Raw genomic sequence first — 72,089 nt, 5'->3', positions numbered from 1 at the left:
GTACCCAGCAAGGTTACCTGCCTGGACAACCAGGACAACCTTACATCCAACAAGGTCAACCTGGTGTCCAGCAAGGTTATCCCTCTGGACAAGCAGGACAAAATTATATTCAACAAGGTCAACCGGCAGTTCAGCAGGGCCACCCTTCTGGGCAAGGGGGTCAGCCTTACATACAGCAGGGCCAACCCACTGCCCAGCCTAGTCATCCTTCTGGACAAGTTGGTCAACCTCAAGGTCAGCCAGCCGTCCAACCCGCTCAACCATCTGTTCCGCAAGGACAACCCTCGGTTGCACAAGGACAACCTAATACCCAGCAAGCTCATCCTTCTGTGCAAACGGGTCCGTCCCAAACCCAACCAGGACAACCTTCCGGCCAGATGGTCCAAGCTCAACCTGTTCAAGGACATCCTTCTGGGCCCCAGACTCAAATTGGTTTTTAGATGCAAGGTGGATTGCAATCTCAACCTTCTTACCAAGCGCAGCCTGTTTATCAGGCTCAGTATGGAGCTCAGCAACCATATGGTTACCAGAAACCCCAGGGGCAAACTCAGTTCACCCCTTATCAAAATTATCAGCAAATGCAGGTCACCCCTTATCAGAATTATCAGCAACAGTATGTTGCACCTGCAAGTCAAGTTGCTAATCCATGGGGTGCTGGGGGGCAGATCCAGGGTCAGTTGTCTGCTTATGGACAGAATCCCTATGGACAGAACCCCTATGGACAAAATCCCTATGGGAAGAACCCTTATGGGCCAGGCCCGTCCGGACAAAGTCCATGGGGGCAACCACCACCTGGTTGGAACCCTGGTACTACCTCTCTTCCATGGCCACAGATGTCCTTCAATCCTCAGTTACCTTTCTTAGCGACATTGGAACTGCCAGATGTGTCCAAATTGACAAATGATCCCATTCTTCATAATCCATATTGGCCACCAGTTCCAACTAAGATACCCGGTGATTGCCCGAAATTCGATGGAAAAGCTGGCGAGGACCCTCAAGCCCATGTCATGACCTATCACCTTTGGTGCTCATCCAACTCGTGGCTTGATGATTCCATCCGGCTCCGCCTCTTCCAAAGGACTCTCACCGGCTCGGCCGCTAAGTGGTATATTGAGTTGAATCGCGGAACATTTCAAGATTTCAACTCGTTGGCTATGGCATTCCTAACTCATTTTCAGTTACCCATTCGGTATGAGACAGGGACGCATCTCCTTACGTCTCTCAAACAGGACACGGCCACGCATATATCCGATCATATACATGAATGGAGACGGCGTCGTCATTTGATCAAGTTCTGGATTCCTGATCAGCTCCTAACCGATTGGTTTACAACCTCCTTTGTCCCTGCGATCGCGCGAGACATCGCTATGGGAGCTTGTGTAACTGAAGAGCAAGCTATCGCGTGTGCTCAGTACCTCGACTTAGTTTATTCTCAGTCAGGTACTTTATATGATTATTTTCCAGACGCCCCGAGACCCGGAACATCCAAAGCTCCGCCAAAACCATCTGTTGACGGTGTTATTGGCTCTGTAAACGCATCTTCAAAGAAATCATCCACGAACCCTGGGAAGCAAAAACCGAACGCTCCTAGCGAAAAAAATTCTCACGGTCAATCTAATTCTGGAAACACTTCTGAGGTTAATGCCATCCAGTCCACCACGGCGGATAAATCCTCGAAAGGGAAAAAGAAAGGGAAAGCCAAGAATAAATCCAAACAGCCCAGACAGAACTCCCCTAAACCTCCACCCAAGGAAGGAGCCAAACATAAACCTAAGTATCCTTGTCTTATCTGTGATGAGGATCACTATACTAAAGACTACCCCAGGTGGTCTGAAGTTAGTCGATTGTTGAAAGGTGCTCCTGGGACTCCTGCTGTGCTTAAAGAACCTTTCCCTTCACAGCAAACTCAAATGGTGGCAGACCCATCGCAACCCTCTTCCTCATTTGGCTCTCAAGTATTTATGGCTGGGACGATTCCCCTCCACATCACTACTCGAGCAAAATAATATCCCTCTCATGCTGGGAAAGAGCCTGACGTCTCCTCCAGCGATCCTCCATCCAGTTCTGGTCCACTCCACATCGAGAGACCTAGCACTGAGATGACTATCCGACCCCCTCCAAAAGGTGTACTCCGGAAGTCTTCTTACAACCCTAATGCTCGTGCTGCCCAGCACTACAGCATCGTTGAGGACTTAGCTCAGGCTCCATCTGCTATGTCTGCCCTAGAAGTGCTCCAGAGCTGCCCCTCCCAGAGGAAGTCCTTGCTATCGGCCATCGGTGGCATAGACCTGGCTGACTCGGATCTGATTTCTTTTGACCTCGAGGGCCATATGCCAAGACTGCCTCACCAAATCGCTTTCCTCATACAGGTCATTATCAATACTAAAATGATTCATCGTACAGTCATTGATGAAGGTGCTTCGACTTGCACCATGTCTGTTGCTTGTTGGAAAGCTATTGGTTCTCCGACACTGAGCCAGTCTCCTACAACATTGGAAGCCTTTGACGGAAGAGAGTCCCGTCCTTATGGTATCCTCCAACGGTTGCCCATCTCTTTGGAAGGGAAGACAGTCGAAGTGGAGGTCGAAGTTGTCAATGCTAATCTTACCTACAACCTCCTCCTCGGACGTAGCTGGACATACGCCATGCAAGTCGTGGCCTCCTCTCTTTTCCGCGTCATTCGTTTCCCTCATCAGGGGAAGATTGTCACCGTGGACCAGCTCTCCTTCTTCGCCTCCTCTTCCGAAGGCAATGTGCCTTTCGTGGAGCATACCTCCAAATCATGTGAGAGTGTGGGAGCCAGACTCTTTAAAGATCCCGCCCTGATGGGTGTCTTTTCCCTCCCACCTCCTAATCTCGCCCCTATTAATATGATTTCCGTGCACTCTGATCCGTGGGTCCTTCCTCCCGCTAATCAGATAGAATCTTCGGGCGATACGATGCTGTTGAGTCCCACCGAGCTCAACTACGTTGAAATCGTTGCTACATCGGCTCCTCCTCCCGAACCTGCTCCTCCAAGCAGCATTCCTAACTTGTATGTTCATTCCCCTTGGCTTGGAGATGATGCTACTTCGGATCCATTAAAGGAAATATTTCCTTCCGATGAAACCATTATAGAGACCATGTCTCTTGAGGAACGCCCTTGGTCTAATCATCACCACCATTCCTCGTTCCTCCCTGCCCATCAGGAAATGATCGCCTGTCTCGAACAGTTTGCTTCTTGTATCCCATTTCAGCCCCTTCAAACACCTATTCAAGTTTATCAAGTGTCTTCTGAAGGCAATATGGGAAACATTACGCAGACCCAACCCATCGACATCTCTGTGAAACCAGGGATTGTCGAGCATATTCACATTGGAGTCACTTGTACTCCGGAGGAAGTTCAGCTCTACACCAATCTTTTTCGCAAATTTCGTGATGTCTTTGCTTGGTCCTATGAAGAGATGCCTGGCATTGACCTTAGCATAGTGGTGCATGAGATACATACATATCCGGGTGCTAAGCCCATTCATCAATGCCTACGCTCCGTGCACCCCCGAAAGGCTGCAGCCATTAAAGCAGAAGTCGAAAAGCTTCTCAAGGCTGGTTTCATTTACCCCATCCCACTTACGGATTGGGTTTCTAATATAGTCCCTGTGAATAAAAAGCAGGGTACCATTCGAGTCTGTGTTGATTACCGTGACATTAACCGCGCCTGTCCTAAGGATAACTTCCCCACACCCTTCATCGATCAACTCATTGACGAGTGTGCAGGAAGTGAAATCTATTCGTTTATGGACAGTTTTTCCGGGTATAACCAGATCAATATTGCACCCGCTGATCAGCATAAGATTGCTTTTATCTGCCCTTGGGGCACTCTTTCTTACAAAAAGCTCCCTTTCGGTTTGAAGAATGCCGGTGCTACCTTCCAACATGCAATGTCCTATGCTTTTCATGACATCCATCACATTGTACAACCATATCTAGATGATCTACCAGCTCATTCAGTCAAACGCCAGGACCATCCTTCCAATCTTCGTGAAATCTTTCTCCGCTGTTGACACTACCGTATCAGGCTCAATCCTCATAAATGTGTCTTCTGCGTTGAATCAGTCCGACTACTTGGGTTTATCGTCTCCCGAGAGGGCATCCATCTGGATCCCCTCAAATTCGAGGCTATTCTGAATCTTCCTCCCCCTGCTTCTTTGCAGCAGTTGCAGAGCTTGCAGGGCAAAGCAAATTTCTTAAGACGATTCGTTTCGAACTATGCTGAGGTGGCTAAAGGTTTTACACGGTTATTGAAGCGAGATACACCCTTTCATTGGGATACTACCGCTCAAGAGTCTTTCGAATGTCTCAAGGGTCTACTTGTTTATGCTCCATTATTGCGACCTCTGAATTACCACCGTGATTATACTCTGTATCTGGCTGCCGCCGATACCACTATTGGCATGGTTCTCATGCAAGACGATGATGATGGCAATGAGCACGTCATATATTACCTCAGCCGAAACCTCTTGGATACGAAAACTCGATACGCTTACGTCGAGAAGTTGGCATTGGCTGCCGTTTATGCCATCCAACGTTTCTGACATTATATCTTGTTGCGAACCACGACCGTGATTTCTGACTGTAACCCGATGACGTACATTTTGTCACGTTAGTTGCTAGGGGGCAAATACTCAAAGTGGATTGTCATCCTCCAAGAGTTTGACTTGGAATTTACTGCTTCCAAGTCTAAGAAGTCTCTGGTCTTTGCTAAGTTAATTTGCTCTTTGCCATCTCCTTTTGTACCCTCTCTTTCAGAGGATCATATCCCGGACGAAACTCTTTTTCTGATCAACACCCTTGACCCCTAGTACGGGGATATTATTGTATATTTGCAGACGTCCTCTTTCCACCCCGCTATATCCAAAGATGCTCGGCGGCGGATCCATCATCAGTGTCAACCCTATCGTATCATCGGGGACACCCTGTACCATCTCGGCGTTGACTCCGTCCTCCGCTGATGTCTAACCCTCGAGGAAGCTGAGAGAGTCCTGAATGACTACCACTCTGGCACCTATGGTGGTCACATGTCCGGATATGCCACAACTCAAAAAATCCTTCGCGCTGGTTATTTCTGGCCCTCCATTTTTAAGGATTGCATTCTTGTCGTCCGTTCGTGTCATGCGTGCCAGATATACCAGCGGAAGATGCATGTGCCACCAGCTCCGTTGCACCCTGTAGTCACCGTTGGCCCTTTTGCAAAATGGGGCATTGATTATACGACCTGTAAGCCTCGCTCGACCAGGGGGCATGGGTTTATTATCGTTGCTATCGATTACTTTACAAAATGGGCCGAGGCGATGCCCACATGAACTAAAGACAGTCACACAGCGGCGCAGTTTTTGTTCAACCATGTTATTATGTGGTTCGGAGTTCCGCAGGCCATCGTCACGGATCACGGAAAGCATTTCCGTAATCACATGATGACCGAACTGACAACCCAACTAGGCTTACGGCATGATAGTTCGACCCCATACTATCCTTAGTCTAATGGCTAGGTTGAAGCCGTTAACAAGATTTTGGTTACGATGCTTCAACGTACTGTTGACATGCATAAGTCTAATTGGCATTTGATGTTGTTTCCGGCCTTGTGGGCCTACCGAACCTCTGTGAAGGATGCCACCGGTTTCACTCCATTTCAACTAGTTTATGGACTGGAGGCTACCCTTCCTATAGAATGTGAAATCCCTTCATTAAAAATAGCCGTCGAGTTGCTTCCCAATGCTACTCCGGTAGAGGAACAGCTTCTTCACCTAGAACGGTTCGACGAGACCCGTCGCCTAGTCTCTCTAGCTATCGAAGCTCAAAAGAAGAGAGTTAAAACTCACTTCGACCATACCATCCATCCTCGTTCCTTTGTTGAGGGAGATCTAGTCCTGCTATACGACCAAGCAAATGACAAGCTGGGGGCAGACAAACTCGAGCCCATGTGGCTAGGCCCTTATATTGTAAATAAAGTGTTGCAGAAGGGGGCATATGAGCTAGTTGACTACGAAGGTAATCCTCTTGATAAGCCCCGCAATGGGCTGTACTTGAAAAAGTACTATGCATGATTCATGCACTTCGATTTATACATGCGTGTGTGTGTGTGTGTGTGTGTGTTTGTGTGTTTTCATGTTTTTGGCTTGGTGTGAAGGTGTTATTGCCCCTTATTGTGTTTTCGCTTCTTGTGCAGATGTCAGGTGCACCTTATGTTGGTTTCACTAATGGTGCCTGCCGCAGCACTCGCAATTTGTCCTCTGTGGTGTGGGTGATCTATGATCCTCATGGTGAGTTGATAGATCTTTAAGGTGTGTGTTTAGGCTGTACTACAAACAATGTTGCTGAATATAGCGTTGTTATTGAATTATTAGCCGAGGCGATTAATCTCGGTATTTGTACATTGGTTGTTAACCTAGACTCTCAACTTGTTGTCCATCAGCTCAATGGGCGATATTCCGTCAGAGACCATCACATTTTAAGGTTTTACTTACGTGTTAAATTGTTAGAAAGGAATTTTGACTTCATCACATATCAGCATATTCCACGACGATTAAACACATTATCTGATGCATTGGCTAATCATGTATTAGATAGACATTTGCATAATTTATAATCAAAACATCATACAAGCAAGCACATAAAAACACAATAATAAAGCATAGGCATATGTATATATATATGTGTGTCACAATGTTTTGCACTGCGTGCATTATATAGTTCAAAAAATAATACATGTTCATCGTGATACATCTGGGGACGACATGTCCCTCAAAAATATGCATAAAAGAAGCCTAGAAGTCTAATCATGGTGGTGCTAATGATGGCACGTCACTGCACGCACCAATCGTCTCAATAGACGATGGATGCGAGTCGGCACCCCCACTGTGTGCCTCTGGTATGCAAAGGGCACATCCGCCAGTCTAGCGTAACCCGGAATCCCTCGGGTGAGTCCCTCGAGATTCTGCACCAGCTCTTCCCCCACAGCACCCTCTGCTTGAGGGTCAGCTGCGGGCTGGACCCTCCATGCTACAGGAGACAAGCCAGCTGGTCGCTCTGGGCCAACATCTGCATATACGTACAACTGTCATCAGAACATGCATGTATTGACAAAAACAAAAAATACATAAAACATCAAAAAACAAAGAGATCATACCCAACTCCTCGTCCCACTCCTCTCCCTCTGGCAGTGGGAGGTCTGGATCCCCGGTGAAATTAGTCCCCGCGTATGGCCAATCCTCCACCATGATCAGCTGACGGCGGAGCCATATAAAGAACTCGGGCTACCAGGACATCTGCTGGCCCCCTCCTCCTCTGGGCATCAGTGCTGCCCAGCGAGCCATCCTAGGCTCTCGTGGCAATGGATCAGCCACTATAGCTCCCTGAATCTGAAAAATGGGTAATCGTTCCAAGAAGAATGACACCACAATCGAGCCATACCCAAACTGTTTCACTCCTCCGCGCTTACACTTTGTAAGCTGCCTTTTGATATTGGTGGTCACCGCTATAGCCCAGTCAAAAATGGTGGGGCTGAGGCATTCTGTCGCTAGTAGCAGATGATTCTTGCTCGCCTCATGGGGTGCCTGTACCCCGGCTACACGAGTGATGGTGAACAGTATCACCTTGAGAACCAAGTCCCGAACGGTGGCGATATCCACCTTGGCACTGTTTTTCCCAAATTGTGCCCCTGGACACACTCGGGCCATCACTTCACCTATCTTCTCCCCGGAAGGTCTACTTCCGGTCAAGATGGGACTCGCCCCTCTCCGTGATAACCCAGTGATGAAATACACATCGGACACATCCAGCTCTAATGTTTGGTCCCGTAAGCGGAATACTTGGTCATCAGCATCCCAAGCATCAACTATGAACTGCAATAACTCGAGCTGAGCTCGCAGATAAGATGTGAGGAAGAATTTCTTGAGACCACAGTCTCTTAAGGCGTTCATGCATCCCTCATCCTCTATAGCCAAGGCATCTACGACATCATGTTCCCGTTCTTTCCATTCCACCACCATTTTTCCTGTTTTCCTGCGCCCACAAGGATGAATAAATCGTTATTAGAACACTGGTAAACCTACAATCCAGACAAATTTCAAATGCAATGGGAAAATTCAAAGGAAAAATTAGGTCGCGCGGTTGGCGTGACTGTTTCTAAAACAGTCGCGCCAATGGCGCGACCCCTTTAGGAAAATCACCCCATTAGCGCGGGTCCGTGCCAGATACCCGCGCCAATGGGGCGCGGCCCTAAATTTTGAAATCCTCCTTGCAGAGGCTCAATCAGGGAACAAAATGCATAAAAAATGTATGGAAATGGAGCTAAGGGAAGCGCCTCTTACCTGGAACCGACGAAATCCCGAATGGTTGCACGGATTGGCTATAATCACCGTCTGAAGTTCACTCCCCAAACAGACCACTGCTACTATTCAAGAGGTAAAAAGTAAAAGTATTTCTACCATTTTCACCATATTTATAAACGTTTTGACTTATACTTAGGTTTAAAAAGTTATTTTTTGAATATTTTAATATATTTTTGGTCGAAAATGGATTTTACGCTTGCTTCTTGTGTAGCGACAGGTCTTTTACGCAACTTCGATGGTGAAACGAGTTGTATTTTATACTTTTTCGGACTCGGTAAATACACGAAAAAGTCACTGTGGAGTCATCTTTCAGCTCTTTTCTGACTCGCTAAACATGAAAAGATCGCCGAGTTATCCCTCTTGACTCGTTAAACGTAAATAAGAGGTGTTCGTCTTTAAACTCTTTTCCGACCGTGTAAAATATGAAAAGATTGTCAGACCCTTGTTGTTTCAGGCTCGTTAATGGTTATGAAATGACGTGATATCGATCGCTTTTTTACTTTTTCAGGTTGATGTCACTAAATATGAAAAGTACTCCTCGATCGTAATGATCGGGCAGTTCTTTCGAGCATTTTTTTATACTTTTTCGGGCTCGAGAGACACAACTTTACGAAAAAGGACCCCCCTGGAGTTTTCTTTTCTGCTGTCTTTTCAGACTCTCTAAACAGAAAAAGACGTCGAGTTCTTCCTTTGTCAGGATCGTTAAAACTTAATGACATCGGATTTTGTCATAATGACGCCTTACAAGCATATGCTATCCCCGTCAAGCTTGTCATCAAAAAATAATCGGGGTACTCGCCAGAAATGGTGGGGAAAATGGAACCATAATCATTATTGTGTCGGCAGTATGTCGCTCTTGAACATGCCACTTGTCTGCATTCGTGTCTGGGTGGGGACATCTCATCTTGTTTTACACTAGCCTCCGTGGGTTTAGGTTATCCTATTTGACCTCTCATCTACTCATTGCCTTGTCACCATGACCCTTGATCATTTAATGTCAAATACTGCCAAGTCCACTGTCGTGTTGCCGATATGTTCAAGAGAAGTTGACCTCTGCATAATTACAACCTCCCTCTGATACCTCACATAATTTTGATTCACCACAACATTCTTCCTCTGTCTCGTGTCAAAGATGTTGGAAACACTATGGCCCACCTTTGATCAAGGTCACTTCCTGTCGACTTCAGCTCATTATCCAGGAAGCTGATCTAGAGACTCCCTTCCGGTGCCTTGGAGCCTGCATGCCTCAATAGCAGGTTCTTCGTGTTCGACGCGAGGTTTTCATCATTGGCCTCCGATCGAATGATTCTACGGGTGTTCGATGCCAGCTCACTCATTCGCACGCTGTATATTGTACCTATAGTACCTTGAGGGCCATTGTCATTATTGGTGGTACCTCTTGCGTTTGTTAACAGTTTTCACTATTGGCTGGTAATCAGACGATGTTCATGCATGTTCGACTCCAACTCATGTATTTGCATCCCTGAACTTGTACTCTGTTCGGGTCGAGATGGAGCGCAAGACCCTGGATTTTTTCTGTTGGAATCCAGGCTATGATTTGTGGCTTATTATGATCATTTCATGACTCATTCACTGGATGGCTGCGACCATGCCTGAGTCTATTCATCAATCCTCACCGGATGGTTGCACCCATACCTTGGATCTAGATTATTATGTACTCTGTTATGGATGGCTACACCCATACCACATATATCATGTACTTGAGATATCAGTTGTACTTCTTTACGCAGGTTCTCTGGTGGCAGTGTTTTCAGTTACGCATGTTCTTGTAAAGCATTTCACCCCTCTCTCTCCCTCGGGCCTCATGCTTTAGGGGGCATCTGTTACACAGTAATTTGTCACCGTTTGTCACCGTCCCTGTTACCCCTCTCCCGCACACTGGAGGACTCATTCCGGGACCTGTGAGAAGTGACATGACCTGAAACCACTTGCATTATATTCCTCTAAGTATGAGCTTCATATGCCCTGAAGACATCTCCTGCAGAATACCCATAAAAAGACCTCTTTTTGCATTGGCGCGGTTCCACAGTGTACTGCTCGCGCCAATGGGGGAAATCCTCTAAAGAGGGCGTGCCATTGGCACTTTGTCTCAGAGTCGCACTCGCGCCAACCGAGTTGGGTAAATTTTTTAACAAACAAACTTCCGAAGGTTCTCCTTAACCCATTCATCAACTGAATCCTTGTTGAGTTAGGATGGTTTGGCTTCGAATCTCCATAGAAGGGAAGTGGTTTGCCACCTTTCATGGAAGCTTCTAAGTGATAAAGCCAATCCCATTGAAATTGTGATTGATCTTATCTCCTTCCCCTCTATCTATAAAAGCTTGTCTCTATGCCTTAAGCAAGCTGGTTCCAGCATAGTGCTAGTGATAGAGAATTCCAGGAGTTCAAGAGTTTGAAGCTACAAGAGCCTTCTTTGCACCCATAAGGCCAAATCTAAGTGAGGAGATTCTTGTCACCCAAGAGAGAGAGGCTTGTTTCCCATCCCAACAAGCTTTGCAAGACTTGTGTAGCTGATCACCCAGCCAAAGGAGGATTTGACGTCAGAACTATGGTTGTATTCTTCTTTGTTGTTTATCAATAATAGATGACTGTCATTATGGTTCCACTCTCATTGTCCTTTGTAATGATTGATGTTGAGTTATATCTTTTCTGACTGATATATAATTGCATCTATTGGATTTTATGCTTGTATTTGTGTTGTTCTTTGCATGTACAGGTGTCCAATCACGGGTATCGTGGGGATCATGACCGGCCGAAGCAAAGGAACGAGAGCAACGTCTCTTCTACGAATATTAGCGTTGGAATCCAAGTAGGTTCTCATCATCCACCTTTAATTTGCAATTAGGAACTTGCGTGATAGCATTGTTTGATTGTTTCTAGACCCGATTTGGGCTAGTAGGGATCGTCTCTGTCCACAGAGAGGATTTACCTCCACAACAAGAAGGTATAGATTTTGAAGAAACTTTTGCACCTGTTGCTAGACTTGAAGCCATAAGGATGTTTCTTGCTCTTTCTAGCTTTCAGAAATTCAAAGTATACGAAATGGATGTAAAATCTGCTTTCCTTAATGGAGATTTAGAAGAAGAAGTTTATATTGAACAACTAGAAGTATTCATTCTTGGAAATGATGCAAAACTTGTATGCCAACACAAAAAGGCTCTCTATGGTCTGAAACAGGCTCCAAGGGCCTAGTATTACCGCCTTGACAAATATCTACACCAACAAGGTTTTACAAAAGTTTTAGTAGATAGCAACCTATATACAAAGATTGAAACTCATAAATTGCTAATTATTGTTGTTTACATTGATGATATCATTTTTGGTAGCAATGAAGAATCCATGAGTCAGAATTTTGCTTCAGTAATGCAGCAAGAATTTGAAGTGTCCTTGCTTGGTGAACTTACCTATTTTCTTGGTCTATAAGTTCAACAAAATAAAGATGGTATTTTTCTTTCAGAAACCAAATATCTCAAACAAATCTTGAAAATGTATGACATGGAAGATTCTAAACCTGTATGTACCCCAATGGTAAAAGGATGCAGTCTTAGCTCAAATGATGAATCAACAGTAGTACATCAACCAATTTACAGATCCATGATTGGCAGTCTGCATTATCTAACAAGTACCCGACCTAACATCATGCATGCAGTAGGAATAGTTGGAAGATTCCAAGCAAATCCAAAGGAATCACAGCTTCAGGCAATCAAAATAATTTTCAAATATCTTCAAGGAACTCGAAACTTTGGTTTATGGTATCCTAGAGATACAGATCTTACTCTTCATGCATATACAGATGCAGATTGGGCAGGAAGTGTTGATGATAGAAAAAGCACTAGTGGTGGTGCATTCTATATGGGTTCCAGGTTAGTATCTTGGTTCAGCAAGAAACAAAGTTCAATTGCTTTATCTACAGCTGAAGCAGAATATGTGGTTTCTACATCTTGTTGCACACAACTACTTTGGATGATACAAATCTTGCAAGACATTCAGATCACATGTACTCCACCCGTATCCATTCTATGTGATAATACAAGTGCCATTAGTATTTCAAAGAATCTAGTCATGCACTCTAATACCAATCACATATCCATCAAATACCATTTTCTATGTGAATAGGTGCTTGAAAAAAAGGTCAAATTGGAGTATGTTCCCTCCAAAGAACAAGTTGCTGATATATTCACTAAACCACTGCCCAGAGAGACATTTGAATATCTCAGACAAAAGCTGGGAGTAGTTGTTGCATCATCCTGCTGTTAAATCCAATTTTTTAGAGAAAGGTTATTATACGCGTGTTTTATGGAGTATAGTTGCATAAACACGCGCGTTTCTATGGGTCAAGGAGTTTATATATTTTTCAGACAAGAAAAACAGTGGGGCAGGCTCTGAGATGGGTTCTCTGAATGATATTGATGATTAATGTCTATCGATATTCTTTGTTCATTAATTTTTTATCTGACTGACAAAGATGCCTTGATCATTGACCTGTTAACAATGCACAGGTAGCACAGGTTCAGGGGGAGCATTAGCCTTCATGTACATTCAACATTGTTGGCATTATGGTTGCTGAGTCCAGCTATGGCTTCAGATATTTTTTGCTTAAGTCATGTAAAAGTCTAGGGTGTGATATGTCTTCTCATACATTTGAATGATTCCTCTTGGACAAATGATGTAATTTGTATCCCCACTTTACATGGGATGGATGATATAATATTTATTATTTCTGTCATGTATAAACAATTGGTATATCCCCACTTGGTTGGGAGATGGATGTATGTATGAGTCATTGGTGATAGGAAGGTCATCCTCACATAGTTGAGTTATAGAGTCATGTTATTCTTTTAGAAAATATTTTTTTTACATACTCGGCTTGTCCTCAAGGGGAGCATGAACAACACAATGTATGTCAAAGGGAGAAAATATCTTGGTCCACCCTTTGCCCTTGATGTTAAAGGGGGAGAGTGACTTGGTGTTGTTGTTGCCATCAAGTCCAAATGGGGATATTGTTGGCATTATGATACATGTGTTGTGCTTGATGGAAACTCACTCAGATGAAAAGTCATAGTGCAGCAGGTTAACAACAAATAATTACAAATCAGACTCCAAATAATGAAGAAAGAGAGGTATACACAGGTTCTCCTTGTCCAAGCTGCATATACACGCAGGTTTACTTAACAAAAGGAGCGTATACATACACATGCACTTTCACAGAAGGAAAAGCATGTATATCTTGGAAAACCAAAAGTTTTTGGTCCAAGGTATTTCTTGGTCCAAGGTATTTGATTGGTCCGAGGTATTTGGTCCAAGGTATTGTTCCTAAGTAGTTTTGGTCCATGGTATTGAGAAAGGCCTAAAACTATATAAGGAGGAGAAGATCATTAGGCCAAAGGTGTGTAAAGATTTGAATATCTTATGAAGTGTTGAATCATCTTGATCTGATCTAAGGATACACCTATAAGGCTGATGAAGGTTGATGGACCGGGATCATAAAGGCTTAAGAGTATTATCATTATGTGGTTTATCTTGAACAGTCTAGATTTGAATACTAACGCATGTTTTATTTTGTAAATGTGATTATCTGGGTATGACTATAGTCTGGAATAGTTGTGATGTTTTAAGTTATCATTTAAAGATTTGTACACAGGTTCACTTTAGTAAAAGAGCATATACATGCTGGTTCAGAATATAAAAGTAATGTATACATCATAAATTTGAATTTGCATATCTATACGCTGGTTCCCTTTGGTAAAAGTGTGTATACACGTATGTTAGACACATGGAAGTAGCATATACCTTATGAAGTATGATGTTTAAAGTTTCAGTTGTTTCTATTTGCTGTTGTAGAGTTCTGGGTTCTGCTTTGTGTTTTGGTGACTATATTCTAGTGACAGTGTTCTGAATGATCAGATTGATTGATTGTGATTTGCTTCAGTGATAATGGGTTGTCAAGTGATTGATTGATTTAGTTGTGGTTGATTCAAAAAGTGATGATTGGTTTTCAGTGATTAGTTGATGCAGATGTATTTGATGTTATGATTTTCTAAGTTTCAATGTTGTTAATGGGTCCAGTATGAAAATTGGATGAAACGTGGCCTTCAGATTGTGGTGTTGTGTTCCAGGAGTATCCAGTCTGAAAATTCATGAAATGTGGTCCCTGGTGGAAGAGTGGAGTTTTCTGTAGGCTGGCACCTACATACTAGTAAACATATTGTCTAGTACAAGAGCTAGGGGGTTGTAGCTCCCTTCCAGTAGTACCTAGAGAATGAGAGAAGGTTTTATCCTTCTGCAAGTGGGTGCCTGCGTACTAGTATGAGTCTGCACCAATACAAGATTGTAAACAGATTTTCTTATTATTAAAAAGAAAACAAAGATGACAGCAACAGGTGGTTTTTACCCACACTAGGTTTCCACCTTATATCTTGGTGTTCATGTGTGTTGCTTATGTGTGATGATTTATTCTGATTTTACTGCACTATCTAATAAATCTCTGATATACTGGTTTAAGCTCAATACATGATAAATTGTCTAAATCAAAAGTTCTCTGCATATACGTTGGTTTCTTTAAGTACAGTCGCATGTACACGCTAGTTCAATTCACTGAAGTACCATATATAAGTATATTTGGGAAATAAAATTATAGATCTGATAACATTTATTTACACCCCCTCTCAGTATTATTTCGAACATGTTGTTCAATCAATTGAATGGCAGTCCTTCAATTGTTTGAACCGTGAAATCAAGAAAAACGAAATGTGTTCAATCAATTGAATGACAATCGTTCAATTGTTTGAGTAGCGGAAACAAAATAAAAACGAAATGTGTTGTTCAATCAATTGAACAACAGTCATTCAATTGTTTGAACAACAAAAACAAAATAAAAATGAAATGTGTTGTTCAATCAATTGAACAGTATGTGTTCAATTGTTTGAACAACAAAAACAAAATAAAAATGAAATGTGTTTTTCAGTCAATTGAACGGAAGGCATTCAATTGTTTGAACAATGAAAACAAAATAAAAATGAAATGTGATGTTCAGTCAATTGAATGGCAGTCGTTCAATTGTTTGAAAAATGAAAATAAAATTAAAATGAAATGTGATGTTTAATCAATTGAACAGTAGGTTTTCAATTGTTTGAACAGCGAAAAAAAAAAAAAAAAACAAATTGTGTTTTTCAATCAATTGAACAACAGGCGTTCAATTGGTTGAACAACGAAAACAAAATAAAAACGAAATGTGTGTTTTCAATCAATTGAACGACAGGCGTTCAATTGTTTGAATAGCAAAAACAAAATAAAAACGAAATGTGTTGTTCAATCAATTAAATGGTAGTCATTAAATTTTTTGAATAACGAAAAAAAAAGAGAAGAAAATGTGTTGTTCAATTAATTTAATGACAGACGTTCAATTGTTTGAACAATGAGAAAAAACAAAAAAGAATAAAATGTGTTGTTCAATCAATTGAACGACAGACGTTGAATTGTTTGAACAACGAAAACAAGAAGAAGAAAATGTGTTGTTCAATCAATTGAATGGTAGAAATTCAATTGTTTGAACAACAAAATCAAAAAGAGGAAAATAAACTTCCAAACTTTGTGAAATTTTCTAAAAAAATCATATTTACATGGTAATGCCTAAAAAGGGTATGTAAATTATTTACAATTTCACAAGCAATTCCAGTTTTTTGAAGGAAAAGATACTGGGTCCTCATTCCCTGCAGCTAGAATTTGCATGGAGGGGTCCTCGCGTACCTGCTCACAGAAAGACTCCTTGGTAAGCGATTGATGATAGAGGTGCACTCAATGTCCATTTACCTTAAAAGAATGGTTGTATCCGTCGATGGTAGTCAAGGTAAGAGTACCATTATTATGCACTTCTTGAATCTCATAAGGGCCAAGCCATCTTGTTTGCAACTTGCCTGGGAAGTCCTGGAATCTGGAATCGTACAAAAGTGCCCAATCCCCTTTTTGAAACGTTTTCTTTTTGATAAGGTTGTCATGCCATTTTTCCCTTTTCTTCTGAATTATTACAGTTCGTTGCAAAGAAAGCAATCGAGCCTCATCTAGTTCCTTAATCTACTGAAGATGCTTGGTTTGGGCTTCTGTTAAATCCAGCCCCACTTCCTGGGCCGTTCTTAGAGTCTTTATTTAGAATTCAATTGGAAGAATTAGTTCTTTACCGAGCACAAGCTGGCATGGAGAGTATCTAGTAGTGTTCCTCCAAGTCGTATGATAGGCCCACGAGGCCTCTAGAAGTCTAGCAGCCCAATCTTGCCGATGTGTTGAGACTTTCTTGGTTAGAATAGCTTCTATAACCTTATTGGTTCTTTTGACTTGCCTGTTCTTCTGCGAGTGATACGGAGAACTGATCCTGTGCATAATATGATGGTTTTTGAGAGTGGAAGTAATCTTGTTCCCTGTGAATTTATTTCCCCCATCTATGATCACTTCTCACGGTAATCCGTATCGCAGAAATAGCTCAAAAAGGAAGTTAATCACTGTTTCCTCTATGGCTCTTGGTAAATCTACTGTTTCCACCCATTTTGTCACATAATCCATGTCTACCAGTATGTAGGCCTTCTGATTGGATGGCGGATGGAATGGACCCACGAAGTCCAATGCCCAATGCTCAAAGGGCTCTATGACTAATTGAGGCTATAGAGGAATTTCATCAGATTGGCCAGGCCGACCCATCCTTTGGCAACTATCGCAGGCCTGTGCATATTTTTTAGCATCCTTAAAAATAGTGGGCCAATAATAACCCATTTGTAATACCTTGTGTCCTATCCTTTAATATGTGAAGTGTACCCCGCAGGGTTCATCATGGCAAGCCTTCAGAATGTCATGGATCTCATCCTCATGGATACATCTGTGTATACACATATCAGCCCCTATATGAAAAAGATATCTCCCTATCGAATAGATCTGGGCAATACGCTTAACAATCAGTTTTCTTTCTCTTGTCATCAAATGTTTAGGTAGCTTATGTACTGCCAGATAATTTGCCACATCTGTGTACCATGGCATCTTGACTGCCACGAAAAATAGGTTTTCATCCGAAAATTGGTCATCTATTGCCAGTGGTTCATTCACCTTCGAGATTCGATATAGAAAATCAACATTTGGGTTTTCCTTCCCCAACCAATATTTAATGGTAATGTCGAACTCTTGCAAAAGAAATAGCCACCATGTTACTCAACCATTTGTGATCAGTTTATTAGCTAAATACTGAATGGTAGAGTGATCAGTGTACAGAAAGACTTGGTAGCCATTTATATAGTGTCTAAATTTGTTTATTGTGTAAATAACAGCTAAGAATTCTTTTTCTGTCACTGTATAATTAAGTTCTACAGAAGTGAGTTTTTTTCTAATATAATATATAGCATAAGGTTTCTTATCCTCTTCCTGACTGAGGACAGTGCCTATAGCTACATCTGATGCATCCATCGAGATGTGGAAATGCAGCTCCCAGTTTGGTCTATGTAATACTGGTGCTGTTGAGACTAGTTTCTTTAAAACTGCATAAGCTGTGTCACACTTGTCAGACCAACTGATATCAACATTTCCTGTTAGAAAATATAAGGGTGCAACAATCTTTGAATTTTTTTTAATAAACCTATGATACTAGCCTGCATATCCCTAGAAGCTACATACCTCTATTTGAGTGCAAGGGGTAGGCAGTAAAAGAATCACCTGTACTTTTGCTGGATCTACCTGTATTCCTGCTGTGGAAATATAATGTCCCAGGATCATGCCCTCGATCATCATCATCTGACACTTGACATTGCTTAAACATAACCTGGTATCAATGCATCATTCTAAGACCTTTTCTATCATTTGCAATGCTTGATCAAATTCATCCCCATATGGAGTAAAGTCATTCATATATACCTCAAGTCCTTCATTTATTAGGTCAGCAAAGATGCTCAGTATAGCTCTATGGAACATGGCTGGGGAATTACAAAAGCCAAATGGAAATACCCTGTATGCGAATGTGCCCCAGAGACGAGTGAAGTTTGTTTTATCTTGGTCTTTAGGGGTAATCTGAATTTGATTGTAGTTGCTAAAACTGTTTAAAAAGCAGAAGAATTGCTTCCCTGCCAACATATCGAGGACCTGATAAATGAATGGGAGGGGGAAGTGATCTTTCTGTGTTGCCTTGTTTAGCTCCTGATAGTCCACACAAATACACCACTTCCCATTTTTCTTAGGGATGACCACCAATGGAGAGACCCATTTACTGTCCGAGATAGGATAAATAAAATTTACATCTAGTAGCTTCTGCAATTCCTCTTTCATGATATCCTTGAGGTGTGGGTTCAACCTCCGTTGAGGCTACCAGATGGGTCGAGCATACTTCTCTGTATAGATGTGGTGTGTATATAGCTATGGGTCTATCCCTTTCATATCAGGATAATCCTAGTGTGATGCAGGAAAGTGTTCCCTCTACGGACAGAGGCAACCCCTCTAGCCCTAGAGTGGGTCTAGTACAAACAAGGACAGATCAACAATAGCTTTCCTTAAGCAGTCATAGTTGGAGGCCTACCTTAACCGGTGGTCGATGGAGTTCCGTTGCGCTACTCCAGCTTCCGCTTCCTTCTCCTAATGAGTAATCAACCTGAAACAATGCAAATGAAACACAACAAAGCACGTAACCAGAACAACAATGATATATTTACTCACAAAGTCAAGAAGTCATGAGCTATCAAGTACATTACATACAAGACATAGGAAAACATCATTGATTTCATTAATAATGAAATAAGAGTAAGCTTACAACCAAAGTATTGACATCACAAGCCTTCTCAGAGGTGTCCAGCCAACATGTTCCTCAAGCATTCACTCTTTGAAGATAGATCTCCCAATACAAAAGGTTCTCTCACTCATAAGTTTTACACAAGATTAAGGGCACTTCACAACCTTCCAGAAGCTATCACCAATCCCACACTTGTCACACTCACACCAGCTATCTAGAAAACTTAAAAACACTAACAACACTATTAGCAACCATTCCAAAAACTAAGAACTAGCAGCACATAGCAATGGTGAAAGTTTAAATAGGAGGAGTCTCCATGAAAGGTAGAAGAGTGAGCTTATATCCAAGGAAGGTAGCACAAATGATGGAACAACCATGCTAGAGAAAGGAGGGCGACATAAACTAGGCCAACAACCAAGTTTGGAGTCATCTGGAAGGCTGACTGTTGGAACAAATTCGCCCAATCTGGATCATCGTGGGCACATAACTGATATTATGCGCTGACATCGCTATTGAATAACGTAGCTAGTCAAGTCATCGCCAAAGATTACAAGATACAGTCGCGCTGGCACATAAAATCAGACCATCGCGGGAATTAGGTGTACTTCCACAATGGCAGTGCTTTTGGGCTATTTTGGAGTGCCATTCAGCGCGTTTATTTAGCCAACAGACGTGATGAGGCAGAAACCTTTGGAAAAGTGGGTCATTTGGCAACATCATAGAGCATTTGTCTAATATGAGCATGAATGACTTTGGACACATGACACAGTAGGAAGACTGGAGTGAAGACAGTGAAAAATTACTGTGTAACAGATGCCCCTAAAGTATGAAGCCCGAGAGAGAGGGAGGGGTGAAATGCTTTACGAAACTAATTGAGCTGGAACACCATCTGGAAGAAACTGCATGCAAGTACAACTGATATCTCTGATAATGAAGTACATGTAATCTAGGAATGGGTGCAACCATCCAAAAGACATACGAAATAGGTCTGTGGTATGGACGCAACCATCCAGCCAATGAGACCATGATGATAATAAAGGTATGGTCGCAGCCATCCATCAATGAGTCATGTAATCATAAACCAATCCACGTGACTCAAGCATATGTAATCTGAGTTCATGGTCTTGAACCCATCCGATCATAGTACAAATTCTAACATGCGAATAGATGTACTGAGGTAGAGCATGATATAACATCGCTTGATTACCGGTCAATGATGAAAACCGTTAAAAAGCGTGAGAGAAACCACCAATAATGCCAATGGCTCTCAAGGTACTGTCTAGCACAATCCATGAAGTGTGAAGAAGGAGCTGAAGTCGAACACTCGTGGAATCACTCAATCGACAACCAATGATGAAAGTCGACCATCAGGTGCGAATAACTTGCCATTGAGGCATGCAAGCTCTAAGGTACCAAAGGGGATCTCTAGATCAATCTCCTGGATAATGAGCTAATGTTGACAGGAGATGACCCGTCGTAGGAGTGTTGTGGAGGTAAATCCCCTCTGCGGATAGAGGTGATCCCTACTAGTCCAAACAAGGTCTAGCAACAATCAAACAACGCTAACACGCAGGTTCCTAATTACAAATAAAAGACCAATGATGAAGGCCTACCTGGATTCCAACGCTAATACTTGTAGAAGAGTTGATGCTCCTGTTCCTTTGCCCCAGCTGGTCACAATCCTCACGATCCTTGTGCACGGACACCTGCACACGCAAAGAAAGATACAAACACAAGCATAAAATCGAGTAGATGTAACTATATATCAGTCAGAAAGGATATAACTCGAATACCATCATAAAGACAATAAGAGTGGAACCATAATGATAGTCGTCTATTATTAATAAACAAAGAAGAATACAACCATAGTTCTGACGTCAAATCCTTCTCAAGAGGGTCCAACCAGCAAGTCTCTCAAGCATTCACCCTTGAAGGTAGATCTCCCAAGACAAAAGCTCTCTCTCACACAAGTTTACAAAAGAAAGAAACACTTCACAACCTTCCTTAACCTCTCTAGCAATCCCACACTTGTCACACCAGCTACCTATCAAGCTCACACACTAGCAGCAACACTCCAAGCACTATGAATTCCAAAATAGCAGCTCATGGCAATGGTGGAGGCTTAAATAGGAGAACGAGTCTCCATGAATGGTGGGAGGATGAGATTATCTCCAAGGAAGGTGGATCAAATGACGAAACAGACATGCCAGAGAAGGGAGGGTGACATTTACAAGGCCAACAACCAGGTCTGCAGTCATCTGGAAGGCCGGCTGTTAGAACAAATTCGCCCAGACTGGATCATCGCAGGCGCATAACTACATTGGAGTGCTGACATTGCTGCTAAATAACAAAGAACGTCATATTAGCGCGATCAGATATAAATAACAGACGTGCTGTCTCATGAAATTCGATCAGCGCGGGAATCACGTGTACTTCCGCGCTGGCAGCGCATTCGGTCTATTTTGGAGCGCTCATCAGTGCGTTTATTTTTACAACAGTCGCGATGATGGCAAAACTTTGGCAAAGTGGGTCATTTGGCAACATTATAGAGCATGATCATGGATGATTTGGACTCATGACACAGTAGGAAGACTGGTAGGAAGACAGTGACAAATTACTGTGTAACAAGGAGGGCCATAATGTTTCCCCCATCAACGACACGAGATAAGGAACAAGTGGCAGATGGCGAAACAAAGTATCAGAGGAGAAGACAAGGGTGTAAATTGCAGAAGGATTATACTCTTGAACATGTTGGCAACATGACTCCGGAGGGTGGCAACATTCAGGCACCAAGGGATCAGAGGCTCGATGGAGACAGCATGAATCAGATGGAATGAGGCTAGAATGATAACCCAAACCCATGGAAGGCCGAATGACGATGTATGGATGTCCCAACCCGACAAGAAGCAAAAGTGTCGATGTTCAAGAGTGACCAGCTACCATAGACAATCAATGATAAACCTGCTATTGAGTCCAACCTAGTAATAGTTAAACGATCCCTAGGAAGGAGAAGCTCGAGTCTCGTCATGGTGACAAGTCCAATGTCATCAGGGTTTAACGAGTATGACATAGGTAAAACTCGGAGTCTATTTCATGGTTAGAGAGTTTGAAAAAGACACAGAAAAGAAAGCTCTAGGGGGGTCCTTTTTCATAGATTTGTGTCTCTCGAGCCCGAAAAAGTATAAAATGATACTCGAAAGAACTGCCCGACCATTAATATCGAGGAGTAATTTTGGTAACTAGTGACTTTGACCCAAAAAAGTAGAAAAGCGGTCGGAAGCACATCGTTTCGAAACCAATAATGAGCTTGAAATGACAAAGGCTCAGAAATCTTTTCATTTTTACACGGTCGGAAAAGAGCTTAAAGTCGACTGCCTCTTATTTATTTTAACGAGTCAAGAGGGAAAACTCAACAATCTTTTCATCTTTTATAAGTTAGAAAAGAGCTTAAAGGAGACTCATCCTAGAGGAACGAGTGGTATAAAGGGTAGCAACTGGTTCTAGCAATGGTAGAACTACTCAAAACATGTAATGGTCAAGAGGTTGGCTAATAAAACCACTCATCACTACAGTTCCTTAGGAAAGGATAAACAAACAAGTGAAAGCACATGATTAGCCAAAGAGATGGTGGCGATGGAATGAAACAACCAAGGCTCATCTAGTAGAATTTAGCAGATAAAAATGGCAATCACGAGGTGTAAATCGGCTATGGGTTCATTTTTACACAAGCTTGAACCATGGAGAACTCTGCTTGGATTCGGTTTCATGTTTACACAAGCTTGAAATGAAAAACTATGCTTCTTATAGGTTCGCATGCCCCTTGCATAATAACGCAAATCGAGGTACATGCCCCCAAGCTTCATTGCATTCAACGAGGTGGATGGAATGAAGGTTCACATTCGAGATCTTGGAAAGACTTGACTTGGATTTTACGAGATCTTAATCAAATACTCGATTTGGAAAGGGAGTTGTTTCATTTTTTAATGAGGTTGACACAGTGTTTAGAAAATCTTCGGCAAAATCACATAACCAATCTTTTGTCGACGCGTTTCGAACCAACCAGTGTGGTTCATCGTCAAGACAAGTTGAAGAACCAATCTGGCCTAGCTTGATTAAATAGAGGTGCAGAGACTCCAACGGCTAATTTTGACCAATGACCCTAGTCAAGTTAGTTAATCAATATTTAAAATTATATAATAAAGGAGTTAATTAAAAATAATTAAATCTAATATTAATTATTAAGAGAATTCATATCTTAATAATCTAGTTATCATGGTTATTTCGCGTTTATCCATATTTAATATAATTCCAATATATTTTTTTACACATTATTAGGTAAATGGTAATAATGGTAAGTTAGAATTATAGAATATATTATTTTTATTTATTATTTAAATATAAGGGTCTATTCAAAATTAAATTTAGTAAGTTATATATGTTTATTAAATAAACCACTTAATAATTTATAATTCCAACAAATTGTTAAATCATAATTATTCCTAGAATTTAGCTCCTTAAGGAAAAAAACAGATTTTAGGGTTGTTAAAATCCAAATTGGTATATCGTAAATATCTATTAAACCTACTGGTCAACTACTCAATATTAAATCAATATTTCAAGTTTAAATATATCATAATATACCCATAAACAATCATTAATAATCCATATTTATTTAGATAAAATAAAAATACTTATTAGACATAAGTTAAAGGGCAACTCGATTCTAAGGATATAATAGAAATAATAAAGATATAAGGAAAAATCAAATTTAATTATAAATTGCCCAATAGAAAAAACAGGTTAAGGTTAATATACCAGGAATCCCGAAACTAAAACATAACTTATAATGACTTAAAAACTCCATAATACTAGGACAAACTTGCCAAAAGAGAAATTAAAGGAGGACAGAAACCCTAAGACCTAACACAAAGGGGGATGAGGAGGCTAGGAAGACAGGGCTGGGACCCAGCAACAGCTAATCTTCCAGCCATCATCCCTATTAAGATTGTTCGGCCTTTTCTCAATCTCCAGGGCCTCTCTAAATTTGCGATGGTGAAACTGGGGAATTTTGGCAATGACTTGAGCCTCCTCTATGCAAACATGATGCATAGTCTCTATCCTCATAACCCTTGTTTCACTTTTTAAACGATGTTGACATAAGATCAAGAAACTATCCTCGTGACACCTTGTTTCATTTTTTAACGAGGTTGACACAAGATCAAACCTATCCTCGACACTCCTTGTTTCATTTTTTAACGAGGTTGAGACAGGAACAAACTATCCTTGTAACTCCTATTCATGGGCCACAGGAGAACATGGCTCCCAAGAGGTCTTCGCGGGATGGAAGCAACACACTCTGGGAGGAATACATGTCATTAGACACCAAAGATAGATCAGGTTCCAATGCCCCCAGTACATGATGTACAAGAGCATCAGCATAGGGGGAGACAGAATGGGTAGCCACATAATTGACCTGTGGCAAAGAAGGCACTGCTTGCGAACAAGAGCCGAGAGGGGATGACAACTATGCAGGAGGCACCGGGGGACTAAAGAATGATAATTGATTTATGGTCACCATTCTTCCATCGTGTTGAAAACAAACCACACGGAAAAGTGAAGAGACAAGGGCCCCCTCGGCATAAACATAGTCACGGCCAAGGAGAAGAGTGAAATCTAAAGCACCTTGGACAACCATGACGTCTATATAGACGGTTTTGCCCCCCAAAGTAATAGAAAGCTTCAGGAGGATCCCTAAAGGCTGACTGGTTCCTCTGTCAAATGCCAATAGATTCTGCGTGACTCGCACAAGCTGTGGGGAGCCCAAAGCTTGCCAAGTAGTGGAAGGCATAAGACTGACACACGCATCCTCATCCAAGATAGTGCCAGGTAATTCCTTATCATAGGCACATACCGTAATATGGAAAGGCACATAGGATGGAAGGGGGAAGGCAGTTAAATGACTCCAGTCGAAGGAAACAACCGAACTACTTGGTGGGGGAATTATATGATTGCCCCCCCACTCTATAGGAACTGAAGAAGGACTCTCTTAATCAGCAAGGATAGGATGGTCGTTTCGGACTCTGGAGAATCTGATGAGACAAGGAGAACATGAGCATGATGCTCTTCTAAAACAAAGTGATCAACAGGTGGTGAACCCAAGTCAACACTCTCTCTGACCAATGGTATGTCTGGAACAGGCTTAGCACAGCCAGGCTTGGAAGGAGGAGGATGGACATGAGAAGAATCTAAGTCAATCTCTTTGTCAATCAAGAGAGGGTCCGAAGAGAGCCTCTGATAACCAACGAGAAGTTGGGGTGAAGAAGCTGTAAGACTTTCCAAAAGGGCAGAAACTTTATCCATGAGTGGACAAAGGTGAAGGGGATGGTTGCCTTCACATAGGTTACAGGGGAACCAAATATTCCCTTTCTTCTTACCATTGCTAGTTGATAGGGTGGCATCGCCATGAGCTTTAGAGGATGATGAGGGACGAGCTAGATTGTGAGACCATACTTCTAAGATCCTAGGAATGCCAGGACAATCACGAAGAAGATGGTCACCCTTGTACAATTTACAAGGAAACTTAACCTTCCGCGGGGGAGCAGAAGGTGGTTCGACTTGAGATGTACTCGGAGCAGTAACTACATAGGTGGCCTTGCATTTATTGGACTTCTTCTTCTTCTTCTTAGTCTCCTGGTTACTAGATGTGAAACTTTCACGAGGCGAAGGAGGAGAGGAGAAGGAAGAAACAGGGGAAGAAGGCGTAGGTTCAAACTTGGAATCAACATGTCGTGGTTTGGACGAAGGAGACGGTGGAACAGGAGTCATGACGCTCGGTACCACTGAGGTTGAAAAAAACCATACAGGCAAACCGATGGTTAACCCAAGCAAGGACAGTGTTGCCATATATGGAGCACCGGCATTTCCAAAAGAAGGAAATGGACTAGGATTTCCATCTGGGGGAAAACCTTGGCCGGTAGACTCAGGGAATGTTGCCATCGAGAACGAGCCTGAAAAACACTCTTATCACAACCAAGAATGTGAACTTTTACCAGGAATATTTCATGGGAAAATAAATTTTATGACACAGGAACAAACTTGACCTTTTCATGTTTCAAGAGTCGAGAAAAGGACAAAAAGGTGACTCTATCTCTTTTGAGGTTTAATGAGCCTGAAAGGACAAGTGCTCAGATGGACCTTTTCTTTTAGGGAGTCCGAAAAGGATCAAAAGTGACTACTCTGGAGAACTACGCAACAAGGTTTACTAGACAAATCCGTAAAATTGCATATACACCTTGGCAGTCATATGAAAACCAAGGACTTTATGTATGGAAATCAATCTTCCTGAATGCTGTGTTTGGTGCATTACGGCTTGTAAGGTAGAAAAAATGGCTTCCTATGGATAAAGGGTGATAACCTAGTGGGGTCTCCCAACATATACTCGATGCTATATGGGAGCACAATTCCGTGGTAGACCACTATTGAGTCACGGAAGGAGGAATCACCCAACCTTGAGTGGAAACAAAAGTGACTAGGTTTAATGACGCCGGAGCATGTCTCTAGCCTATACCTCTAAATGTGAGCGTTATGTTCCAATGCGTTGTTAGATTTATTCAGTTCATTTTAAAGTTGATCTTGGATTATGTTTTAGTTTTCAGGCCTTACCGTATGTATATAACAAATCCTAGGATGCAGCTAGAATGAGTAAAGCATCTTTCATTTCGATGAACACCTACTTACAGAAAGGTAGAGAGTTCATTCCCAAACCAAGACAAGCGAATGCAAACACTAATAAACACAATGCATCAATACACTAATCTCACGATGCATCAATACTACTAATGAAATATTTAAAATTTTCTTTCCAATTTCTCAAACATGAAAATTCGTAATGCAAATGTACTTTCACTTTCGTATGCTAAATGAATGCAAACTTTTTTTTTTTTTTTTGTGAATTCAAAGAGAAAAAGAAGCAAGTGTGAATTCATCGATCCAAACAATTGTGATCTATGCTTGGTAGTGAAGAAATCGAATCAACATAAAAAATTGGTTCAATAATCGACACTAAAAATCAACCAGCAAGAAAACAAGTAGCGAAAAAACCTCAAGCAAATCAATAAGACAGTTGTGGATGAACCTTGAATAGACAAGTAACCCAAGAAAATGGTTTCTTGACGAAAATTCTAAAGGGCTAGGTCATATGGTCTAAAAAACACAAGACTCACTCAAATGAAATCAAAGAGACAGTACCCTAACCAAAAGCATTTAAAACAAGCTAATGAGAGATAAGAAACAACAGGGGATAAACAAGATTGATGAATTCAGGAGGCAAATTTATAAAAACAACTTTTCAGGAATCATCTCAAGTTGTACACTGACAACTAGAGATTTCATCGCTAGTTTAGATACCATCGTCAGTGATGGACAGACAACTAGAGATGTCAGCTCAAATTTTACACAGACAACCCGAGATGATCGCGGAAAAACACCTATTTTCCGTGATGATGCGATTTCAAGAGTCGTTGCGGGAATTAAGCTAGCAAACCAAGATCATCGCGGGTAAAAAGCGATTTCAAGAGTCGTTGCAGGAATTAAGCTAGCAACCCAAGTTCATCGTGGGTAAAAAGCTACAAAGTGGCGATGACATCGCGACTATTAGGCTTTTTTCTGCGATGATGTTAAAAAACAATGACAAATGAACAAAAAATCCTAAACCAAAGCCAGTCAACCCTTCAATAAAATAAAGGTATTTCCCAGATCAACCCAGGAAACTCAAAAGACTGATAATTAATCCCCAAACTTCAAAAGAGACCAAATCAAAAATTAAAACAAGAGAAAACAAAGGAGAACAAAGGCCAAACTCCCCAGCGGAGTCGCCAATTTGTGATGCAGGAAAGTGTTCCCTTTGCGGATAGAAGCAACCCCTCTAGCCCTAGAGTGGGTCTAGTCACAAACAAGGACATATCGACAATAGATTTCATTAAACAGTCATAATTGGAGGCCTACCTCAACCAGTGGTTGATGGAGTTCCGTTGTGCTGCTCCAGCTTCCACTTCCTTCTCTTAATGAGTAATCAACCTAAAACAATGTAAAGGAAACACAACAAAGAACGTAACCGGAACAACAATGATCTATTTACTCACAAAGTCAAGAAGTCATGAGCTATCAAGTACATTACATACAAGACATAGGAAAACATCATTGATTGCATTAATAATGAAATAAGAGTAAGCTTACAACCAAAGTCTTGACATCACAAGCCTTCTCAGAGGGGTCCAGCTAGCATGTTCCTCAAGCATTCACTCTTTGAAGATAGATCTCCTAATACACAAGGCTCTCTCACTCATAGGTTTTACACAAGATTAAGGGCACTTCACAACCTTCCACAAGCTATCACCAATCCCACACTTGTCACACTCACACCAGCTATCTAGAGAACTCACAAACACTAACAACACTATCAGCAACCATTCCAAAAACTAAGAACTAGCAGCACATAGCAATGGTGAGAGTTTAAATAGGAGAAGGAGTCTCTATGAAAGGTGGTAGAGTGAGCTTATCTCCAAGGAAGGTAGCACAAATGACGGAACAACCACTCCAGAGAAAGGAGGGTGACATAAACTAGGCCAACAACCAAGTCTGGAGTCATCTGGAAGGCCGACTGTTGGAACAAATTCGCCCAATCTGAATCATCGTGGGAACATAACAAATATTACGTATTGACATTGCTATTGAATAACGTAGCTAGTCAAGTCATCCTTGAAGATTACAAGATACAGTCGCACTGGGACATAAAATCAAACCATCATGGGAATCAGGTGTACTTCCGCGATGGCAACACTTCTGGGCTGTTTTGGAGCACCATTTAGTGCGTTTATTTAGACAACAGACGCTATGAGGTAGAAACCTTTGGAAAAGTGGGTCATTTGGCAAAATTAGAGAGCATTTGTCTAATATGAGCATGAATGACTTTGGACGCATGACACAATAGGAAGACTGGAGTGGAGATAGTGACAAATTACTATGTAACACCTAGGCAAAAGCCCTTTTAATTTTTTGTAAGACCTAGATAAGCTTCTATTATTGTTCGCTATCCAGATTGTCATATATAGTTAGAACCTTTCCTAGCTCAATCTCAACAGGTTTCCTGTTATCAACAACAGTTGTCTAAATATGTTAGTCGTCTATATCCTTCAGGGGATCTTCCATGGCTTCATTATCAAGGATTTCTTTCAACATCTGATGCTGTACATTACTCACATTAGCTGGTTGATTTATAAAATTATTGATAACGTCATCTTCAGTATGATATTTAAATTCCAGTGCCTCCGCTATTGTGAGTGGTGAACGGATGCTCTCTTCCAGGTACATTGGTGGTTGCTTACATATTTTTACAATGGGAAAACTTGGCCTAGCAGGAGGATATAACACCAGATTTTTTATAGCATCCCATTTTGCTATAGTCATGCTGCCTTCTCAGTAGCCAATATATGCATCGGCTGTTGCCAGTGAAGGTCGGCCCAGAATCGAAGGATGCCCATCCAACCTACTCCTTGGGTATATAACCAAGAAATCTACTGGATATTCCCATGAGTCAATAGAAATTATGATGTCTTGTAAAGTCCCTTTTGGTCTTACCACTGATCGGTCAGCAAGTTCTAATAAAGTGGTGGTTGGTTCCAAGGCTGTAATACCAAGTGATTGACAAGTTTTTGTTGTTAACATGTTAATGCCAGTGCCTAAATCAACTAGTATATTTGGAAAGAGCGGCCATATATATGAACTTTTACTATGGGGCTTCTAGGATCTTTGTACTTTATTAGAGTTTCCTCTCCCAAGAGTAAATCAAATAAGGTTCCTACAACATGGATAGTGGGTGAGGTTTTTACCTTCCTCACAGGCTTACTTACACACAACTCTTTGATTGTTTTGGCATAAATGGGAATGTGTTGAATGGCCTGGAGGAGAGGGATCTTAATACACAATTTTTTTAGTTCCCGTACAAGATCAAAATCAGGGTAGGTGATCAGTTTAGGTATCACTAGTCTTTCAGGGAATGGAGGAGAAGTGACTATAAGTTTTTTAGGGTCATCATGCTGATCTGTCCCTTCCCCTTGCCTTGGTTCAGTATTATTTACAGGTGGTGGAATATGTATAGGTGGAGTTACATTTTCAATTGAAGGTTGGTCCCTATTGTCTTTAGGGGTGATGACACGTCCTAACCTCAATCTAAGCTCATTACATTCTTTTTACTCATTCTCATACTCTAGGTTTTTAATAATCTATACTGTTATAGACATTTTTTGGTCCCTACAACCCCAAGCATGAAATGTCCATAAACCAAGGGCTCCTAAGTCCCTAAAAGTGTTGTTCTAACCCCTAAAGGAACAAGGTCAACAGATTACAGCTTCTCCCAGAAGTTCTCCATGAGAAACTGCTCAGAATTGGTCAAAACAGGATCATTGCAGCTGCTCTACTGGCTAAGTGCGTTGCATCTCACCCAAATACACTGTGAGGGTGCGTTGCATTTCACAAGTCCCTTCTGTGGGGTGCGATGGGCGAGAAATGACAAATGGCAGTGTCATTCCGCAAGGTGGAGAGGCAATGGAAGCTTCCAGAATCTTCTCCTGTGACACTTGCCTCACTGAATTTGACCAAGGATGAGTAAGAGGCCATCAGTCTCCAAGTGGAAGCAAGAACTATCAGAGAGAAGACACTAATCAAATCACAAGCTGACTCATCCCCATTACAAATATCTATATATGGATCCCTCATCCCAGAGATTCAGAGGCTGGAATTTTGCATATTGTAAGGAATTTCTGTTGGTTTCTTGAGATAAACATCAAATTGTTGGGTGATCTAAGCTTTGTTTGAGGTGAAGAGGGGCTTCTTTGCTGGGAGGTTGATGCTGGGTTAGAACAACTGGTTGTAACTCCTCTTGGCTCTTTTCTTGTTTATCAATAAAAGCTATTCGAGTTTTCCTCCATGCTTTTGTATCATTGATGCTTGTTACATTTGTATGGTCAATTTACATCTGATACTAGATTATTTATGATTATAGATCCATGTCTTTGTATAGTGCTATGCTTCTGTGATCTTACAGGTACTTTGTGAAGCTGGGCGTGCAAGGGAGCAGGTAGCTGAAGGACTATCAAAGAAGAGAGGGATCAAATCAGGGGATTAGCGCAAGACAGAGGTTGGTCTTTCTGTTCCTATCTATCTATAATTCATAAAGGAAAAACTAAAGTAGCTTTTCTCTATTTGTTTCTAAGGTAGCTGTCACACCTTAGTGGGATAGAGTAGTTTTATATAGACACTTTTCCCTGTAACAAAATGGCGACGCCGGGTTGTGAAAACGAGGAGACCAGTCCCTTAAGATCCGAGGGATGTAAGGACAATCTCGGTGATAGTGGTCTCCTTTGCAAATGACACATGGCGATTTAGGCCTGGTCGGTGCAGTGTATGGCTCTTCTCAACCTCTATCATTCAGAACACCACTATTCCTGAACAATCGAATCAGCAACTAGACGAGTCCAGAGTTACCCACCAACCTTCTACTTCCTCTAATTCTTTCTCTCCTCCTTCCTCTTCACTTGATGGGGCTGGTAAAGCCAAAAGTCAAGTACCTAAGGAGAAGAAGGAAAAGAAGAAGAAAGAGAAGAAGAAGAAGGAGCCAAAAGCGAATGGGGGCAAATGAGTGTCGTCTAGCGAAAATCCACACACTGCACTGACCAAGCCTAAATCACCATGTGTCATTTGCAAAGGAGACCACTATCACCGAGATTGTCCTTGCATCCCTCGGATCTTAAGGGACTAGTCTCCTCGTTTGCACAACCCGGTGTCGTCAACCTCTGATGGTCATGTTGAAAACACACCGTCAACTAGTGAAAGTGAAGCCCCAGGACAAAAAGGAAAATATAGATTTCCTTGTAAACTGTGCGAAGGCGATCATGCCGTCCACCATTGTCCCTTCTTAGACGAAGCTAAAAGAGTTTTGGATGATCGTCCGGTTTCACCGTTACGACTTCCTCCTGGATATAAAAAACTCTTGCCGAGTCCGTCACTAGTTGGAAATCCAGCTAACCCACTTAGGTGGTTAGCCGAAGCGTTTATCATTGAAGATAAACCATCTGAACCCATACCATATGAAATTCAAAAGGTCGAGGCGGCAGTTGACCCGGTCTTGCTTCAAGAGGTTCCATCATCAAATGATACAGTCACGGAAGAGAACAAGGATGACATCGTCCAAATTCTTTTCATAAGCACAAACTCCAACGAACATGGGGGCAATCTACCTGTTCCTTTACCGCATGAAGGAAGTTTGTCAGAGTCATACCCGGCCGTCTATTCGGTCCCACCTCCAAGCAACCTAGTTGTCTCCTTCGACTGGAATCAACTAGGCAGACCCCGTTTACCAGCTAGTATACCATTCTGAATCATTGTTCAAATATATAGAATGGTTATGGCTGGTACCATTGTAGATGAGGGGGCTTCTGTGAGTATCCTTTCCTCAACTGCTTGGAAAGCGCTTGGTTCACCATCGCTTTTGCCTGAGATGAGAAATCTAACAGGTTTTGATAAAGGAACCAGTCGACCGTTAGGGATCCTTCCCAATGTGCCCATAACATTGAGAGGGAAAACCGTTCACATGAACGTTATGGTAGTTTAAGGACCCCTGGATTGCAATCTACTCCTTGGACGAGACTATATTTATTGCATGAGAGTCATTGTCTCATCACTCTTTAGAGTGATGTGTTTTCCGCACGAAGGAAGAGTGGTCAAGCTCGTAGACCAGCTTTCATTTCCTGGATCACACATAGAAAATAGTCATATACCATCCCTGAATGGTCTTTTCACGCAAGAAATGTCTCAATCTCCAGTTCGTCCACCCGATGAGCACAAGTGATTCGAGGGACATGACTGAAACCCAGGGGGCATGTACCCTGGTCTGCTTCGGCAGGAAAACCTCGGGTATAGGGTAGGTTTCCGCGAGAGTATATGACCTCCGTACTCCCATCCGTGATTGGAAGAGGGAGTTGGACTGGAATAAGGTACTCTTGTCAAAATTATGTGAGTTGGCGGGCATCGCCGCTCACCTTTGTTTATCTCGGTAGACATCGCTGAAGAGGTGTTTTGTTTACGCCGTAAATAGAACAATCTTTGGTAACCTGTAAGAGGTAGGCCTCTCTCGGTAAAACAAATGTTTTAACGGACTAAATAAGGGGTAACCTTGAAAATCTGTTTTATACCTGGGGGCATGCAAACCTTTTGGCATGCAAGCGAAGAGAGACTATTTATTTTTAAAATTTGTAGGACCTCTAACCCTTTAAACTCGTAGGATTGGTCATTTCCTAACTTGCATAAAGAAAGGATGTGGGGAAAAACTCTAAAAATTGCCATTTTTATGAGACATTCTTATCACACAACTGGATTAATCGAGCAGTTTTAGCACATAATTCAAGCTCGTTAAAAAATAAACATAAGACATGAGCAAATGTTTCCCCCTGCGTTTAAGCTCGTTAAAAATGAACTATTCCCCGGTAAATAACCATCATGAATGTAGTACTTCAGCCATTAAAGCCTTGGTCGTGTTTGCACCGTCACCTCCACTTTTTCATTGGCTGATCATTCACCTCCATTTGATTGTTTACCCATTTTGAGGAACAGCTACGAAGAGTGATTTCACTAGCCATCCTTGTGACATTGCCGTGATTGGAAAATTCCAAACCTTACCTAGAATTAGCTGCTACCCATTTTATCACTCGTTCCTCAAAAGACGAGTCTCCTTTAAGCTCTTTTCAACTAACTCGTAAAATATGAAAAGATTGCCGAGCCATTGGCCTCTCCAGCTCGTTAAAGGGACAAGAAGTGCTATCCCTCCTCTAGATTTTAATCTTTTTGGACCTGAGGGATTATTACACAAAAAGATCGAGTGCTTGTTTTGTTCGGCTCGTTAAAAGTATCAAAAATTCATCCCTTCTGTATTGTTTTATACGTTTTCGGACTTAAGGGATTAGATGACGAAAAAGGAATTTTGGAGTTACCTTTACGTCCCTTTTCAGACTCTCTAAAATTGAAATGGACAAAGTTATCTTTGTCATTAAACTCGTTAAAAAGATTAATAGCGACAAACTTGTCTATAGACGAGAACGAGTTACACTATCGCTAGGCTCGTTAAAACATAGCGATGGGTTTGCCCGAAGGGAAAATTATAGAACAAGCATATGTTATCCTCCTCAAGCTTGACAAAAATAAATAGGTACTGGTCAGCAATGACTGGGGAAAATTGGGAAGAAAACTTGAAGAAACTTTGTTGGTAGCAAGTCGCTCTTGAACATGACACTTCCACTCCGTGTCCGAGTCGGGTTGGGTTGTTTCATTCACCAGTCACATCACCATGGTCACGCCATACCATCCACATTTGGGGTTAATGCTACCAATCCATTACATCAGGGTCGCCGATATGTTCAAGAGAAGTCATTCAGAGAATTCACCTATGTCTCACCCACTACCATACATTATACTCCATTCTTTCATGACCACCACCCTGAACCCTATATCACCAGATTGTTTTCACCTCCATTAAAATCATTTGCTCCGTTCCGTGTCATTGATGTGGGATTCATTAAGTCCATCCTGTGACGGATCACTTCTTGTCGACATCACCTCATTATCCAAGAAGTTGATCTAGGAACACCCCATTCAGCACTTTGAAGCTTGCATGCCTCAATGGCAAGTTTCTCACTTCCGGCGACAGGTTTACATCAATGGCCTTCGACCGAAAGATTTTGCGTGGTGTTCGACGCCAAGTCCTTTATTCACACCACGTGAATTGTACTGCAGTACCTTGAGGGTCATTATCATTGTCGGTGATTCCTCTCGCGCTTGTTAACAGTTTACATCATTGACTGGTAATCAAGCGATGTCTTTCCATGTTCAACTTCAGAACATTTCTCACATGGATCGACTTGTACTCCGAGTGAAGATCGAACGAGATTGAAGACCCCGGATCTAGTTTCACCCATCCGGGCTGCGATATATATTCAGAGAAATAAAGACATTAAATGTACATCATTGCTGCACAGATAATCATCCACTCAAAAGGATGATGGCTCTATCAGAATCATCAGTCTACACTCAGAAGATTGTCTGTCCTATGTACATGAAAATGAATTTATAAAGTTGAGCATGGGAATGCCCACCTCAGCTAGATCATGAAAATAGTATGAAGATAATGTATTGTATTGTATCTTATTACAGGTCTCCTCCTAGCATTGAAAGAACTTCGGATCCTCATAATAAAGCATTTCACCCGACATCAAAAGATTAACGGCCTCATGCTTTAGGGGGCAATTGTTATAGACATTTTTGGGCCCTACAACCAGAAGCATGAAATGTCCATAAACCAAGGGCTCCTAAGTCCCTAAAAGTGTTGTTCTAACCCCTAAAGGAACAAGGTCAACAGATTACAGCTTCTCCCAGAAGTTCTCCATGAGAAACTGCTCAGAATTGGTCAAAACAGGATCATTGCAGCTGCTCCACTGGCTAAGTGCGTTGCATCTCACCCAAATACACTGTGAGGGTGTGTTGCATTTCAAAAGTCCCTTCCGTGGGGTGCGATGGGTGAGAAATGACAAATGGAAGTGTCATTCCGCGAGGTGGAGAGGCAATGGAAGCTTCCAGAATCTTCTCCTGTGACACTTGCCTCACTGAATTCGACCAAGGATGAGTAAGAGGCCATCAGTCTCCAAGTGGAAGAAAGAACTATCAAAGAGAAGACACTAATCAAATCACAAGCTGACTCATCCCCCTTACAGATATCTATATATGGATCCCTCATCCCAAAGATCCAGAGGCTGGAATTTTGCATATTGTAAGGAATTGCTGTTGGTTTCTTGAGATAAACATCAGATTGTTGGGTGATCTAAGCTTTGTTTGAGGTGAATAGGGGCTTCTTTGCTGGGAGGTTGATGCTGGGTCAGAACAAATGGTTGTAACTCCTCTTGGCTCTTTTCTTGTTTATCAATAAAAGCTATTCGAGTTTTCCTCCATGCTTTTGTATCATTGATGCTTGTTACATTTGTATGGTCAATTTACATCTGATCCTAGATTGTTTATGATTATAGATCCATTTCTTTGTATAGTGCTATGCTTCTGTGATCTTATAGGTACTTTGTGAAGCTGGGCGTGCAAGGGAGCAGGTAGCTGAAGGACTATCAAAGAAGAGAGGGATCAAATCGGGGGATTAGCGCAAGACAGAGGTTGGTCTTTCTGTTCCTCTCTATCTATAATTCGTAAAGGAAAAACTAAAGTAGCTTTTCTCTGTTTGTTTCTAAGGCAGTTGTCACACCTTAGTGGGATAGAGCAGTTCTATATAGACACTTTTCCCTGTAGCATATACCCACTAGACTGGTCTGTTATTAGGATTCGGGTTCGGTTGAGCTGGTAATTGTAGCCGCATAAGAGGTTGAGAATTATGTTGTAATGTATAAGGAGCTGATAATGTGGGTTGAGGCTGAGGGCCTGTCCCTATAGGTACATTGGATATCCCCATAGGTCACTACCAATTTGTAGACCAGTTTGGATTTTGAGAGGTGGAGGCAGGCCACTGGGATTGATAGGGATTGCCTTGCCAAACAGGAATAAAAGGAGAATTCGGATAGCCATTTCCTAGAAAATATTGTGCTGGCCAGGATGTCATAGGGAATGGCGGGCTTTGCCAATTTGGGTAGGGTGATTGGCCTTTCCAGGTTGCCCCACGGATCTGTTGTTGATTATACTACGAGGAAGGAAAGAATTGGGATGCATCTTGTGACATACTTGTAGGTTTAGCTTACCATTGTCGACGATGGTTCATGAGATATACCGGTTCTGTTTCTTCCTCTACTTCTTTGAATACTACTTTCAGCCTGGGTAATGATGGACATTGTTCAGTGTCATGATCTTTAGTATAGATGGTACACGTCTGAACCATGTCTAATGGACATTCCCGTTGGTTGTGCTTCTTTCGACAACGTGGGTAGAAGATGGCCAAATTTTGTTCTGCTAAAGCCTATTTTTGTTTAGCATGTAGGAAATCCAGTTGTGTTGTAAGAGTGCCTAGGATGTCCGTCTTAAAATCTTCCAAGAGGTTTCCAATCTCCATCTGTGTTACGCCTCCACTATTTGGATTGCTTCCTCTGTTCACTGGATCTCAGCTTCCTTCTCTTGTGCATGTGCTTCCTTGTGAACACCTGATACGCAAATGAATAATTTCATCATAATATTCCTGAGAAATATCTCCTTTTCCCATTAACTTTATAGTTTCCACCCATTCCTCTTTCATTCCTTTCATTAAGATAGCTCTTAAGACTTCTTTTGGTAGGGCAGTGTGTGGAGACTGTTACACAGTAATTTGTCACTGCCTTCATCCCAGTCTTCCTACTATGTCATGAGTCCAAAATCATTCATGCTCATTGTTGTAGGGAAAAGTATTCGACTCGGATGACCCTATCCCACTCTAAGGGTGATAGTACCTCAGCAACAACTGTAAAGAAAACTATTTAAGGTTTACTTCTTTATGAAAGCAAAAGAGAGTGGATAAAGGCACTAACCGTTGCCTTGCGCTTAATGTCGAATCCAAACTCTTCTCTATGGCCGCTTGCTCCCAGCTCTTTGCTCTTTTACCGGCCCAGCTACAATGAGATCCTGCAAAATGACAAAGAAGGAGACTACAAGAGGCATGCAATCATAACTGATTCACGGATTAGCATAAACCAAATATACAATTATCACAAAACATCATTGGAACAAATGCATATAGAAGAACCTCAATAGCTTTTATTAATGAAGAAGTAAAGGTTCTGAGAGTGTTACAACCATTGAAGGTCCTAATCCAGCAACACCTCCCAGCAGAAAGAATTTCTCCTCTTCACCTCCCTCAAGCAATCACCCAATAGCTCTATAGTGAAACCAACAACATAGCATTACTTTGCACAAAATTCCAGCCTCCTGAGCTCATAGGAGAGAGCTCAATATATAGATGAATTGAGAAAGGATGAGTCAGCTTGCAACTGATGTGTAGCTGCCTTGTGTCCTCTCTCTCTTCAGTTGATCTTTAGTTGATCTTCAGTCCTTGAGTCCACTTGGAGAACCTTGCTTCCACTTGGAGAAACAGAGCCTCTGACTCATCACAAGGCGAAATCCCTGATCCAAGTGTCATTTTTGGAAGATTCCAGAGCAATGACTCAGTGTGCCACTTGTCCAATCTCGCTCAACGTAGGTGGCCTTTGTTCTACCTGCTTTGCAACGCAGGTACACCATGGAGGAGTTGTGTTTCAGCGCAGAAGCCTAGTGGAGCACCTGCTTTGATTTCAGGATTGCTTGTTTTTGAGTGTTTTCCGGTGGAGAACTGATATGAGAGCTGTTGGTTTGCTGACCTTGTTCCTCTAAGGGTAGGAACATCATGTTTAGGGAACTTTGGATCCCTTGGATTATTGAAAATTCATGCCTGTTGCTGTAAGGCACAAAATTGTCTATAACAGATGCCCCCTAAAGTATGAGGTCGTTTATCGGGTGAAATGCTTTATTGAGAGGATCCGAAGTTCATTCAATCTGCTGAGAAGTGTCCTGTAATAAGATACAATACAATACATTATTTTTCATACATTTTCATGATCTAGCTGAGGCGGGCATTCCCATGCTCAGCTTTATAAATACATTTTCGTACATAGAACAGACGATCGTCTGATTGTAAACCGATAATTCTCTGCTGAAATTATCATCCTTTGAGAAGGATGATCATCTGCTGTAATGATGTACATATCAAATGTCTTTATGTCCTGAATATATATCGCAGCCCGGATGGATGAAACTAGATCCGGGGTCTTCAATCTCTTCCGATCTTCACTCGATGTACAAGTCGATCCATGTGAGAATTTCTTGAAGTCGAACATGGAAAGACATCGCTTGATTACCGGTCAATGATGTAAACCATTAACAAACGCGAGAGGAATCACCGATAAGGATGATGACCCTCAAGGTACGGCAGTACAATTCACATGGTGGGAATAAAGGACTTGGTGTCGACCACCATGCAAAATCTTCTGGTCGAAGGTCATTGATGTATACCTGTCGCCGGAAGTGAGAAACTTGCCATTGAGGCATGCAAGCTTCAAAGTACTGAAGGGGTTGTTCCTAGATCAACTCCTTGGATAATGAGCTGATGTCAACAAGGAGCGATCCGTCAAAGGAGGGCCTTAATGAATCCCACATCAGTGACACGGAACGGAGCTAGTGATTGTGATGAGGTGAAAACAAACTGTGATGTATGATTCAGGGTGGCGGCCATGAAGTGGATGAAGGATAATGTATGGCAGTGGATGGGACACGGTTGACTCTTTGCAGAACCACATCTCTTGAACATATAACGACACTGATGTGATGGATTGGTAGCATTACCCCAATTGTGGATGGTGTGGCGAGGACCATGGTTATGAGACCGGTGAATGAAACAACCCAACCCGATGTGATACGGAGGACAAAGTGTCATGTTCAAGAGCGACTTGCTACCATTAATGCTGTGAGGTTCTCCCAATTTTTCCCCAGTCATTGCTGACCAGTACCTCTTTATTTTTGTCAAGCTTGAGGAGGATAACATATGCTTGTTCTATAACCTGCCCTTCGGGCAAGCCCATCGCTATGTTTTAACGAGCCTAGCGATAGGGAAACTCGTTCTCGTCTAAAGACAAGTTTGTCGCTATTTAATCATTTTAACGAGTCTAACGACAAGGAAAACTCGGTCCTTTTCATTTTTAGAGAGTCTGAAAAGGTACAGAAAGTTAACTCCAAATTTCCTTTTTCGTCATCTAATCCCTTAAGTCCGAAAAAGTATAAAACAATACAAAAGGGATGAATTTTCGATTTCTTTAACGAGCCGAACAAAACAAGCGCTCGATCTTTTTGTGCAATAATCCCTCAGGTCCAAAAAGATTAAAATCTAGAGGAGGGATAGCTCTTCCGGTCCTTTTAACGAGCTGGAAGGCCAAAACTCGGCAAACTTTTCATATTTTACGAGTCAGTGAAAAGAGCTCAAAGAAGACTCGTCTTTTGAGGAACGAGTGATAAATAGGGATAGCAGCAGATTCCAGGTACAGGTTGGAATTTTCCAATCACGGCAGTGTCACAAGGATGGCTAAGTGAAATCACTCTTCGCAGCTGTTCCTCAAAATGGGTAAACAAACATATGGAGATGAACGATTGGCCAAATGAACGGATGGAGGTGATGGCATATAAACACGACCAAGGGCTTTTAACATGGCAGTCAAAGGTTACATTTCTGAAGGTTATTTACCAGTTCATTTTTTCTGGATGAGCTTGAACTGTAGGGAAAGATTGCTCACAATTTATGTTTATTTTTTAACGAGCATGAACTCTGTACAAAAACTGCTCGAATTCTTGCGTTTATTTTTTAACGAGCATGAACATTGCTAAAACTGCTCGAATTACCAGTCTTAATACAAGGAATGCCTTAGGTGAGGTAATCTTATTTAAGGAGCGATACCTCACTAATTACTCCAATTTGGCAGGTTTTAACTTTTGCCCTTCATCCTTTCTTTATGCAAGCTGGAAACGGCTAATCCTACGAGTTTAACGGGTTAGACCTACAGGTTTAAAGGGAGGACCTAAAAATTTAAAAAATAAATAGTCGTCCCGTGCTTGCACTCCAAAAGGATTGCATGCCCCCAGGTATAAAGTATAATTTCAAGGCTGCCCCTCCCCTGTCCCACCTCTGTTTTTCTAATTGTCGTCTTGCTATATTTTTAACGATACTTGTCTTCTCGTTATTTTTCGGTGCCGACGGTACTTGTCTTCCCATCAGTTCACTTTTTGATTTTGCAAGATCGCAACAGATAAAACATTGGTGTTACGGAGGGAGGCCCTCTTACTTATTATCCGAAAAATGGTTTTGTTTGCTGCCACAGACTAAACTCTCTTTTCGGCAGTGTCTATCATTAGGTTGCTAAGGATGGTGACTACTTGTTTCAGCAATTTCATCTCTTTCTTTGGAGACTGCCCCTACTTATCCTTCAAAACATATTGTTTTAATGGGTGAGGCTTGACATTCAAAGATGGTGGCTACTTGCTGCCACAAATGGATCTCCTCCTTAGGAGAGCCTACTTTTTTAGACAAAGGGAGATGATCCTTTTCGCTCACATAACTTTGACAAACGAATTTTATCCTAGAACAACCCTCTCTTCCTTTTTCGGACGGGGTACAGACTAGTCCATTCTTCTGCGGAAATTAACTTTATACCCAAGTTTTTCTCTGCCCAAGGCAGGCCAGGGTGCATGCCCCCTGGGTCCCAGTTCTTTCTTTCCGAATCACTCGCATTCATCGGGAAGTAGAACCGGGGTGGTGGCATTCCTTGAGTGAATAAACCGTTAAGGGATGGTATTTGACTATTTGCGATGCGTGATCCTGGAAATGAAAGTTGGTCTACGAGCTTGACCATTCTTCCTTCGTGCGGAAAACACATGACTCTAAAGAGCGAGGACACTATTGCCTCCATGCAATATATATAGTCTCGTCCAAGGAGTAAGTTATAAACCAAGGGTCCCTGGACGACCATGATGTTCATATGAACTGTCTTCCCTTTCAATGTAACTGGAACATTGGGGAGAATCCCTAACGGGTGACTGGTTCCTTTATCAAAACCTGATAGATTTCTTATCTCAGGTAAAAGCACCGGGGAACCCAGTGCTTTCCAAGCAATAGAGGAAAGGATACTCACAGATGCCCCTTCATCAATGATAGTTCCAGCCATCACCATTCTGTAGATTTGGACGATGATTCTGAATGGGATACTGGCTGGTAACCGGGGTCTGCCTAGTTGATTCCAATCAAAGGATACAACTAGGTTGCTTGGTGGTGGGACCGAATATACGGCCGGATACGACCCTGACGATGTTCCTTCCTGCGATAAAGGAATGGGCGCATTGCCCTGATGCTCATCAGAGTCTGTGTTGATGAAAAGAATATGGACGGTGTCATCCTTATCCTCTTCAGTGAGAGTGTCATTTGAAGATGAATCTTCAATGACGGTGTCATTTGAGGATGAAACCTCTGAAGGAAGAACTGGGTCAACTGCCGTTTCGACCTTTAGACTTTCGTCTGGTCTGGATTCAGCAGGTTCATTCTCAATGACCGACACTTCAGCTGACCACTTGAGCAGGCCAGCTGGATTTTCAACTATCGAGGGATTAGGCACGAGTTTTTGGTATCCAGGAGGAAGTCGTAACGGTGATACCGAACGATCTTCCAAAACTCTCTTCGCCTCATCTAAGAATGGACATCGGTGGATGGCGTGATCGCCTTCACACAGCATACAGGGTGATCTTGGTCTCCCTCTTCGTCCTTCACTCTCGCTAGTTGACAGACTGCAATCAACATGACTACCAGAGGTTGATGCTACCGGATTGTGCAACCTTGGGGACCAGTCCCTTAGTATCCGGGGAATACAAGGACAATCACGATGGAAGTGGGCCCCTTTGCAAATGACACATGGCGATTTAGGCCCGGTCGGTGCAGTGTGTGGGTTTTTGTCAGCTGTCTTTTGCTTGCCCCCAGTCGCCTTCGCCATAGGCCCCTTCTGCTTCTTTTCTCTCTTCTTCTTTTCCTTCTTCTCCATGGGAGGCTGACTTTTGCCGGCTCTACCTTGGGAAGATGAAGGATCAGAGGGAGAATTATAAGAAGTGGAAGGCTGGTGGGTAGTTCTAGACTGGTCTGACTGTTGATTCGACTGCTCAGGATTAGTGGCGATCTGAACTACATTAGTTGAAAAGAGCCATACAGGTAGGCCAATTGTCAATCCTGGAAGTGACAATGTGGCCATATGAGGCGCACCAACATCTCCCCAAGAGGAGAAGGGATTTGGACTTCCGCCAAGGTTACTTCCTTGGTTGGTGGGCTCCATACTTTTCAACTGAAAGATCAACGTGGGAATAACAGGTGATTATGTTCCGTTTAAAATAAGTTTTATTAACGACGCTTTTAGACACAAACTTGCTTTTTCATGTTTTAAGAGTCGAGAAAAAGCTAAAGATGACTCTAGTCGCCTTCGATGTTTTAACGAGCCCGAAGTGACAAATGCTCGAATGGACTTTTTCAGTTATAGAGTTTGAAAAAGGCCAAAAGAAACTTATCTGGAGTTCTAGGCAGAGGGTGTGCCAAACTTTTCGCGAAACCACATAATACGTTTTACGGTACGGGTGGTCGATCTTCGTGAATGCTGTGTTCACTGCATCGCGATCAGTAGGGCGGCCGACACGGCTTCCTATGGATAAAGGATAATTGCCTATAGGGGTCTCCCAATATATACGTGACGGTACGTGGGAGCACAAGTCCGTATTAGTGCCACCGACTCTCAGGAGGAATCACCCACCTTCGTAGAGATCGACAGTCACTATGTTTAACGACGCCGGAACACGTCTCTACCTAGACCTCTATTTGTTTGCGTTATGTTACAAAGCGTTGTTATGTAAATTGGATTTATTTTAATGTTGATCTTGCTTAGCAGTTTGCCTTTAAGGATCACCACGAGATGTATGTAACAAATTCCTGAATGCAGTCTAAGATGAGAAGCAAACTTTTCAATCTTTCAACTTTGAAAACCTTAACTACTGAGGGAAAAGAAAGGCAAATCTTTTCACACAGATCATAGAGCACACACTAAATGCAAATTTTTCCTAAATCGTCAAGCAAACAGTCAAATGCAAAATGCACAATGCATGTATTTTCTTTTCCCTTTCTTAATGTAGATGGGTTACAAAAAGAAAGTTGTTATATAACTTTGATTTCGATTTAAAGTGAAAACAAACAAGCTTGTCCAAAATCAAAAGACACCTTAAGATTTACTTGCTTAATCACTGGAAATGCATGAAATCAAACCATAATGACGAAAGTAAAATGACTAATCAGCTATGGACAGCAAACAAGCTAACTCTTTAGACCAGCAAAATGCCTAACACAGGTTCAGATCTAAGAGGCCAAAAGCAAGACTAGTTTACTCTTCGTTATGGGAAATTGTAAATGAGTAAGAAATACAAAGAACAAGTACAATTTCGTTATATAACAGAGGCGGAATGATGGCAAGTAAGGTTGGTTTCAGAACAGGTACAAGACTGGTAACTGGCTGCCAAATCTATAGTGAAAACAGGCAAGAGAAAAGGAGGAAACCCCAACAGCACTAGGCAAAATTGGGCCAACGCAGGTGCTGCACAGCCAGTCTGGCTCTCAGCGTAGGTAGCCCCTTCGGGACCTGCGTTGCAAAGCAGGTAGCCTGTGTACTACCTGCTTTGGAAAACGAAAGTTGCGTTTTCACAGTTTCCGGGTCATAATTTTCTAAAAAATGCACAGTTTTTGCTCAAATCAGAAGCAATCAGTCAAGCACACTCAAAGGGATGATTAGGAGGATGAAAAGCTATCACTAAGAGCTTACAAGGATCCTTGTAGATCAGCTCTTCAAATCATGAACATGCTCAGAAATGAGCTAGAGTAGCTGCCCTCTACTTCGCTTTTGATATAGTCAAAAGCTTTTCGATTTGGTACTCTTTTGTTCAGGAAATGAATAGCAAAATACTACAAACAATCAAACAGATACGATCCCCAGCGGAGTCGCCAGTTTGTTGTAGGGAAAAGTATCTGACTCGGATGACCCTATCCCACTCTAAGGGTGATAGTACCTCAGCAACAACTGTAAAGAAAACTATTTAAGGTTTACTTCTTTATGAAAGCAAAAGAGAGTGGATAAAGGCACTAACCGTTGCCTTGCGCTTAATGTCGAATCCAAACTCTTCTCTATGGCCGCTTGTTCCCAGCTCTTTGCTCTTTTGCCAGCCCAGCTACAATGAGATCCTACAAAATGACAAAGAAGGAGACTACAAGAGGCATGCAATCATAACTGATTCACGGATTAGCATAAACCAAATATACAATTATCACAAAACATCATTGGAACAAATGCATATAGAAGAACCTCAATAGCTTTTATTAATGAAGAAGTAAAGGTTCTGAGAGTGTTACAACCATTGAAGGTCCTAATCCAGCAACACCTCCCAGCAGAAAGAATTTCTCCTCTTCACCTCCCTCAAGCAATCACCCAATAGCTCTATAGTGAAACCAACAGCATAGCATTACTTTGCACAAAATTCCAGCCTCCTGAGCTCATAGGAGAGAGCTCAATATATAGATGAATTGAGAAAGGATGAGTCAGCTTGCAACTGATGTGTAGATGCCTTGTGTCCTCTCTCTCTTCAGTTGATCTTTAGTTGATCTTCAGTCCTTGAGTCCACTTGGAGAACCTTGCTTCCACTTGGAGAAACAGAGCCTCTGACTCATCACAAGGCGAAATCCCTGATCCAAGTGTCATTTTTGGAAGATTCCAAAGCAATGACTCAGTGTGCCACTTGTCCAATCTCGCTCAACGCAGGTGGCCTTTGTTCTACCTGCTTTGCAACGCAGGTACACCATGGAGGAGTTGTGTTTCAGCACAGAAGCCTAGTGGAGCACCTGCTTTGATTTCAGGATTGCTTGTTTTTGAGTGTTTTCAGGTGGAGAACTGATCTGAGAGCTGTTGGTTTGCTGACCTTGTTCCTCTAGGGGTAGGAACATCATGTTTAGGGAACTTTGGATCCCTTGGATTATTGACAATTCATGCATGTTGCTGTAAGGCACAAAATTGTCTATAACACTCATGCTCTCTGATGTTTCCAAATGACCCACTTTGCCAAAGCTTCTGCATCATCGCGACTGTTTTCCAAATAAACGCGCTGATGAGCATTCCAAAACAGACCATACGCGTTGCCATCGCGGAAGTACACGTGATTCCCGCGATGGTCAAATTTCATGAGACAGCGTGACTGTCGCTTTTATTTTCCCGCGATGACATGACCTTCTACGTTATGCAGTAGCGATGTCAGCGCGTCATAACAGTTATGTACCCGTGATGATCCAGTTTGGGCAAGTTTGTTCTAACAGCCGGCCTTCCAGATGACTCCAGACCTGGTTGTTGGCCTTGTTTATGTCGCCCTCCCTTCTCTGGCATGGTTGTTCCATCATTTGTGCTACCTTCCCTGGAGATAAGCTCATCTTCCCACCATTTATGGAGACTCCTTCTCCTATTTAAGCTTTGACCATTGCTATGAGCTGCTAGTTTGGAATTCTTAGTCTTTGGAGTGTTGCTGGTAGTATTGTGAGCTTGATATGTAGCTGGTGTGACAAGTGTGGGATTGTTTGAGAGCTTGAGGAAGGTTTTGAAGTGCTTTTGACCTTGTGTGAAACTTGTGAGTGAGGGAGACTTGTATTGGGAGATCCATCTTCAAAGGTGAATGCTTAAAGAACATGTTGGCTGGACCCTCCTGAGAAGGCTTGTGACGTCAAGACCTGGGTTGTAAGCTTACTCTATTTCATATTTAATACAATCAATGATGTTTTCCTATGTCTCGTATGCAATGTACTAGATAGCTCATGATTTCTTGACTTTATGGGTAAATAGTTCTTTGTTGTATCCGGTTATGTGCTTTGTTGTATTTCCTTGCTTTGTTTCAGGTTGATTACTCATTAGGAGAAGGAAGCGGAAGCTGGAGCAGCGCAACGGAACTCCATCGACCACCGGTTGAGGTAGGCCTCCAACTCAAACTATTTAAGGAGAATTGTTGTTGATTTGTCCTTGTTTGTGACTAGACCCACTCTAGGGCTAGGGGGGTTGCCTCTGTCCACAGAGGGAACACTTTCCTGCTTCACAGAGACCTTTGTAATTTATAATTAAATCATTCTACATATTCTTCTAGTGTTTCATTATCTGTTGCAGTCATCTTAAAAATCTCATATTTTAGCTCCCTAGTTTTACAAAAGTCCTGGTACCTTTTGAGGAAGGAGGTTTTCATTTCATCCCAAGAACTGATAGTCTGCCCACCCAGACCCATAAACCATCTTAGATCTGCCCCTTTCAGAGTGGAATGGAATAGTTTTAGCTTTTGGGGGTCGGTAGTATAGTCATACCCTCTACAGAGGACATCAAACTCAAACAGGAAAGCATCAGGATCCTCTATGATCATCCCATGGAAATTTGGGATGCTCTGTAGAGGAATAGCCTTCATAGGATCATTGACCACCTGGTCGACTATGGGTTAATCTAATGTCAAGGTTTTACCTTGGGGTGGTTGATCTGCCATTTTGTCAAAGATGTGCCAATAATCTTCGGGGACTTCAAGGGGTGCTTCTAGAGTAAGAAGAGAATTAGCAACCTGAGCTGGCTTTGCAACACTACCTAGGTCTGGGATCTCAGGAAATATTTGTTCAAATAGTTGTGGTCCTGCCTTAATAGCCCCACTAGTTTCTCCTTTCCCTTCTCTTAAGTTACAATATTTTCCCTCTTGTAGAGGATCAGAGTGTAAACTTATTATAGCTTGAAAACTCTGTTATAATTCTCCTACTTGTCTTTGAATCTCAGCGTGAGTTGCAGATGGTGAGCCTGTTGCTTGAGGAATAACAATAGAATTTTTTCCAAGTATAGCCTGGAATCCTACTGACGCTTGAGACTCTACTTTTCTTACGATTTCATCTATAAAGTTCATTCTCCCAAGGTTCACCGATCCTTTGGGTTTTGTGGGTTTTGGTGGAGAATTCTATTCTTTTTCTATTTTTCTATTTCTAGTCATTCATAAAATCAAATTCCTATTTAACATCTAAGGTTTTGTTGTAAAGAGGGCAGGTAAGCAAGCACTTTACTGACTAGGTATGTAGGTTCTTACCTTCCATTTTTAAAACCCAATTCTTTCACAGTAAAAATAAAAACAATCACTTGAAACACTCTCCTTGGCAATGATGCCTAAATGTTGGCTCACCAAGATGTCTTTTTACAAGAAATCTCAATCCCTACATTAGTTGTCAACCCGAGGTAAGTATTTTTATCTCAAGAGTGTTAGCATAGTATATGCAGTGAATCTAGAGGTGATGTAATGATGAATCATTGCAATCACTAATGGCTAATTCTTCAATTCAATTCATACAATTTTGGAAAGAACTATCTATGGAAGAAATACTCTTTACACACTCTGCAATTCTATGCAACTTGTTATGAAATCAATTGAAACGGAATGAAAATAATAATCACACATAGAATTGTTCAAGTAGACCTAAGGCTAACTTACTCAGTCAAGGCAAGAAACTATAACTATTGAACAACACTGTTAATCTATAGCAACCCCAGTTAATATTGCAATTCTCAATTAAACAACAATAGTAATTGAACAACAGTCAGTAATTGAACAACAATCAACAATTTAACGACAATCTATAATTGAACATCAAACAACAATTGAATGACAAATAGCGATAAAGGATTTCTAAATAACAAATGATCTCTATTGCAATCTGTAGAAGTTAATCAGTCTTATCTCCAAGATCTATGATAATATCAATTTGAAATGAACAACAATATGCTATTAACGCTAATTCATTCATTCCAATCAAAGCACTACTTAAGTATTTCACACGACTTCACTCTGAATCTAATTGAACAACATTATGAATCAATATCACAAATCTTTATGATAAATTAAATAACCAATGACTAAACATTTAAATCAATAGCACAGACTGAATACAAAAACTATAACACAAGGGAGTAATAGAACTTCTCGTGACCGGGCCCAAAGTTGTCAGAAACCTCCGCTTAATAAGAACTCAGAATATGAAGATGTATCAAACGCAACCTTCATTCATTAATGCAAGTAACAACTTACAAAGTCACTGAGGTAACATCGTATATGTTTTCAAAAATAATAATTACAGACTACTAAAGTCTGCACTATCTCTAATTGCCTTTTGGCCCTATATATAAAGAGTAACTTAGATAAAAGCGAATTCAGGATCAGGTGATCCTGAGGATTTCGCATTACATAATCTGATCATGTGATAAAATAGAATTTTTAAAGTTGATCTCCCGCTTCCTTGTCTGCCCAAGATGCTATATCTTTTCCCTTTTATGGCCTCGTGTTGTTTTGCCAATTGAATGGCTTTTGCCCAGTCCGCATCTTTGCATAAAAAGATAGAAAAAATTCAGTTTCTTGCACTAGATTTGCCTATTCTGTCACCAAATGCTTTCACCCAACTTTAGCCGATATTTTCCTCGTTTTAATCTATAAACAGAGATAATCATATAAGGATGAATGGTAAATAAATCATTTTACGAAGAGAAATCATACCTTTTTCCTGTCCCAACAACATTCATAGCATAGACATAATCATGCCCAAGTAGCATATTAAAGTCTAAAGGACGATCAACCACCATCATATCGATTAAGACAGTCTTCCCACCTAAAATAATAGGAAATTGAGGAAGAACACCAATACATTCACCAGGTCTTCTATCATAGGCTAACAACTGATTATCAACTTTCAACAACTTTGGATAACCCAAATATTTCCAAGCCAAGGAGGATATAATACTTGCAAAGGATCCTTCATCCACCATACACCAATAGAAGTTTGTGGATTTAACTCTAACCTTTATTTGGAAAGGTGCAGCGAAAGGAAGACAAGGCTCGAAAAGATTATCCCAATCAAAGGAGACACTCCTAGAACTTGGAGGGGGGACATTCGAAGAAACCGGAATGCCCCCTATACCAGAAGACTCTATACTAGAAATCAAACAGACTCTATTGTTAGGCACTTCACTGCCAAAAAGAGGAGTGTAATCAGCCAGAGATTGCACTGGCTCAACCACATTATCAACCAATGGTTGATGAGATTGTTGAGAAACCATATCAGATTCAGGAGTAGAAGGACTTTCAAACTCGGACCATATCCTTTGTACCTCTGGAATATGAGGGCACAAATGAGTAAGATGGTCTCCCTTGCATAAATTACAAGGTAACTTAGGTTTAAAACTTCTATGCTTAGGTTTATGATCAACATTTATTCTACCAACATGACTAGTAGCGATTGGTGGAAAGTCCTTAGCATGACTCGCAGAGGTTAGTGACTCTTTTCTAAGAGAGATAGGACTTGTGCCCCCAACCCTACTCAAAAAATAAAGTGAGTCAACAGAAATATGACTCATAGAGGTGGGTGACCCATTGTTAGTATGACTCACAATGATTAGACTTATGTCCCCAGCGGCTGAAAGCTCATCTCCAACATGACTAGCAGAGGTTGATGATGATTCATTGCTAGTATGACTTGCATTGACTAGACTTATGCCCCCAGCATCACTTGCAATGGCTGAAAGCTCATCTCCAACATGACTAGCAGAGGTTGACGATGATTCATTGCTAGTATGAATTGCAGTGACTAGACTTATTCCCCCAGCATGACTTACAACAGTTGAAGCTCATTTCCAACATTACTAGCAGAGGTTGATGATGATTCATTGCTGGTATTACTTGCAGTGACTAGACTTGTGCCCCCAGCATGACTTGAAGTTGCTAAAATATCATCTCCAACATGGCTAACAGAGGTTGATGATGAATTACTAGTATGACTTGCAGTGACTAGACTTATGCCCCCAGCGTGACTTGTAGCGGCTGAAGGCTCATCTCCAACATGACTTGCAAAGGTTGATGATGAATGGATATAACTATTCTTCTTCTCCATCTTCCTCTTTCTCCTCTTTTTAGATCTCTTATTATAAGAGGGAGGAGGAAGAGGAATCCTAGATTTCCCTTTGAAAGAAGATGAACAATTAACACCCATTTGATGCCCTTGAAATAAAGCATTCGTCTAAGAAGCTTAAAGAACATCAGGAATATTCAGAGTGGACCACAACCAAACTGGTAGTCCAACATTTAATCCAGGAATATTCAAAGTGGCCATCAATGGGGTACCAACATTTCCAAAGAAAGGAAAAGCACAAGGATCCCATTTTGGAAGGGTACCTTGGTTGGGCTCCATAGGAATATTGTCCATACCAAAATTATTCATAGATCCTTCCCTTGTGGGAATGTACAAATGAATTTCCAAGGAAGAGAGATGCATAGTCCAAACCTTTTCCCTTAAGGAGGCAACTCCACAACTTCCAAAAGAAGGATCAAAAGCCTTTCAAGATTGGTGGAGTTGTAGGTCAGTCACTCAGAATCTAAGGTCCAAAAGTGACAAAACAAATCCACCTAAAGCAACTAAATCCAAAGAGCAAAGAGCACTTGACTATAAATTCCCTAAAGATGAAACCAATCAAGCAAATTCCAAGTATTTCCACTCTAGGTGACGAGGACCGGACACGAAAATACAAGAAAGTGAAGTAAAGGACCTTCCGAAGATAGCTTGGGATAATAATGACCCAAGCCTACCAGCGTAGGTAACAAAAGAAGTTATGCTAATCTCCAGATGAAAGCATTTTCCAGTGCAAGTACCCATGCTTCGCAAGGGTACCCTCTAGAAGTACTAATGAATGTGATGCAACGTCTGCCTCAAGTGCCATGGGATTCCCCTCCGAAGCTACCTATGAGATCCCTAGGAAAGGTAACTATGGGCACTAACTCATATCAAAATCCGGGTGAAACAGGCGTGAGGCGGGATCCAACAAGTAGGAGAGGGGGTATCTCTCTTCCTTGTCTTCAATCTCCCTTGTGCTTAACTCCCAGTCACAGAGCTTTCCTAGTCTTTCTAACGATATTTGATTTCACTCGTTATTCATCTTCTATGTTTGATAATTTGAGCGGCCTTAGAGAGTTAAGTCTCCACTTACCTATTCCAAGGACCTAATGAACCTAAACTTGTTGGTGTTTGTTAATGACAACAATAAAAGTGCTAGTTCATTTTATTAAAGCTAGGGTTGTTCTTTAAGTCATGCGTAAAAATGAGAGTGAAACTAATGATGTTTTGACACAACAAAAACCAATAGAAACTTAGCTACATGAAAATGCAATTATTTTCTTTAATGAAAAGGAATTTCTATAGAGTTCTACGAATAAACTTGTACAAGAAAATTTTTCTTTTTCCTAAAAACACACTCCACACACTCAAAATCTAACAAAAAGACTAAAATGTCTGCAATGCAAACTGTCTTAATGCAAACTATAATGATAGTGCATGGATGCTCATAAAAGAAGCAAAAGTGTTTCTTTATAAAATCAATAAGCCCACTTGACAATAAAGAGGGAAAAAATTTAATAACAAATTTCCCTCACAACCAAGCAAAACAAATTGAAAAGAGATCACAATTCACTTCTCAACAACAAAACAAAAGAAATCGTAAACTAAAAGATTGGAAAAAGAAAAACAAAAGCGATGTTTCTGTGTTTTTTATTTTAAGGAAATAAAAGCAACTTTTTGAGGTCACAAAAGTACTACTAAAATTCGAAAGATCAAGAAATAAGCACAAGGCATCTTTTAATATTGCAAGCTATAAAACTCATTAATAAATGAAACTTGAAACAAGAATGACTACAAACTTGCACAAACTAATCCGAACAGCAGCAAAAGATTTCAGGAAACTGACAAAATGTTAAGAAATAAATACTTTCAAACTTGCCAAAAAGACTCTAAAAAAAGCACAAAAAACAACAAGGCCATAAAACAAGGAAAATCAAAGAAAGGGAACTTGAAATCCAAGATGAAAACGAAATCAAAATCAATTTCTTGTTCTAGAAAACCAACACATCCAATAACTTCAAAACGAAGCCTTGAACCCAAGACACAAACTACAAACTTGCTTAAGAAGCAATCCTTGGCCAATCAAGACTTTTCAGTGAGAAGGAGTTTTTGAAAAAGAAAGCCTGTAGGAAAACTGAATTCTCCAGACAGTAGATGACCATACAACAACATAAATCACTAGGCAATAACCCTAAATAGGCAAAAAGATTAAAAAAATAATTCAAAAAATTGCATACATGACTGTGTAAAGACACAGAAGCATGCACACGCATTTCTAATACAATAAACTCGCATATACGCAAGTCTGCTTGAATAAACCTACGTGTATATGCGACTGTAACCCAGGACAACAACATATATAAATATTAATTAGGAAAAAACAAAAATCAAAGTCTGATCAAGACGATCAGACTTGATGCCTGGGACACTAATGGATCAAACAACACTGTAAAAGAAAGCAATGAAGAAATTGAACCTTGATTGAGAACAAAAAACCCAAACCAGGAATATCAAGAATTTTATCACCAATGGAGTCGCCAATTCTATTGCAGGTGTGAACAACCTAGGGTCTTGGGTTGAGAACCCCAACTGAGTGGAGGGAAAACAATAACAAGAAATGCTCAGGAAATCAACCTAAATGCTTATTCTATTAAAATGTGTAAGAGTGTCCTTACCCGGAAGTCCTACGTTTGAGTAGATCCCACAGGGTGAAAACCCTCATCTTCTCTTGATGTCTTCGAAAATTTAAAATTATTCAAATGAAACATATACAACATTAGAAACATAAAACATGTTCATGATATTAACTTTAAATCATATAATTTATGAACAATTACACATCAATGTAAGATTCATAAATGAATTACAATATAAATAGATGCATAAACACATTTAATATTGAAAACAAAACAACATTCCTTTATTGAAGTTAGCTACAAGTAAAGTGGAGAAATACAACTTGAGTCCTTCTCTGACTCCAAGCAAAACCGTCCTCCAGATTCGTCCTTTCCCAGCCTCAATAATATTCCTCCATCACCAATACAAGGATATCTCAAGAAAGATGAAGGATATCTCCAACAAGGAAACAAGGGTTTCCTGAAGCTTTGGGGAGTGCAAGAGGCACAGGGATTTCGTCAAACTCGATCAGGGATAATATCACTATAGTATCAATATCTCATCTCTTATCCTTTAAGGCCTTCCCATGGAGGTTTATTTATACTTCTCCAAATTAGTTTTTTCAGTTGGGAAATAGTTGGGCCATAGGAAATAGGAGGTGAGTAATAGGTAAAACCCGTGAACTCCACCCGAAATTAAGAAAAAATAATTTTTCTAAGTTTTTTAACATATGTACACAGGTTGGGTATATACTGATCCGCGTGTACACACTTTTATCATAGGGAAATGTAGTGTATAGGGAATAAAACATTATTTTTTAAAATTTGGACCAAGTCTAGAAGGAAGGGTTGCCCTAGGCCATAATCAGAGCATCATATCTACCAAGAGTGGTAAATGGTGTTATAACACATGTATTTATGTCTATATGCCATGTCTAACAAGGTCTTCATGGATCATGATTGTTTTTATGCTAATGTTTATATGTATATACGTAGGTATGTATGTCATTGTTCGATAGGATCATGATTGTTTCATGCTAATGTTTATATGTATGTATCTATGTATCTATGTCATTATCTCACAGGTCATTAGGAATCATCCTCTTGGAGGAATGATTTCTTATGTAGGTGAATGACATGAGGAGGTCCTTGGTCTTATGAGGAATCAAGTGGAAGAGTAGCCCTGACAGATATATGAGGTGAATATCATGTTGATATGAGTCGATATTATGTGTTGATACTATCCCTATGTTTACGTTATGGAAAGATAATGATGAGAGATACATCAACGGAATGAAAACATCATGATCTGTGACATACTAGGATAAGCATGGATGGAAAAGAGACATTGGAAGCAAGGTTGCTTTGTAGAGATAGTGTGGTTTTGGATGTGCAGTGCTACTGTTGTGTATATGTTGTGCATATTGTATATTCAGTGCTTGCTTCTATTGTGTTGAGTGCCTATTGTATATATGGTGTTGTGTGCATATTGCATATCCAATGTTGGGTATAGATGGTGCTATGTACATGTTTGATGTGTTGTGTTGTGTACATATTCTACTATGTGCATGATGGATATGTGGTGTTGTGTGCATATGTTGTTGTGCGCATGTTGAATATGCGGTGTTGTGTACATATGGTGCTATGGACATGTTCTATATGCAGTGCTATGTACATATGGTGTTGTGTGCATGATTGTACATGTGGTGCTGTGTGCATGTGGTGTTTTGTACATGTAGTACATGTTGTGTTGTGTGAAGTTGGTGTTGTGTACATGTCCTGCATGTGGTGTTGTGTACATGTGGTGTCATGTACATGTCGTGCATGTGGTGCTGTGTACATGTGGTATTGTGTACACGTTGTACAATAGGTGTGGTGTACATGTGGTGTTGTGTACATGTTGTGCAGGTGGTGCCGTGTACATCTGATGTTATACACACATTGTGCAGGTGGTGTTGTGTACAGGTAGTGTTGTGTACATGTTGTACATGGTGTGTTGCAGGCATGTTTTACTATGTATGTGCATTATGTAGTCATGGTGTCGTGACATGTGTATTCATTGTGTTGTACTCTGTGTATGTATATGTATTGTGTTGTGTTGTACACCAGGTATAGGGATATGTATTGTGTTGTAAACTGAGTGTAGGTGTATGTATTGTGTTGTTTTGTACACCGAGTGTAGGTATATGTATTGTGTTGTACATCAAGTGTAGGTGTATGTATTGTGTTGTGTTGTACACCAGATGTAGGTATATGTGTTGTGATGTATATTGTGCGTATATGTACATGTTAAAGAGGAGAGAAGGCACTCGGTGCTGTCAGGTGTGGAAACCAATCCAATGTGTGTACGGAAAGGACAAAGGACAAAGGTAGAATAAAATAATCCAGTGAAGGATAAGTATCAATATTTCATTTCAGTTTTGAGTATACATGTGATCTATGATTTTTATTTATTGTGGTTACATGTGATATACGATATTGGTTTATGATGATTGCATGCAATTCATGATTTTGATCTATGATGGTTTTGTTTTGAGCTAATCAGATGTGATATGTTTATACATGATGATTTGGTCAAGAGCCGATTTGGCTTGTTGTGATAGGTAGTGAACATACGTGCAAGTGTATCTTATTGACAGGTCACCAATGAGGTATTATTTGTGTTTATTTCAATTCGTTTTGGATCTAATGGGAATTATGTCCTTGGCATACGAAATCATGCAATTCCTTTTTTGGGATGGTTGAAACTGACTGCAAGAACTAGCAGTGTCAGTAAAAATAATTGAAACATGTAACAATATATTGGTAAAGCACTTCAAGAGCAAGGCCATTGTGGGAAACTGGTACCCAATTATGTCCATTGATGTCCATGAGCATTCTATGACTGGTTTGATGGTTTTGAGGAAGGTATATGCCCTGTTTTTTGGAACTTCTGATGTGATGAAACCTATCCAAGGGATGGATTGCCTGGGTTTGGTGTGCCAACGAAACTTGGAAGGTGTGTGAAAGCACGGAAGGGGGTAACCAGATTTCTTGAGGGACTACTTAGGAGAGAAGGGAAGGTTGGGGATGGATTTGTTTTGTTCATTATCATTTCCAAATGGAATCAAATGCACATTGGGAGTGTTCCCTAGGACAATAAGCCGGTAACGGTTCACTAAGAGTACAAGTGGCGTAGGATTTTAGCATTGGAAATTTGATGCAGCTTTGATTTTGGTAGTAGATTCTGGACTTCCTGGGAAGGAGGTGAATCCTGGTATTACTTTGAGGGTGCAGGTGTGAGCCTCTGGACTCCCTTGTTGCTAATACAGGCATCATATCTGTTATTTTCTGGATGCGAAAATGTTCATATGTGTATATTATTGTAAATATTGTATCAAACTAGATTTATAAAGCTCCATATCCAATATGCTTATTTGATGGTTCAATAAAATGTGCATAAATATATGTGGTTATTATTGTAAATACCATAATGAGCTATGTTAGAAAGCTCCAGTAAATGGTATATTTGTCATGTTTGAATAGTGTTCATTGTAAATACTATAACGAGTTGTGTTGTAAAGCTCCACAGGCAGTATGTTTTGTTTTCAATCGTCTTGTTGGTTGTAGGTGTCATTGAACACCAAGGATGATGTTCCCCAAAGGGGGAGGATTCGATAGCATCCCTGGTCAAAATTCATGTAAGAAAAAATATAATACCAAGGTATTCCAAGCTGAATGGTGGGAAAAACATTCTAGTGGGTTCTCACTTCTATTTATTAATGGCTAAGGAAATTGACAAAGGCAATGGAAAAGGCTTTGGAAAGGAAAGAGGCATGATTTGTCATTTATTTATGAAAATATCGGAAAATAGGATAAAAGGAAGGTGAAATGTCATAGGTTGCATGTGAGGAGGAAAATGAAGGAAAATAATGGAAAGTGAAGAAAATAGAGGCCTCGTTGATAAAAAGGCTTTTGAGGATCAGTTCATAGACTTTTGTCAGTTCAATTTTGGAGCTCTCTCTATATTCCCTCTCTCTCATACTCTTGGCCACTTGGAGTTTTCTTGGAGAAATCTTGGAGGAGTGTGGCATAATTTGAGTTTTGAGGCAAGAAGGCAAAGGAAGAATCAAAAAGCACATGAGGACATCAGGATCAACAACTACAACAGGTTTTGCTTGTGGGTACCGAGTTTCATGTATGATTTCCTTGCTAGTTTTGGCATGCATCATACATACATGTGGTTTCTTGGTCATGATATGTCATTAGTGTTGTAACATCCTTTATTTTTGATAAGTTAGTTTTTATTTAAAAAAGAGGGTACGGAAAAATAAAGAATAAAAAATGAAAATGAAAAAATAGGAAATGAAACCCCATCAAAAGAAAATCAAAATTTGTATAAGTGTGTCTATTTAAATTCCACTTCAAAAAAATAAATTGCATTGTAATAAATTAAGATTTTGTGTTAGCTTGTCTAAATGCCACAACCTTTTGTTTGATTTGAATCATATCATTTAATCATGATCAAATCATTTAAATTTATGTTTTAGATTAGTGAATAAGTTCACCAACTTGTTTAATCTTGGTAGACATTAATAGATAGGATAGAATAGAATAAATTTTCTCTAACATTCTCAAAATTTGGCCAAGAGATATATTAGATTAAGGATTGGATTGATGAGTAGATAATTACCTCTTAAGGGTGATTATTTTTTGTACATATTTAAACTTTATTATGTTATAAGCTAAAGTCATAAAATGACAAACCAATTTTGTCGTGAAGCGCTAAGTACCAGACACTTTTGGATGGTGATCCTCTTCCTCACCCAGATCAACGACAAGGAAGCCATTTTGTACCCACTCCCATCGTTGTGCAATAATAGTAAGGGGGGGTCTGAGAAGTGGTTTTCATTCATGCAGGTCCCTCGTAACATGCAATCTCCTCCTCACTTTGCACCCCCCACCCCGCTCATTACCACTTACCACTACCCCCCCCTCCAAAATCCGCTTATCCACTCCACACATACGTCATCTTGCCAATGTCATTCTCTTTCCCATGCCTTCCATTCCCCAACCATTTCACTCCACGTGTCCATTTCCATCATAGTCTATCTGCCTAGCTTTTTCTTCTAGCCGTTATATTCTCCCGTTGGCCATAAATGAAAATCCTCCCATTCAGTAATAGTTTCCCTTTAATGGTAATACATTATCTATTATAAATAAGATCTTATCCCCATTACGTGATTTTTCCTCGCTTTGTCTTTTATTTACTAGTTTCCTAAATTTCATTGTTCCTTGTTTTTGTTCAGTGACATAGATGAAAATTACCATCATAACGAAACCTTTTTTGTTAGGTATTTTCATCCCTACCTTCTGTTATTTCCTCCTCCTGATTTTGAAAATTATGGCTCCTAAAAGAAAATATCAACCCTTTGGTAGTCAAACTTCATCATAGGAAAATCCCAAAGCCTCTGATGCCCTAGACCTTGATCACATTCCCTTGGCTGACTAGTTCTTCAAAATTATAGACACAAAGTGTGAATTTGACATGTTCGAATTGCACCATTGGTTAAATAAGACTTACAAGGACTCTGAAGATGAAATTAACTTATGGGAATCTTTATTGCCGATGTACATGTTTCCTCAAACCCATCCTTTTCCTAAGTTATCCATGTGGTGTGAAGCTAAGTACAATCCCCTACAGAGAAATGTCGTAGCTAAGAATGGAGACATTCCGATATCCATCACACCTAAAACTATCAATAAGATGCTTCTTATCTTTGAAAATAATTTCCTTATCTTTTTCTCCACTGTTGTCTATTGTAGCAGCTACAACCACCCTCCAAAATTTTGGCATGCATCCAAATTTGGAGCCTCCTTTGAGAGTTTCACTTGAGGACTACACACACTCGGTGTTACACAAAAATATCGTCACCATGATTATTTGCAGTCAGTATGGGTCTATCATCACTTGTACTTTCCTCCTAAGCAAGTCTCAGACCTCAGCTCTTCAAGTCAAGCTTTGAAAATGAGAGAAAGACATTGAAAATCAATAAAGCTCTGGTTGTGCACTTTCTCTCACTATTGCCTGCGGTCTCGCACCTCCTGTTTACAAAACCTGCGGACCTGCCCACTCTGTCACTAAAGGTGTGGGTGCAGACCCCTGTGAAAGTCAAAAAGGTGCAAGTTTATTCTAAAAAACTCACTTTGGGTTAATTCTAGATGATTCTAGAAGGAATTTTGATGTGGATTGGCCGCTCTTAGGTGGTTCATGCATCCCAAAAGAGAAGGAGCTAATCCCTTGATGAGAGGAGCTATCCCTTTGAAGGAGGGCTTTATCCCTTTGAAGGAGGACCTAGTAACTTCCCTCCATTGCACTATAAATTCAGGCATTGGGCTGGTTGCTAGGGAGGTTAGAAGCTGAACATTTTTTAGGGTAAATGCTGGTGGAATTAAGACTTCCTAGTTAAGCTTGAGAGGAGAGATCACATACCTTTTTGGCTTCATTGGGAAGAGAGTGAAACTTGTCAAAGTAGAGGAGACTTCTTGCTGGACCCTGGGAGGAGTTTGTACAGCGTCAAGGCACAGGTTGTAAAGTTCTTCTTTGATTTGAATTAATACAATCAGATTCATTTTTCTCAACAAATTGTCTCATGTCATTTGTTTCATGAATTCCTTGACTTTCATGTTAAATATGTTTTATGATATTGGCTTTTCATGTGCTATTTAATTTGTTTGCTTGTTTTTGTTTGCAGATTCACGACAAGGGAGCTCATTTGGATCGAAGGAGCGAGGCTTCCACAAACTTGCGTTGGACCCAAGGTAGGCCTAAAACACTTGTTTGCCTTTGTTTATAAATGCATATTTAGAGAAAGATAGTTTGTGATTGGTTTTCTTGTCATTAGGTCTTCTTTAGATTCTAGGAAGGTCTATCTTGTCCGCAATATCAACTCATTCCGTGTGACAAAATGGCGACTCCGCTGGGGACTTGATTTTTTCCTTGTTTTTACTTTGACCTGAGAAACTGTGTTTTTGTTTATGTTTTTGGCTTGTTGTGTGTGGAATTGGGTAGAATTAGTAGATCCAGGGTTATTTTTTGTTTTTCATCACTTTGGGAGAGGATCGCACCTTAGCCTTTTGACACAGTGCATACTTATCCGCACTTTTGCTTTTAGCATAGAGTGGTACTGCACCTGTGCTAACTGTGGGCCTGTGGACCCTATCAAAATTTTAAAAAACCTAAGATTTTCTCTGTTAGTCAGCTTAGTTTTGTTTAGAAGTTATTATCCACTGCCCAGACCTGCATAAAACCTGTCAGAAGCTTTCCTTAGGTTGATTTCATTGGTGTTAGGGTTTTAGGTGAAATTCCTAGAAGTTTTGCTAGTTGGGTTTGTTTTTCATTTTGGTCTTGTAGTAGCTCTGAGCTTAGAAGCTGTAGGGACCTCAGATAACCTTGGTTTCTACCAGCCTTCTTATGAGTCTGACCATTTATGAAATCTACCCTTGTTGAGGAATCCGCTTTGTGTTTTCTCTTTACAAAACTTCGAAAAGCTTGTGTTTAAAAGTTTGGATTTTCATTTTTAAAAAGAAAACAAAATTGGTTGTTTTTGACTGATTTGTGATTTTGAATAAATTGGTCCTTAGTTTACATCTAGCTAAGTAAAAAATCATTAAAAAAGACATCTTGTAAGCTTTGAATTCAAATAGGCTTTTATAATTTATAGATCTCAAAGTTAGTCATTTCCATAGTTTTGAGTGTTTTATAAACAAAAAATAAATAAAAAATCTCTTTTGGAAAAAGTTTGTTTTTGTAGTGGTTGAGTGCTTTGAAAAGAAAAGGGAATTTTTTGTGAAAATAACTAGTTGTCTCGTTTTGAGTGCATTGGAAAGGACAAAAGCTCTTCTTTTAATCTGTTTGTTAAGAAAGATCTGTGTTTACAAAGTATTTGCATTCTCAAACTCTTTCCTAGCTAGAAGTTCATTGAAGGGAAAATATTGTTTAATCATCTTAAGTGCATTTTTAGTGATTTTGAGTCGAGTCTTCATACCATGAGTTTCATCTCCGCACCTTTTGACTTAAACAAAAACCAATAAAAATAACGCTTAAAGTAAAATTCATCTAGTAATATTTTATTTCTAGGGCTCTGATACACCAACATAGCTTAGGCTAGTGTCTTGGAGTAGGAGAGTAATTAACTCTCCAAGACAGTAAAAACAAACAAGTAGCTGTATCTTGTGGTAGGGAAGAAATCCAATTGTTGCATTTATACTCTGGGAAAGCTCCTCTTAAAGGAGAAGCACGAGATCGTGTCCAAACCAGGGTGGGAATCATTCCTTCCTCATTGGGAACGACGCCAGATATTCACGTATTAAAAATGGTAAACCTCAGATTAACCATTGTCGAGGAGCCTGGGGTCACTTGTCGGTAAACCTTGGATTATTTCAAGGAGCCTTCAAGGGGATTGAGCTTGCTACTCTGCCCTTGCGTGTGTATCGGATCGTAGACTGTTCCCCCAGGTATATTTGTTTCAGTTGGTAACCTTAGTGGCCATATTCTTTAGGATTCTTCCTAAGGTGACAGTGGTGGGAAGATCCCACTGTACCTGGAGCAGACGTCGGCTAGACTCACTTGGATTTTCTGGGGGGTTCTCTTCACTCGAGACGGTTAAGTGGAGGAACTTGTGCCAGTCTATTCATTAAGCAGGTTGCCGGGGTAACTGTTCCAACCGCCATTTCGGTATTGAACTATGCGATGTTGGATTTCATCACCAACTAGTGTTTTCAGTACGAAAAGTTACTGTTTGTGTGTGTTTGATCTCCTAGATTCTTTAGGCATGTGATTCAAATTTGTTTGGTTCTTTAGAGGCTTTAGGTGGTTTTCATTGAGATTTTACTTTGTTTGCGTGTGAAGTAGTTAAATTTTTTTAATCATGGCTGAATTACTGAGGAAGTCTCGTAGACTTCGGGGCCAACCTCCTGAGTTTTCACGGAGCCAGCTTGAAGGGTTTAAAGTGCTCGTAACTCCTAGAGATAGTAGAGTTGGGTCACCTGAAGAAGGAGAGTCTTCTTTGGTGGTACATCCTAATTTTCAAGCTTTAGTAGCAGATTATAATCCACAATTAGTGTCTGTTTCCGAAGTTACTGGTAGCTTTTCATCTAGTAGTGATATAGGTGAGGAACCTGAAATATCCAAACCTGAAAGTGAATTTGCTGTTACTCCGACATCGGGGTTTGCTTCTCCATCTTCTAGTGGTCCTGGTTTACCTAGGGTAGAAAGAATAATTACCCAAAATCTTCCTTCTGAACTTATAGCTATCGAAGAACTTGCTACTCCAGAAGAAGAAGTAGGCATCCCTATCCCTAAAAATCAACCTACTATTGAGCTAAGGGAGCGTGAATCAATTTTTTACAGTCCACCTAGGAGCAGTGCTTGGTATCTTTCTTTGACTAATTTCTTAGAAAACCCAGGGTTAAGTTTTTCACCACCTCGTGTTCCTTATCACCCAACACCTAGAGGCTACTATCCTCCGTTAAATATGTCAAGACAGTCGTCCATGTTTACTCAATCGCCTAAATCTTTTTTGTATGACGGTCCTTCTGTTCCCTCTGGGTATCAGTCACTCTCTGGTACTTTTTCGAGAGCATCTCCTCAACCCATTGAACAAGGGTTATTAAATGGAAGCAATGGTACTAAGCCGTTGAGTGTAGAAGATATTCTCATGATGTCAGGTACTATTCCCAATCCTCAACCTCAAGGTGGCCAGTTACCGCCTGGGGGGCAGCCTCAAAATCCTCAATTATCGCCTGGAGGGCAACCTCAAGGTACCTAATTTGCGCCTGGGGGACAACCTCAAGGACAGTACATACCTACGGGACAGTACGTTCCTCAAGGTCAACCCCAGACTCAATATGTACCCCAAGATCAACCCCAGTATCAATTTATGCCTCAAGGTCAACCCCAGTATCAGTACGTGCCTCAAGGGTATCAACCCCAAGGTCAGTACTCGAACCAAGGTTTCCAACCACCCTCTGGTCAATCATATGTTCAAGGAATGGGAAATGTACCTTTGAATTATCAATCCTATCCTCAACCCGGTTATGGTCCTCAATATTCTCAACCTGTTATGGGTCCGTACCCAGGAATGAATTTAGTGTGGGATCCATCGCAAACTCAACAGGTCTTGCAACCGAATGTACAGTTGTCATCTCAAACTAGACAACCCTTAGTTTCTAGTACACCCCAGCAACCTGTCCAGTCTTCTATTCAAACTTCTGTACCTTCGGTAGTTTCTCAGCCTGGGCCTAGTACGCCTCGTACTTCGCCTCAAACGACTGCTGCAACTTCCGCAACATCTGTTCAATCTACCCCACCTACTTCTGGAGTATCGACAGCTCCGGTTTCTACTATTCCTGTATCTACTCCTCAGACATCTTTACCTCCGTCTGGATCCACAATTCAAACTTCGGTACAGATGCCTGTAGGACAGCTTGGTTCAAGTACGGTTGTCACAAGTCAACCACAATTTACTTATCAACCGTACCAGGGACAGTACCAATTCGGTCCTACTGTGCAGCAGCTAGTCTATCAGTATCAACCGTACCTTGGGTACACATATCAGCAACCTCAGCAACCCCAGTACGGTCCGGTTAATCTTGGTTTTCCGGGAGGATATAATATCCCAAATGCAATTCCTATTCCTAGTTATCCTGGATATCCTCCTCCAGGGGCTAGTCTCATGACCCAGAGTTTTAGGGACCCTAATCGTCAGTTACCATTTATCGCAACTTTGGACTTGCCTAACTTGTCGCGCCTAACGAATAATCCCATTAATTATCTTCCATTTTGGCCACTAATGCCGAATAAGTTGCCTAGTGATATTCCTAAGTTCGAAGGCAAATCAGGAGAGGACCTGTCGAACCATGTGATGACTTATCACCTCTGGTGTGCGTCTAACTCCATTTCAGATGATTCAATCCATCTAAGGCTTTTCCAACGCACTCTAATTGGTCTTGCAGCCAAGTGGTACATTGAGTTACCACAAGGCACTTTTTATAATTTTAGTCAGTTAGCTACCTCGTTTTTAACTCATTTTCAGTTGCTAGTCAGATACGACAATGGCACGGAATTACTAACTTCGTTAAAGCAATCGACGTCCACTTACATTTCAGATCACATTCATGAATGGAGACGTCGATGACGTTTAGTGAAGGTTTTTATTCCGGATCAGATCTTGGCTGAATGGTTTGTAAAGTATTTGTTGCCAAAGATCACTGAAGATGTAGCTAAGGCCAGAGTTGTTACTAAGGAGCAAGTAATTGCTCAAGCACAGTACCTTGACTTGGTTTATACTCAGTCAGGTACGTTACATGAGAAAATCCCCGATCTTCCCAACTAAAATCAAATCACTGCAGCTCCTTCAGGGTCTCATGCCGCTGATGGTATGATTGGTATGGTTAACACTAAAAGTAAGAAGAAGTCTTCCAAGAATTCTTCTCCTATCATAACCTTGCCTGATTCCCTGACAGGAGATTCTTCTGCGGAGATTTCCGCCGATATTCACGTTGTAGATTCATCTACAGCTAAATCAAAATCCGGTGGGAAGAAGAAAGGGAAGAAGAAGAATAAAACCGACAAAAATTCAAAAGAGAAACCTGAAAAATCAGAATCCAATGATGAAAAATGCAAACCTCGTTATCCTTATCTCATTTGTGATGAAGAACATTTTACAAGAGACTGCCCTCATCATGCAGAGGTTGCGAAGATTGTCAAAGGTTCCCAAATGCCTGCTATTTTGAAGGATCCTTTTCCAAGTCAAGACAGTAAGATGATAGGTTCTTCCTCGAGTGCCAATGAAGAACCCATACTGATGATGTCCCATGTTAGGATTGCGACTCGATCGCATGATTATGGTAGTAAAAGTCCTGTTGATGGTAAAGAAGTAGAATCTTCTCATTCTACTCCATCAACCTTAGCTCCCGGTTCTGATCCACTACAGATCGAGAAACCTAATCCAGACTTGGTAATCAAACCGCCCGCCAAGGGTATACTTCGAAAGTTAGCTTTCAATCCACATGCGAGAGCAGCTCAGAACCATAACATTATTGAGGATTTAGCTGTTCCACCCTCAGCAATGTCAGCTTTGGAAGTGCTGCAATCATGTCCAGCACAGCGTAAATTACTTTTGTCGGTTATAGGAGTTGTTGATGTTCAGGACTCAAACCTAATAATTTTTGATCTAGAAAATAGTACACCATGCTTACCTCATCAAATGGCTTTCTAGATTCTAGTGATAGTAAAAAACAGGCCTATTCATCAGATTGTGATTGATGAGGGAGCCTCAACGTGTATTATGTCGATATAGTGTTGGAGATTGCTTGGTTCTCCTTCGCTAAATCAATCCCTGACGATTCTAAAGGCCTTTGATGGCCGTGGGTTTCATCCTTTTGGAATTCTACAGGATTTACCTATAGGGTTGAAGGAAAAACCGTTAATCTAGATGTGGAGGTGGTTGATGCCCCTCTAGATTACAACCTTCTCTTGGGTCGTAGTTGGTCTTACGCTATGACAGCTGTCGTTTCATCGGTCTTTCGGGTTATAAAGTTTCCTCATAATGGAAAGATCGTAACAATAGACCAGCTGGCTTACTTTTCATCTGACCCAGCCTCTTCTCAAAGTATTTAGCATGTTGGTAAAACAACTATCCCGTATAAGGATGTTGGAGTAGGACTAGTTAAGGATGTCGGTTTACTGGGAAATTTTCCTTTTCCTCCGATCAACGCATCTTCTTCATTTGCAACCATTCATATGATTACGTCAGACACCATTGTTCATGATGATCCTTGGATCATTCCTTCTGAATCTGAGATAGACTCATTTGGTGATGTCATGCCTTTGAGTCCATATGAAATTGCGTATGAGGCCTTGCAATCGTTTACCGACCCATCTTCAACCGAAATTGACTTAATGAATGTGGTCCATGAAGAATAACTTTTCACATCAAGCTCAGATTCAATCACGTTTTCTGAACTTGTTCACTCTGATGAGAAAATTCGTGAAATCCTATGTGTAGATGATTTACCATGGGAAGATCTCCATCACAGATCTTCGTTTTTACCCGAGAATGATCATTTTGAAAATGATTTTTCATCGATTTTTACGACTGAATATGTCAAGGAACCTCAGAATCCAATGAAACATCCTGATTTAGAGTTAAATTTGGGAAACATCTCTCGAACTATTCCTATTGACATTTCGGTTAAGCTTGGAATTGTTGAGAACATTCATATAGGTGCCTCGTGTACAGAAGACGAGATTCAAATATATAAGGCCCTATTTCAAGAATTCCGCGACGTGTTTGCCTGGTCCTATGAGGAAATGCCAGGAATCGATCTCACGATTGTTGTTCATGAAATCAAGACTTAACCGGATGCTAAACCCGTCTGGCAACGTTTGCGTCAGATTCACCCAAGAAAAGCTGCTGCTATTAAAGCGGAAGTTGAAAAATTACTCAAAGCAGGTTTCATTTATCCGATCCCGTTAACAAATTGGGTATCGAATATTGTTCCGGTTAAAAAAAAGCAAGGGACAATAAGAATATGTATCGATTATAGGGACATTAATCGAGTTTATCCAAAGGAAAATTACCCAACTCCCTATATCGATCAAATCATTGATGATTGTGCCTGCAGTGAAATATTTTCCTTCATGGATGGTTTTTCTAGATACAATCAAATCAATATTCTACCTGCCAATCAACCAAAAACGACTTTCATTTGTCCATGGGGGACATTTTCTTATTTCAAATTACCTTTTGGGTTCAAGAATGTCAGAGCAACTTTTCAAAGGGCCATGTCTTATGTGTTTCATGACATCAAGCACATTGTTCAACCCTATCCCGATGAATTTCCTACTCATTCATTACATCGAGCTGATCATCTCATTCATTTACGAGCAGTCTTTATGAGGTGTAGGCATTATTGGATTCGGTTGAATCCACACAAGTGTGTTTTCTGTATAGAAACGGGTTGATTGCTGGGGTTTGTTGTTTCGAAAGCCGGCATTCGTGTCGATCCCTCGAAGGTCGAAGCTATTGTAAAATTGCCTCCTCCTTCAAGTCTTCGCCAACTCCAAAGTTTGCAAGGGAAAGCAAACTTTTTACGACGATTCATTCCTAACTACGCCAATGTTACAAAGGGTTTTACCCGATTGTTGAAATAGAATACTCCATTCTATTGGGATGAGATAGCTCAAAAATCTTTTGATGCACTAAAACACGCGTTGACCCATGCATCGTTATTGCATCCTCCCAACTACAACCAGGATTACTTCTTGTATCTCATCGCCTCTCATTCCACCATTGGAATGGTCTTAGTTCAAGATGATGAATTTGGTACTGAACATGTGATATGTTACCTTAGTCGAACTTTAAATCCAACTGAGCTAAAATACTCACATGTGGAGAAATTGGCATTGGCATCTGTTCAAGCTGTCCAACGTTTTCGTCACTACATTTTACTTCGTAAAACTACAGTAATTTCGGATTGCAACCCTATGATCTACATTTTGACCAAGAAATTGCTAGGGGGCAAGTACTCTAAATGGATTGTTATCCTGCAAGAGTTCGACTTGGAATTTGAAAAATCTAAGTCTAAGAAATCTTTAGTTTTTGCGGAGTTAATGTGTGACTTCTCGCGTGCTGACACGGAAACTGTGGTGGAAGAGCCCATTGCGAAAAAATCCTTGTTTCTAATCAGAACTTTAGATCCATGGTATGGGGATATCAAAATTTATCTCCAGACCCAATCCTTTCGGCCAGAAATTTCAAGGTCAGGACATCGGAAAATATGATTCCAGTCCCCACAATTCAGGATTATTGGAGATACTCTTTATCGCCGTGGGGCGGACTCTGTTTTTTGACATTGTTTAATTCACGAGGAAGCTGAAAGGGTTCTAAATGACTGTCACTCTGGAGCGTGTGGAGGTCATATGTCTGGGTATGCCACAGCCCAAAATATATTGCGCACTGGCTACTTCTAGCCGTCTTTGTTTAAAGATTGTATTAACGCGGTCCGGAAATGCCACAACTGCCAAATTTTTGATCGAAAGATGCGCGCTCCACTTGCTCCTCTCCACCCTATAATTTCCGTTGGACCTTTTGCCAAATGGAGTATCGATTTTATTACATGTAACCCTCACTCGGCCGAGGGGCATGCGTATATCATCCTTGCGGTAGATTATTTTACCAAGTGGGCCGAGGCGATGCCTACATTTGAGGCAGACGGCAAGACAACTGCAATTTTCATGTTCAATCATATAATTGCTAGGTTTGGTGTCTCAAAAGTGATTATCACTAATCATGGGCGTCATTTTCGAAACGTTATGATGACCGAACTTACAGGCTAGCTTGGTTTGCGTCACGATAGTTCAACTCCTTGTTATCCACAAGCTAATGGTCTGGTTGAATCCATCAACAAAGTCTTAGTCATCATGATCCGACGAATCATTGGAATTCATCGATCGAATTGGCATAACATGCTATTTTCAGCACTTTGGGCATATCAAACTTCAGTAAAAACATCAACAGGGTTCACTCGTTTCCAACTAGTTTATGGTCTGGAAGCTATGTTACCCATTGAATGCGAAATCGTGTCATTGCAAATGGCCATCGAGTTACTTCTAGCCACTTCCGAAGAGGAAAAACATTTGTTATACTTGGCTCAATTAGATGAGAATCAACGTGATGTTGCATTGGCGATCAAGACTCACAAAAAATGTATGAAAGCTCAGTATGATCGAAATGTGACCCCTTGAAATTTTTTGGAAGGAGATCTAGTCTTAGCTTACGATCAAGCTAATGATAAATTAGGCGCTGGAAAATTCGTTCCTATGTGGCATGGTCCCTATGTTGTCAAGCGAAAGCTAGAAAAAGGGGCCTATGAATTGGTAGACTTTGACGGGGACTCTTTGGGTAAACCCAAAAATGGTCTTTACCTGAAGAGGTATTATGCTTAAAGAATGGGTATGGATAATCTTTAGTTAGGATAGTTTTTCTTTCTAGCTGGTGTGTTTTAGTTTAAAAACTGTGCTTAGCTTAGAGAGTGTTTTTCGTCATTATTCCTTCTTATCTTGGTTTTACTCTTGATATTGCAGATGTCGATGCCTCTCCAAACATACATTGGTTTCGCTGATGGTGCTTGTCGTAATACATGAAACATTTCTTCCGTAGCTTGGGTTATCTATTCGCCCTCTGACGAGTTGGTATCTATGCATGGGGTAAGGCTTGGTCAAACAACGAACAACAATGCTGAGTATAGTGCAGTGATTGAGTTATTATCTGAATCTATTTCATTTGGGATTCGGAGTTTGATAGTGAGGTTAGATTCTGAACTCGTTGTATTACAGCTTAATAGAGTGTATGCCATTAGAAATCCAATGTTATTGAGATTATTTTTGAGAGTGCATCTCTTGGAACGTGAATTTGATTATATTGAATATCAGCATATTCCAAGATCTTTAAATACATTAGCAGATGCAATTGCTTCTCGAATGTTAAGTAGACATTTGCAATAATCATACATGTAAATTTAAAACCATTCCATAACATGATTTACAAGATAAGTCGGTAATAGTGATATATATATATATATATATATATATATATATATCTATATATATATATATATATATATATATATATAGATATATATATATATATATATATATATATATATATATATATATATATATATATATATATATAGGAGTGTGTCAAAAATACATCGTCGTCGATCATAGGTTGAAAAGCACCTTATGATCAGCAAAAATGATAAGTACAAAAAGCAAAAATGTCATATGTGCCCACAATAGGCGATAATCCTATCACTAGTGATGATCTCGATAAGAAACCACTGCACAGGCCACCTTGTAAAGGAACCTCCTAAAAGGTCCTGGGACCCCAATCACATAGCGCTGAAGTCGACGAGGAATGTCATCTATGGTGGTCTCTGGAATATCTCTTGTCAAGCGCTCTAGATGACTCTCCAACTCGGCCAAAACCTCTGCTGATTCGTCCTGTGGGGCTGGCACGACTGCAACTAGTTGTTTCCTCTCGTAAGGCCAGAGAGTGGCTGGTCGCTGTGGACCCACATCTGCATTTGAAATTTTTACTATCAGTTTTGGGACGATAGAAAAATAAAAAAAATTAAAATAGAAAAATGTTGAAAATGATTTTCCCTGAGTCATCCCATTGCTCTCCTGGTGGAAGAGCCATGTCTGGGTCACCACGAAAATCTACCCCATCATAAGGGAAGTCCTAAATAGAAAAAACTTGGTTTTCCAACCATTGGAGATACTCAGGTTTGAATCGAACAACCTCTGTCCCCTTGTCCGGATGATGGGCCATAACTGCGACCCATCGCATCAGTTTGGGCTCTCGAGGAAGCCCAGCTCCAACAGTAAGGTGCTGCGGGATCAACATGGGAACCCTCTCCAGACCAAAGCTCACAACCAAAGCCCCATAACCAAAGGTCTTCAGTTGTCCATTTTTGGCTCTGGTTAGTTGGCCTTTTACATTGGCCAACACAGCATCGCACCAATTGAAGATGGTACCTCGAAAGCAGTCAACTGCCATCCGCATCTAGGATCCGGTGGCAATATGTAATGCGACACTCCTGCAAAGTCTGGTGACAGTAAACGCGATCACCATGAGTTTAGGAAGGGAAATTGTTTTTATGTCTATCCCTTTGTCTCTAGCCTGGCTGTTGCAGAACTCTAGTCGGAGGCTATCGACAGACTGGCCACCTGGCCTAGTCCCGAATAGAGTCAAGTCTTCGCCTCTCTTAGGCAAACCAGTCAAGAAATACATGTCTGTCAGCTCGATTTCCAGCTAGTGGCCGCCAATGAAGACGCACTAGTCCTGTATGCTCCATCTGTCAACCAGCCACTGTAAGAAATCCACCTGGGCCCTCATGCCAAGTATGGCCTAGAATTTGTACAAGTCGCATGCCTTCAATGCATCGATCAAAGGTTGGTGATTCAACGTGGCTAGATCCATGTCCTCATGCTCTCGTTCATGCCAATCTAGCATGATGTACTCTCTGCATCCAGTAAAAAGACAAATTAGAATGCTAGAAATTAATTTGTTTGGGTCAAATTTGAGAATTTTTGGGTTAAAAACCCTTGCTGCGGGGACCGCACCCTCTGTATTAGAGACAGTGCGTGGGTTCGCACCTTGCCTACATGGAAGGTATGGACCCCTAACTTTTTCCCCATTGAGAAAAAGTCGGGTTCCGCGGGTTGCCAGTGTTACACCTGCGGGCCCCCGCACACGGGTTTTAAGCCTAAAAACCCTCCAAAAAATGAAATAAAAACCTAAAACAAAAAATGAAATGGTTAAAATTGATGAGTGGGATGATGTGGATTACCTAGAGAAGATGGCGTTCGATTCCGACGGTTGGATTTTCCGCAATCTTCATGGGAAGTTTTCTGAACAAAAGCACTATTTTCTCACCCAAAACTCAAACGGTAAAAATGAATTCACGAAAGCCCTTTTTATAAGTTTTTTGAGTAAATAAATTGCAAATTTGTTTATGTTTCACTTTGGAAAGGTATTTTTGCAGCATTTTTATCCATTTCAAACAGGTATGAGTAATGTTTGCGTTTTTGTTCAGAATAACGGATTATTCAGGCGAAATCTATCATTTTCGACGGGAAAAAATTTAGAGTCACC

Source organism: Pinus tabuliformis, chromosome 5_2 (genome assembly GCF_031772625.1).
Source record: "Pinus tabuliformis cultivar Carrire ecotype Pingquan chromosome 5_2, CPIR1, whole genome shotgun sequence".
In the NCBI taxonomy this organism is placed as follows: domain Eukaryota; kingdom Viridiplantae; phylum Streptophyta; class Pinopsida; order Pinales; family Pinaceae; genus Pinus; species Pinus tabuliformis.
The sequence above is the reverse complement of the archived record's forward strand: the minus strand, read 5'-3'. Positions refer to the sequence as shown.